This window comes from Salarias fasciatus, chromosome 14 (assembly GCF_902148845.1).
Source record: "Salarias fasciatus chromosome 14, fSalaFa1.1, whole genome shotgun sequence".
Lineage (NCBI taxonomy): Eukaryota > Metazoa > Chordata > Actinopteri > Blenniiformes > Blenniidae > Salarias > Salarias fasciatus.
In genome coordinates, this window is record NC_043758.1 from 35,035,586 (window position 1) to 35,105,548 (window position 69,963).

At 44.5% G+C, this 69,963-nt stretch overlaps 5 protein-coding genes across 11 annotated transcripts in view; 3 read left to right on the plus strand and 2 right to left on the minus strand.

The window, feature by feature from the left end:
- Positions 1-1,641: 1,641 nt before the first annotated feature.
- tmprss5 (transmembrane serine protease 5) lies at positions 1,642-9,730 on the plus strand. 2 transcript variants are annotated; one of them, XM_030108508.1, is made up of 13 exons: positions 1,642-1,724; positions 2,485-2,623; positions 3,009-3,089; positions 4,040-4,153; positions 4,507-4,642; positions 4,855-4,968; positions 5,046-5,089; positions 5,228-5,390; positions 5,535-5,719; positions 8,478-8,576; positions 8,697-8,839; positions 8,973-9,125; positions 9,554-9,730. In XM_030108508.1, the coding sequence occupies exons 1-13, from the start codon at positions 1,722-1,724 to the stop codon at positions 9,560-9,562; spliced, it is 1,383 nt and encodes a 460-aa protein (XP_029964368.1). In that variant the 5' UTR covers positions 1,642-1,721; the 3' UTR covers positions 9,563-9,730. The 2 variants fall into 2 exon arrangements, with proteins under 2 accessions (XP_029964368.1, XP_029964369.1); XM_030108509.1 differs by lacking the exons at positions 1,642-1,724; positions 2,485-2,623; positions 3,009-3,089 and having other exon boundaries at positions 4,005-4,153; positions 4,517-4,642.
- Positions 9,731-11,396: 1,666 nt separating this feature from the next.
- Positions 11,397-23,699, plus strand: pih1d2 (PIH1 domain containing 2). The gene is made up of 5 exons (XM_030107708.1): positions 11,397-11,564; positions 22,550-22,676; positions 22,738-22,977; positions 23,103-23,371; positions 23,529-23,699. Exons 1-5 carry the CDS (start codon positions 11,397-11,399, stop codon positions 23,697-23,699), a joined length of 975 nt encoding a protein of 324 aa, XP_029963568.1.
- A 582-nt stretch (positions 23,700-24,281) lies between these two features.
- On the minus strand, positions 24,282-34,841 carry dixdc1a (DIX domain containing 1a). Of its 4 annotated transcripts, XM_030108511.1 has the most exons (16): positions 34,518-34,836; positions 34,227-34,405; positions 30,078-30,235; positions 29,847-29,992; positions 27,713-27,802; positions 27,373-27,426; positions 27,237-27,287; positions 26,888-26,992; positions 26,708-26,761; positions 26,534-26,608; positions 25,924-25,998; positions 25,643-25,804; positions 25,448-25,514; positions 25,147-25,255; positions 24,828-24,936; positions 24,283-24,553 (listed from the first exon to the last, which is right to left on the minus strand). In XM_030108511.1, the coding sequence occupies exons 2-16, from the start codon at positions 34,247-34,249 to the stop codon at positions 24,470-24,472; spliced, it is 1,362 nt and encodes a 453-aa protein (XP_029964371.1). In that variant the 5' UTR covers positions 34,250-34,405; positions 34,518-34,836; the 3' UTR covers positions 24,283-24,469. The 4 variants fall into 4 exon arrangements, with proteins under 4 accessions (XP_029964373.1, XP_029964371.1, XP_029964372.1 ...); XM_030108513.1 differs by having other exon boundaries at positions 24,282-24,553; positions 29,847-29,989; positions 34,227-34,841; XM_030108512.1 differs by having other exon boundaries at positions 26,534-26,605; positions 34,227-34,837.
- A 6,838-nt stretch (positions 34,842-41,679) lies between these two features.
- On the plus strand, positions 41,680-45,254 carry nkapd1 (NKAP domain containing 1). Of its 2 annotated transcripts, XM_030108727.1 has the most exons (6): positions 41,680-41,755; positions 42,014-42,090; positions 43,166-43,245; positions 43,397-43,537; positions 43,735-43,788; positions 44,346-45,254. In XM_030108727.1, exons 2-6 carry the CDS (start codon positions 42,022-42,024, stop codon positions 44,803-44,805), a joined length of 804 nt encoding a protein of 267 aa, XP_029964587.1. In that variant the 5' UTR covers positions 41,680-41,755; positions 42,014-42,021; the 3' UTR covers positions 44,806-45,254. The 2 variants fall into 2 exon arrangements, with proteins under 2 accessions (XP_029964587.1, XP_029964589.1); XM_030108729.1 differs by lacking the exons at positions 41,680-41,755; positions 42,014-42,090 and having other exon boundaries at positions 43,164-43,292.
- Positions 45,255-51,745: 6,491 nt separating this feature from the next.
- Positions 51,746-69,963, minus strand: part of lrfn1 (leucine rich repeat and fibronectin type III domain containing 1) — a 20,167-nt gene continuing 1,949 nt past the window's right edge. The window contains exons 2-3 of one of the 2 annotated variants that reach the window (XM_030108592.1): positions 55,380-56,775; positions 51,746-53,301 (exon numbers count right to left, since the gene is read on the minus strand). In XM_030108592.1, the coding sequence (XP_029964452.1) occupies positions 52,395-53,301; positions 55,380-56,755 (2,283 nt within the window). In that variant the 5' untranslated portion in view covers positions 56,756-56,775 and the 3' untranslated portion in view covers positions 51,746-52,394. Of the gene's footprint in view, positions 53,302-55,379; positions 57,361-69,963 lie in introns of those variants that run through there. The other variant, XM_030108591.1, reaches the window with a different exon arrangement.

Sequence of the window (69,963 nt, forward strand, 5' to 3'; positions counted from 1 at the left end):
ATGAGGGTCGTTTTGTCTCACGTGACCAGAAAACTACATAAAAACTATTTGGCGTCTACATAGAAAGACTAGGCAGAGCAGATGGTAACTGTACTGAATCAAAATTTAAAATCTGTGACTGAAAATCTGGTGAAATTCCATACAGAAGAGCAGTGCGGTGCTCCGAAATTAGAATATTACTCTTCAGCTATTTTCAAGCAATAAAAAGAAGATGAACAGACACACTTTAAGAATATAGCCTCTGTGGCGGTGTGATTTCTTACATGGCTCCGGTTATTAAGCTGCTTTATAGATGTGCTTTGTCACATCATAATGGGAGGAGTAGAAATTGTGAGAGAAAACGAGGATTTATCATAGAAAAAAAAAAAAGACGCAGGTGCCTATCCTCGTCAGAAAACGACTTCATTCATCTTCCTCAAACGATATGTGACAGAGTGAGAGGCGGCTCAGTAAATCACTGTTTACTCGGCTGTCTGAGAGAAGCAGCTCCACCAGAAGAGGGAGACATCAAATCCCCGTGAAGCTGGCCAGACTCCACTCATGTTTCCTCTTACGTTAGTGTTTGTCTCTGCAGGAGAACCACCGAGCGCCAGGCTAATATCATCAAACATTATTAACCCCACAACCCCGGCGATATGAATTTCAGCTGCTGCTGCTGCGCCGCACGCTATTTATGCCGCTGCCGCAATGCTCATTACTCTGTGTTTGATTTCCAAATAACTCCCTATGACACCTGTTAGATGAGCCAAACAGATCTGGGCCAGGTTCTGGGTTTGGCCCCGGCAGGCAGGAGAGCAGGAATTTTCTTTCTGGCAGTTGTTCTCGTCACCTGGACGCCGCCTAATCCCACACTGTGAATACGGGACGCTCGGAGACGCCTCACACCGTCCTTTAGCTGCAGAGATGAAATGCTTTGATTTAATGTGTCTTTCAGGAAAAGAAGTGGCAGGCAGCTTTGATCACCGATTTCTGGGAGTCTGGTGTTTTCCTCACATTTCTGCTCACAGTTTTAGCTAATTTTGATTATTTTTAGAGGTAATGACTCCGACGCCACTTGAGCCCCATTCTCTTGAGTAGTTAAAGCAAAGAAGACACTTGAAATAAAGAAAGACAATCGTTATAGGGGAAAAAAAGTAGCAGTGAAGCGATAAAAGAGAGAGAGGAGAGAAAGTCTCGTCTGTCAGCGAGCAGATAGAGCAGCTTTCATTTTGTTCATGAGTGCTGAGAGACGATAGCTTTGGATTTCAAATGACGGGGGATTGACATGGTATGAGCCTTTTCAACAATCTGCAATAATGACCTTTTCTCTGAGCCGACAAACTGTCAGGTAATAACACATCTGGGGTGAAAATGTACAATCTTTTGGCACAGGTAGAAAGTGCTACCTAGCAACCCCTCGGTGTCCTATCAGTAGTCGGCTTGGAGGGATCTCTGGAGATGCTCTGCCCCCACCCCTCCCAACAGCACCGCCACCTCCTGACAAAGACCTGGTTCAGCTTGCTTTCACAGGCCCCATGACCCCCGGACCAAACAACAGCCTCATTCTCTGCACCACTGCTGACCTCATTGTCTCTTTGTGAGGGAAAATCCAGAGCTGCATTCTGTCAAATGGCAAATGGTGCATCACCCCGGAGCCGGACCGACCTCCGGACCTCCAGCGCAGGACTGTGGACCAGCGCGGACCCTGCTGCCTCCTCCCCGGGACCGCACGGGGGAGAAACATGGTAAGCAAAGAGGGACTCAACACTCGCAGTACTGCGGCGCTTCTCTCACGCCGCCACCTTCACTTGCACTCTGCTAATTAATACAAACAGCTGCTCTTTGCACCTGCACTGCTCACCGCAAACTTGCACCACGAGTGTTACTGTCCTCGTGTTTTGTTGTCATCTGTGATGCTCGAGCGTTGTGACCTGATGCCGCACACCTGTGTGGAACGTCTGGATTGCTCGACTCAACTTGCACTGACTCGCATCCCAAAATTACATGTTGTCTGCGTTCAAGGGCGACAACAACACAGGAGAGCAGATGCGATGGCACTTGTTTAGATGAGTTTTCTACTGTAATTATATAATGCCAAGTCTGCATGCGTGAGAGGGAGCTTCATCATAATTACTTCAATATGTTGCTTATAAGAAGCAGCTGCTCCGTGGAGAGTAACCTCAACAAACGCAGACACACACACCGGAGGAACAAAACGCTTCTGACAACTCAAACAGGGGATTTCGTCTGAAATGGAGATGTGTTGTACAGGATAGAAACCAGTGTGTCGTGGAGGTGTGACTTGACACAGTCACACCTGTGCGTGCTCACAGCTGGACCGGTCAGTGGGGGCCGACGCCGAAGATCTCAGAGCTTCTAATTAGCGCCGACAGGAGCTGACAGGCGGACGGTTGTTGATGAGCAGGTGGCTGCCACATACTTTCTGACACATGCAAAGCAGACGTGCTGAAACTTAATTGAGTAGGCCCGCTGTATTTCTCGCAGAGTCTTGATGGAGACACCTTATCGGTGATTGAAAACCCGGCGGCTGTCCCTCACTCCTTTCACGCAGAGAAAACAGCGGGAGCCGCGGGGACCAAGGGAGTCCAGGGTTTGTTGAAAGGCCTTCACTCAACGACTCATGGTAAGCGCAGAGGGATCGACCCCACGCTCCCTCCACTGGGCATCAGACCAAAGCTTCATTTGACCAAAGATCTCTCGCTGTTTTAACACGCTGCTTTGAATACACAGATCACACCCGATGAAAACTTTGTACTGAATCAAAGCGTGTGCGGTGCCGCGGCGGGAGAAAAAAGCCGCGCTTCCCATTAAAACTGCTCCATGTAGATTTGCTTTTCAGCGCTTTACTGTCACGAGTGTATGAAATGAAAGCCCATTAATTTCTCCCCGTCACTGTCTCTGTGCCGTGCGTCACACTGCTATATGTGTCGCCGCTGACATTTGATAATTCTCCTCAGCTGAAATCGGGGATCAAGAGGCATTAATTCCCGTATTAACTGTTGCTTCAGCTCACAGAGTGGCGCGGCTGCTGGCGGCGGTGTGTGCGGTTGGACTCCTGGGAGGCTTAGTTGTAGGTGTCTGGTTTCTAGGTGAGTCACTGAGTCGGAGGAAGAATCGGTAAATGAGCTCGGCCGCCACCGCGAACGTGCATAAGGTGGAGCTAGGAGCACACGGTGCAGGGAAGGCAGCGCTCACGCGCTCAGCCTGCTAATCATCAGCACTCACAGGCTTTAAAAAAAACAAAACAGTTCGCAGTTATCGTCTTAATTAAGGAGGATGTCAAAAAATGCTCACTAGTTTTCCACAGCTGAAGCTGATGTCTCCTAATTGTCTTCAGGAAAGACATTCAGTGGCTTGTGTGAGACACGGAGGGAAATTCTCCTGAAGCCAATAAATGTGGAGCATTTTTGATGAGTACATTCTTTAATAAGTGGCTGATTAGCAGAACTGCTGGCAGTACAGAAACCAATCAGTCCTAACATTATGACAACCTGCCCGAGACGGTGTCGGTGCCTCGTTTGCTGACTGCGACGCACCTTTCCATCAGAACGTGTGCTAACCATACTGCACCGGGCCGAGATCCGTCTTCTCATCTGTTAATCAGTGAACACGGGCTCAATGTAGTGATGAGATAAACGCATTGGTAATATTTTCTTGCAGCTTTTTTCACTGTTATTCCAGCCAACAAACACATAAAACCAGCTGTATCAGCAGTCATCAGCTGAGGCACTCATCTGGGAAATGTCTTGGTCTAACATCATCGCTGAGTGTTTAACTCCTAAAACGATTAATTATTCACAGTTTTTCCACAACAGAGGGATGAAAACTAATTCAGTAAATGTAGATGTTTTAAACATTTAAACATTTGTATAGACGGACCATTTCTAGACGTGGAAATATTAAATTGTATTGTTCTCTGCAGTGCAAAACCTAATTGCTCGAGGCTGTCTGTTCCAGGTATAAGTCTGACATTCAGAAAACATTTTCCTGTCTCTGTAATTGGCTAATTCACAGATTTATCCAACATGTCTTTATTTAGTGAAGCTGCTGCTGAAGCCCTCCTCCTCTCAGAGCCCGGTGGGGCTCGGCGACACGAAGGAGACGTCCTTCTGCAACGTGACAGAGGAGATTTCCATCTCCGACCCCAGAAAAGGTCTGCGTCTGCTGCTCCTGTTCCAGTTTTCTCAATGAAACAACAGTTTGTGGACTGATTGTTATGCAGTTGATGAGACGGGGCCATAGTTCACCTCTGAAGGGTTCCTTCATTGAAGGGAAGGAACAATCAGATTAAAATTCAGCGGCTGCTTCTTGCTGTCTGCTGTTGACTCCGGAGAGATGCCCACCGACTGACATGAGAACATCACGCATAATGATCCCTTTCTGTTGACAACATTAGCATAGATACTTGTGTTTTTTCCTAATCATTTCCCACTCACAGAAGAGGCTCGTTCATTACCGCTGGCGGAGCGCTCGTCTCTGGAGGGATTTTCAATCAATCAGGTTCAGTGTTTTACAGGATCAGCCCTGAGAACTCCCTCCTGGAGATCCAGCTGGGGAAGCTGCCCACATGGCTGCCGGTGTGCTACGAGAGGTGGAACTCCTCCCTGGGAACGCTGGTCTGCAGACAACTGGGCTATCTGAGGTGCGTCTCGGCCCCTCGTCGGCTCTCTGCGCCTTAACACTGATTGAGACCTGAGAGCCCACTCGCTAACACTTTAACCTGCTCTGCCAAGCCTGACAGCTTGGCTTATTTATGATCACTTTATACCTCATTTGCGATCTTGTTTCACACCTTATGAGTCTAATTTACGGTCTTGCTCACTCCCACTCACTTTGCATATGTTCTCTTACCAGACTGACCAAGCATAAAGGAGTGAATCTCACGGATATCGGGCCAAACTACACTGACGGCTTTATCCAAATCACCTCCGAATACAGGAGCAGTCTGGAGAATCTGTGGCAGCACAGGTGAGGACGTCACAGGACAATGTGGCTACCGACACATCAATCACGCCTCATCAGTTACCCAATTTACTTTCCTTCAGGGGGAGCTGTATCACCGGGAAGGTGATTGCTCTGCAGTGTTTTGGTGAGTTAGTCTGACTTTGCGCCCCGTCCATGTGATTGCCTGCGGAGGCTTCATGCGAGCGGCACGCTGAATGATGGCATTTGCCGCGCTGCTTTCTGACCACTCCGACATCTTTTGGATGAATGGGTGCCTGTGTAGAGTGCGGGACGCGAGCGAAGCTGCCCAGGATAATCGGGGGAGCGGAGGCCACGCTGGGCAGGTGGCCCTGGCAGGTCAGCCTCTACTATAGCAACCGTCACACCTGCGGAGGCTCCATCATCACCAGTCAATGGGTAGTCACAGCTGCCCACTGCGTGCACAAGTAAGACTGCTGACCACATCGGCACGAGAGGTCGGAGGTTACCGCCAGCCGCGGAGAATAACAAACAGTCATTAACAGCTGGAACGCGCGGGACAATCCCCCCTTGTCAACAGCCGACTCCTGCTTTCTTCGCTGAAATGTCAGCTACAGGCTGCCCCAGGTGTCCAGCTGGGTGGTCTACGCCGGCATCGTGACCCGCGGCTCCGCTAAGATGGCTCAGCAGACGGGACACGCCGTGGAGAAGATCATCTACAACAAGAACTACAACCACCGGAGCCACGACAGCGACATCGCCCTGATGAAGCTGCGGACGCCGCTGGCTTTCTCAGGTCAGCTCTGGCAGCGCTACAAACCCACAGAAACATCACGCATTTAAAGCTCATGCCTTTTGAAGCAACGGAGCAATCATTTACCACATGAGTGGAAGTGTTTGAGTATTCGCCTCCATCCCGCTGCTCTCTTTGAGGGGTCATCACAGCCTGCTCTCTGGATTTGACCAGGTTTCTGCTGCTGCAGCCGGGACTCCCTCCCACACTCAGTCACTTCAGGTCAACACTTAATGCAGCACAACACCACCTCAAAACCACTGAAACTGAATTTCTTTTTATCCAACGACTCTCAATGAGGCCATGAATGGAAATGATTTCCTTCATCGATGCTGCTTCCTGCTTCCTGTGTTATACGAGCGAAGGGGGCGGTCTGTAGGAGTGATAATCGTGACGGAGTTAACGGAGTGTCAGTTGTTTTTGTTGCTGGAAGCAGGTATCAATGCAGCAGGGTGCAGGATGAATACAGTCGTCAGAGAAATGCGTCTATTGATGCACAAAAACATCAGCTTCATGCCTGAATCACACAGAACTCTGAGGATATCTGTGCAAATAATCCCTCCTCGAAGTAAACTGAAAAAAAAAAATCAAGTGAAACACAATTGGTAAATGTAAGTCAGAAGGAAGTCGAGGCTGAGACATCAAAATTTAAACAACTGAACAAATTTTATACTTTGAATATTTTACTCTTAACTACTGAAATGTTTCAGACTGGTAAAATAATTATGGAGTGATTTCTTCTTTTTTTCCTGTAGAATAACTCAATGGCAGACAGTATAAAAGGACTCACTAAAATATGTCAGAGTTGAGCTGTAGAAAGATCCTTCAGCACCTGAATTTGAAGAGAAATCTCCACCATTACATGATAATGACACAATGACATTTACTACAGAGTAGTGCCAACACACAATCTCCTTATTTTGAACCCCGATAAAGGCCTGTTTGTATTATGTGTTATTTACACAAAATACACTAAAAATGACTGAACAGTCTCGTGGTGTATGTTTGATGAAGTCAGGTGACTTGCAGTCATTTTCAGTTTATAGTGCAGATGTTCAATCAGTTTTTCAGATTTTTAAGATAAATGCACCAAGTGGAATAAAAGATGTGCACTGTTGTGGTTATACAACCAAAAAAAAAAAAAAACTTTCAAGAACAGGGTTTTCCTATATTCTAATAATTATTGAAATCCAAAATTGTTAGTTTTGAAAACTAATTGTCTATTTGTTTACTTGAATGATTAATGATACATCTATTAAGTCACAAACATATAGATTTGAAACAATATAGTCTTAACTACTCCTGACTGTGAAAGAAAAGAATATAAATATGAATTCTAGTTTTGCCCTGGGACAGCCAGGACTAGGACCTCCGGGTTCACCCAGGACTCCTCTCACAGCAGCTCCTACATGTTTCAGCAGCTGTTTCATCCAGAAGAGAAGTTTCAAACCCAGAAACCGGACCAAGAGGCATCTGACCCTCACACTTTCAGTTGCATCACTGCTTCATGCGAAACGCTGCACGACTCCCTCACTGCTGCAGAGTCGAGTATTTATGGCATTTTCATTCAAAACATCCAGCTTTTCCATTTCTTTCACCCTACTTTTCTTTCATTGTTATTTTCAATTTTACTTGCACAGCTCAGTGTTGACTCATTTCCTTTCATAATGCCGTTGTTCAGTGTGTGTGTGTGTGTGTGTGAGATAAACACATCTCTTGAAATCTTGAATACCGGTAGAATAAAACACTCTGACATTCCCCATCTCTGCAGTTCAGGAAATAACCCTCTTGACAACAGAAACTTCTCTTTTGATAAAGGAAGCACAATACATGCAGTGTATAGAGGTGAATTCAGAGTACTAACTTATTTGGCCATGAAGAATGATTAACTCTCGGTAACCTTTCCAACCCAACAGCATTAAAGTGTGTAAAGAAGAAGAAAATCCATTAAGCTGCATGATCTCCTAACGTCAGCACCTACAAAACCAGAACGACACAATATCTGTGTATTAAACCCACATCAGGATGGAGTCACTCTTTACAAGGATTTTTTTTCAAATCAAGAATAAATCTTCAGTTGAGACTCTTTCAAGTAAAAACACACACGCATAGCTCTCAATGGATTTCTGTAAACTCCGCCTGATACATGTCAATCAATGCTTTGAAAGTGTAATTTGGATATACAAGCTTATTGTTTAATTCTCAATATAATAATGATAATAATAATAATGCATTGGTTTTATATAGTGCTTTATTGGACACTCAAAGACGCTTTACATTGGATTATTCATTCTCTCCATACTGGGTGGAAATGTTGTAGGTACTGCTACTAATTTCAGGTTCCATCACATTGCTAAGATAAAAAACATCAATCAGGTGATTTAGAGCTCAAACTGGGAGTAAAAAGTAATTTTCCAAGGCAAATTACATTTGATTTTAAACAACTAGTTTTTATCTATGTCTCCGACGATTGTCATTAATTAATTTAGGGGAAAAAAAAAACTTAAATAAATGGTCAAATACCAAGAAATCAGTTGTTCAATAAAGGGTTGATATGAGAACCAGTGAATCCAATGCTTGACACATGCAGGTTAAGCATGAATAAATATATTTCTATTAAATAAGTCAACTTGAGAGATGATATTTCAAAGGTAAAATGAAAACACCAACTGGAGAAAAAGTGGATGAAGCTGAGGACTGAGTCCAAACCGCCGTGCTGTCAGCATCAGAAGCCGCATTTCATCTTTTTTCTTCTCACCAGATACCATCAGGCCCATCTGCCTGCCTCAGTACGACTCTGATCCTCCAGGAGGCACACAGTGCTGGATTTCTGGGTGGGGATACACACAGCCCGACGGCGGTGAGATACTGAAGCACTTCTGCAAAGTGAATTTACTTCCACTCCATGAGAAAGGCGGTGGCAGGGGGCTGCGGGCGCACCGAGAGAGCAATCCCTAAAGAGAGTGTCTTCTCTCCTCAGTCCATTCGCCCGACACCCTTAAAGAGGCGCCGGTTCCAATCATAAGCGCCAAGAAGTGCAACAGCTCCTGCATGTACAACGGCGAGATCACGCCACGCATGCTGTGCGCCGGATACACGGAGGGCAAGGTGGACGCCTGTCAGGTAGGGCGCTCGCTCAGCAGACTGCATGCTGGGAACTTTATCAAGGGTCAGCCTCTGGTGTGAGTGATCAGAGTGTGTGTGTGTGTGTGTGTGTGTGTGTGTGTGTGTGTGTGTGTGTGTGCCCACCCCTCAGGGAGACAGCGGGGGGCCTCTGGTGTGCCAGGATGAGAGCGTGTGGCGGCTGGTCGGGGTGGTCAGCTGGGGGACGGGCTGCGCCGAGCCCAACCATCCGGGGGTTTACACCAAAGTGGCCGAATTTCTGGGCTGGATCTACGAGATGATGGAGGTGAAAATGGCTTTTAAAAAAGCCCTGAGATCAAACAAAGCAAAGTATTATAACGTTTTCACTTATTAATCCCAGGAATTGTCGTGCAGACTGCGGCGTTTCATCATCTCCACCTGAACACAGAAAAACAATTCTGACATACATTAATTTGTCTTTTGCTTGATTACATTTTAATTTGATCCAATTTGTTGATAATGTTTCTCTTCATATAGCTGTGAATGCAGAGCATTTATCTCTAATGGCGCATTTTGCCGCTTTCACTGAACTCAAAAGATTAAAACGGCGTCTGATGCTGCGGAAGCCAGTCCTGATTAATTTCTGCCATCATTGTGATTTCAGTATCAGCAAGAGGAAGGAAGTGGAAACTGCGCAGTGGAGCATAATTAAAGTATTCACTGATTGCTAATAATGATTGTCTCTCTTTGCAGAATTACTGAGGTGGGCTCATGAAACGGCGAGCGACGGGACGCTCCTGATGTAATCGTGTGAAATACGGGGAAACATAGTTCATATTTTCATTTTAAGTGTTTGTTGTATGCCGTACATCTAAAGACAGAGTGGAAATAACAGAATGAATATTCACGTTGTATTTTTCATGTATTAAATATAAATTATGGCTCTTAACAGGACTGTGCTCTGTGTGGTTATTGAGCTGCAAGTCTGTATTAATTTTTAAATTTCATTTGCACAGTGGCACTTTTAACAGCAGCGGCATCACAGTGTAAGCGCACGGATCAAAATTCATGAGGAATTGAACAACAGTCTAAATAATTAAATCTGATAGAGTTTTATTTATATAGCTTATATTGCAACACAGGCATCTCAAGGCACTTCAAATAATGGAAGTAGAAAATTCCCACATGAGCGAGGCGATAGTGGAGAGAATGGAAATGTGCCTCGGACTGGATGGTGTTAGGGAATAGAGAACAGAGGAAACAAACAAAACAACACAGAAAACAAGCACGGAGGAAGTTAAACAACATGAAAAATGCTTGCAGCTAAATGCTTTGTGAAGTATTTAAGGGTGTCCTGCTAAACTGTTTGACTGGAAGAAACTAAAGGGGCTGTGTATTCGAGTGTTTATTTCCATGACTCCTGACACCATTTAAATTCACGCTGTGCCATTTCTGCTTTAAACCTGCAAACATTTGCAAATTTCACACTTATTTAGATGCAACTAAAGGCACTTTAATGCATTCTAGAGTAATCCATCTTATTTCCTACTTGTTATTAGTGAATGTCAAGGAGCCAGTGTTGTACTTCCATTTAAGTATATATTTATCAAACAACTCATTTTTATCAGAGCATATTCAGCTGTTCTTTCACGATTTCCCTTCACACATCAAACATACAGGTGGGTCAGTATTGGCAGCAGTAGAATGAGCCTGTTCACACTTCATTTTCATTTTGGACTTTCCTTTTTAATATTCATTCCTGGGTACCTTTCAGAGGGCTTGGGTCAGCATAGATTTACGCATCCTATTTGTCACCTCAGACAGCAAGATGGAAGTCCCCGGGGGAGACCGTTTGCTGCACAACAACCATGAGTTTCACAATGACTTTACTCTATTTGAATGAAAACTTTGTGACAGCTTCAGTAACCAGTACATAGATAAAGAGCTGCAGGCTGGCAGGTTGTACACCCCTATGATTCCTCTTGGGATCATTACAATAGAAACACTTGATCCCACAGGGAAATTCTTTAAACTGATGGATTTGGCTGTCACTCTAATGGGAGTAGTTGAGGATTCAGTGCCTTGCTGGAGAACAGTTCAACACCTGAACATGTGGACAGGTGGTATAGCCAAACCTGCAACCTGTAACACATGAGAGAAGACCATTCTCCCAGCTGAGCCACAGCTGCCCCAAACGTAAATATAATATCAAAGGTAAAACTATATCATCCTCTGTCTCATATGCTGTTTTATTTTGTGGAGCATTTCGTGAAAGGTTATTCCCCCAAGAAACAGTTCAGTTTAATGGGAATCAGAGCATCAACAACAACCAGCTGCAGTTCTGCTTCCGGCCACCAGGCGGCCAATGTAAACCATTTAATCCCGTTTCCATGGCAACGTGTAACAAACCCGCGACTTTAATAGTTACTTTGAGGCACTCTCGGTCTCATATATTTATCCTGATATCTTTATTACTTTAAGTGTTTTTCGATAGTCATACCACGCTGTACAGAAGTTTCTCCCTTTCTCTCTTTAACCTGAACTCGCGGTGGCTAACGGGCTAGCATTAGCAGCAGGTACCGGGGCTCACCTGAAGATGTCGGAGCAGCTGTGGCAGCAGGCCGGCCAGGTGTGGTCCGTGCTGGACGACCTCTCTGTGAACGACCCCGCAGCTTACCGCACACTGATGGAGAAGCAGATGAAGGAAGGAGCGGAGTTCCTGGCAGCTCCGGAGCTCCACGCCGGTCTGAGCGCCGCGGTCCTGGTGAGCAGATTAATAACAGCTAACTAATTCACATGACCTTAATAGATAAATAAATAAATAAATAAACAAACAAACTGCTCTGGGAAAACATTTCCCTTCCAAACAGACAGCAGTGTGTCGTAGACAACTGAAACATTTCCGGATGAACAAACACTCAGGTGATCCTAATTAACCTTTAACCTTTTCAGGGAGACTTTTGACTTTTCTGTTTCCTTCAATATGGGAAATAACTGAAATTCAGTACGTTGCATGATGCTTGGTTTGAATTTTGCTTCTCTTATGGTGTTTAGGCAGTGGTGCAGTGGTTTGCTCTCTCACCTCACAGAGAGGGGTCCTCAGTCTGAGTCTGGGTGTTCAGCCTCTCTGTGTAGTTTGTCTGACCTTCCTGGGTTCATAGCTTTTTTTTCATCTTAGAAATATGGACTCTTCCCTCCATCCAGAAGTGTGCATTTGTAGATAATTGGTGACTTGAAATTGCCCATATCAGTGAAGTGAGTGTGTGATATCTCTGTGTTTACCTGACCTGTACAGTGTGTGTTCTCCCATATAGCAGGTATTGGCACTTTACAACTCCACTCTGGATTTTAGCAGATCCTGTTTGTTGGGGAGCTCTACATCTTAGCCATATTGAGCAATTATTATTTGAATCGGTAAACACAAAGCAATGGAATAAAGTGACTGATTCAAAACAGGATCAATTGCTTATCAAAACCATGTAACATACTGTGTAGAACTCATTAAAACTACTCTGAAATCACACCCACAACTGCTATTGGCCAATGGAGCCCTTTAAGAAATGATTAACAGAGATTATTGTGTATCAGTAATGTAAAGAGAATGAAAGTTGCACTTACTCCAGCTCCCTTGTACCTATTGGTTTTATTTTTAAATTTCAAATCTAAATTATATAATGCATTGAGAATAAAATGAAAGTAAAATGTTTGAAAACACATATTACTCTGTCGAGTTATAATTACTGATGTGTACTTTAGAAACATGCAGGAAAAAAGAATGTTTTCACAAGTAAGAGCTCCTCTATTGAAAAACAGTAGGATTTTAAGCTTTCTGATTAATAAGTAATCCACCAAATATTTAATTTTGACAAGTGGAACCAGTAAAAGGCATTTACTTTCATAAGAAATGGCTCAAATCTTGATGAATGTCTTGATACTTCAGAAGAAAACTTGATTTTATTCTCTGGTGTTGAAGTTTACTTAAGCAGTGAATTGATTAGTCATATTTTAGCCAGATTATCTTTGGCTGCAATAATAATAAAGAGAGGGATAATCATCAAATCATCAAATCAAATCAAATCAAATCAGATTTTATTTATATAGCACTTTTCATATTAATAAAAACAACGCAAAGTGCTGAACATTAAAAACAGTCATAAAAACAAAAGGAATAAAAACCACGCCGTCAAACAGTATGCACCACACACACACTCACCCTCACACTCACCCTCACACTCACCCTCACACTCACCCTCACCCTCACACTCACACTCACACTCACACTCACACTCACACTCTACCATTAATTCGCACAGAACAGAGGAGACATGGCATGGCACTGAGCATCTTAGGGAAAACGCCACCAGTGGGGCCCCCCACACCAAGGGAAGTCGAGGGTCAATTAAAACTGGGGCTCCAGCGCCCGACCCCCGACCCCGACAGACCATGGGAACTCGCACACCAAAGTGTGGAGCCCCCAGGCCAGCCAGGACCAGAGTACCCGGGCACAGTAACCCCAGCATTGGACCAGCACCAACTCCCGGTGTGAAGGACCCCCCTGAGGAAACACTGGAATTAAACAGCTAAAACATAATAAAATATGACACAAAATTAAAATAAGATAATAAGATAGGATTATAAAGTAAAAAAGTAAAACAAGTTGAATGTGCATAATAAAATAGAATAAAATTACATAAATAAGAATGGAATAAGAGGACTATAAAAGGTCAGTTAAAAGCCTGATTAAAAAGGTGTGTTTTCAACCTCCCTTTAAAAATATCAACGGTCTCTGCGGTCCTGAGGTTCTCTGGCAGGCTGTTCCACAGGCGGGGGCCATAATGGCCAAAAGCCGCCTCACCATGAGTCTTGGTTCTGGCTTTAGGAACACACAATAAGGCACTGCCAGAGGACCTCAGGGCCCGCGAGGGTCGATAGGGTAAAAACAGATCAGCTAAATAAGAAGGCGCAAGGCCGTTAAGACATTTAAAAACTAATGTAGTAATATGATTTTCCGGAGGAGAATATTCAATTTTCTGTTACGTTTGAGAGATGTAAAAATGAGGAACGTATGTGTTTTTTGGTTTCATTAAAGGAAAAAATAAGAATATTTCATTAGTTGTGGTTAAAAACCCAGATTAAATATTAAGAAGATTATAATTTTGTGTGAAGCCTATTTAAGGGCGTATTGTTTGCCGCTGGTGTGGGGGAGCAGACCGGAAGCACGACGCTCCGTGAGAGCGTTTGGAGAGCCTGTCAGACAGACACGGAAGTGTGCAAGCCCGCTACAGGCTAGCGTGAGCGGAGCTCGGTTGGTGTGACGGCCTGGCCAGTGACTCCTGTCCTCCCGCGGGCGGCTGAGGAGGACTGACCGCAGCTCGCACCGCGGCGAGAGTCAGTTGAGCCGACAGGACCCGATCAGTGTGGTTAAGGTAGCGTGTGGCTAACACCACTACACCGAGCAGCCTCGTTAAGCCAGAGCGGAGCTGAGGGACGCGCTGCTGTCTGGTTGCTTGAACTCACCTGCGTAAGAGAGATCGCAAAGAAGAGGGATCCCCTGCGCACCGTGACTCCAATCCGAACTGGAGGAGGTTCTCCCAATCCACTGGTAGGATTACGCCATCCACACAATCACTGGATCAGAGCTCCAACGCGCCAACGAATCTCGCAAACTCGCGTCAATTAACCCCGGAGTGAACGGTAAAAAAAAAAAGAAAAAACTCCGGAACTGAATTTAGTGAACTTGATGAATATTTTTTTTTTGTTTAAACCTTCATATTTTTTTTGTTTATCTGAATATTGCTTCAGTGCTTCAATACAAGGAATTCTCTGCACTGCATAGTGGCATGACTTTTATTATTATTATTTTTCAATGAAATGTCTCTTTTGCCATAGCGTGTACATTGGGAAGGAAGTGACACTCACTTCCCTGTAGCGAGGCAGCTGGGAAAAGGGTTACATTTTTGGGGGCTCGTCCGGGAAACTTACCTCCCACCAATTGTTTATGGCAGTTTTGTGCAGTTTACCTTTTTGTCAAGTTTCCTGTATCCTGTATGCTGCTGGGTGTTTTGAGTGGCTGAAAAATTCGGTGCGTGGAGTTTTCTGTGTTTGAAGTGGATAAAGAGAACTATGGAGGCCGCAGAGATTAAGGCTTGGTGCAAGGGATATCAGTTAGATCCTGCTCATGCATTGGTTTTAAGTGGGGTTTCTGATGTGTCAGATGAGGTTCTGAAGGAAGTTCTGAGCTCGGTAAAAATTCTTGGAAAGACAAGGATAATTGACAAACGGCCAGATATGACTTCCAAGACTGTTTTCGTGTTAGTTCAGACTGTAACTGACGTGACTGAGCAGACTTTACCTGATCAAGTCGGCATCCCAGGTGAAGTTGGTCCCTGGCCTGTGCACGTTATCCCAGCAACCAAATTAAAGCAAGAAGATTTTCAAGCCAAGCTACTGTCATTTTTGGAGCATGAAGGCAAGAGCATATCTGATGTTAAAGAGCTGTTAACCCCTTCATCCCTGGATGTGAACACTGCGCTTGTTAATGCCATTAGCTCTCTGGTGGACAAATGTAATGCTCCAAGTGCTGATATTCAAAGCTACAGGAAGCTTAGAATGTTTTCTGGTGTGCGACCAACGCCGGTTGGTGAAGAGGAATATGATGCTTGGGCAGAACAAACCACCCATATGTTGGAAGAGTGGCAATGCAGTGACAGCATAAAGAAACAGAGAGTAGTAGAGAGTCTGAAAGGTCCGGCCGCGGATATCATAAGATTCTTGCGCGCACAGAATCCAAATGCTACCGCTGATGACTATATGCAGGCGCTGGAAACAGCTTTTGGGACAACTGAAACGTCATCCGATCTCTTAGTTAAGTTTAGACAGACATTTCAAAGTGAAGGGGAAAAACTGTCTATGTACTTGCTGAGGCTTGACAAACTGCTCCACTGCATCTTCAGGAAAGGAGGCCTGCAGTTGGCAGATATGAATCGACTCCGGATCGAACAAGTCGTACGAGGTGCATCACCAGATGACATGATTGCAATGCGCATACGTATGACACATAAGTTAAGACCACCTCCTTCTTTCAGTGATCTGTTAAAAGATGTCCGAGAGGAAGAAGATATGTTACAAGGCAGAACTGACGTAAAAAGAAAGGTCATGTCAAAACCAGTTACCTCAGTTACAAGACCAGTGCCTGAAAACAAAACTGATCCTGAAGTGGAGAAACTCAAGAGAGAACTCAGGGAGTTAAAAGCTGAAATGAACAACCTTAAAGTTACAGCAGCAGCTGCTCAAGTTGAAACCAAAGGTCCTAAATGGGATAATCCAGCAGCCAGCAAATTCAAAAGAACCTCAACTTCTCCAAGGCCAAAGCATAGCCTAGATCGCTCTGGAATATTTTGTTATAGATGTGGAGAAGATGGACACTACATGAGGGAGTGTGATCGGCCTGAAAACCTACAAAGAGTCAACAAGCGGCTTGTTAAACTTACAAAGAAATCGGGAAACTACCACGGGGCCCAGTAGGGGAACGGCCTGGCGTCCTGGAGGTAAAGACACGTTCCAAGAGCATTAAAACAGCGGAAATAGGGAAAGACACGATCCCAAAAGGCTTAGTTGGACCAAGTTCTGCCGTATCAGTTCAGATTGAAGGCATTTACTCGAAAGCCATTCTTGACACGGGTTCACAAGTGACATTATTGTACAGATCTTTCTACGACAGATATCTGACACACCTGCCATTGGCACCCCTTAGTGCACTGCAGATTTGGGGTCTCAGTCCTGCTGATTATCCTTATGATGGCTACTTGTCATTGAAGCTGGAATTCAGGGAAGTTGATGTTGGCGTGACAGAGACTATAGATACGCTTGTACTTGTCTGTCCTGATCCAGTGGTTAAAGATAATGCAGCTATACTTGTTGGCACAAACACCCCAACAGTAAGACGACTCCTAAACAGTTACAGAGAACGACAAAGCGAAAACATTACAACAGTTAAAAACATTCATCCTGCATTCCAAAAGGCGATGGTGGGAATGTCAGGGTATCCTTCTGAAACTGACAGCCAAGTAAGAGGATCCGTATGGTTTGTACAGCCAAAGCCAGTGAAAATATGCCCAGGTGGTGTTGCAAGGATTAAAGGTGTGCCAAGGTTTCCGGGGATACCAAAAACCCAAGCCATTTTGGTGGACTTACCCGATGATCTTTCTGAAGAACCGAGGTTTCCCGATCAGCTTCAAGTAAGACCTGAAGTGCAGTCAATCAATGTGGTGACTTCCAAAAAGATCACTGTTCTCGTGAGAAACTGTTCATCTAAAGAAATTCTGCTGACCAGAGGTATGCCAGTTGCTCACCTGTTCCTGGTTGATGTACTGCCAGCAACCCCTGTGAATAAAGAGCCTGACCTGAAAAAGAAACTTACCTCATCATCTTTCGATTTCAGAACTTCACCTGCTCCGCAGGAATGGAAAGAGAGACTTGTGAGTAAAATGTTACAGCGCAGCAATGTTTTCTCTACTCATGAATTCGATGTGGGTTGTAGTAAAAGCACCAGGCATGAGATCCGAACCAACACTGATACTCCGTTTAGAGAGCGTTCACGGCGCTTACCACCGGCGGACATTGAAGCACTTCGAGAGCATCTGTCCCAACTCAAAGAAGCTGGCATAATCACTGAGTCACGCAGTCCTTATGCATCCCCTATAGTGGTGGTACGAAAGAAAAATGGGAAAATCCGCATGTGTGTGGATTATCGTACCCGCAACAGGCGGACTGTCCCTGACCAATACACAGTGCCTAAGATTGAAGATGCCCTGACGTGTTTGACTGGAAGCAAGTGGTTTAGTGTCCTAGACCTTAGGAGTGGGTACTATCAAGTGCCTATGAGTGAGTCAGATAAAGAAAAGACCGCTTTCATATGTCCCCTGGGGTTTTATCAGTTTGACAGGATGCCTCAGGGTGTGTCAGGCGCTCCTGCAACTTTCCAGCGAATCATGGAAAAAACAGTTGGAGACATGAACTTGTTGGAAGTGTTGGTCTATATAGATGATCTCATTGTGTTTGGTTCGACACTTGAAGAGCACGAACGACGACTGTTGAAGGTACTTGATCGCTTACAAGAGGAGGGCCTTAAATTGTCATTAGACAAATGTCAGTTCCTCCAGTCATCTGTGTCATACGTTGGCCACATCGTGTCATCAGAAGGAGTGTCAACAGATCCAAAGAAAACAGAAGCAGTCACTAACTGGCCCAGACCGACCACTGTAACTGCCTTGAGATCTTTTCTGGGGTTCTGTGGATTTTACAGACGCTTCGTGAAGGATTATGCTAAGGTCGCATTTCCCTTAACCCAACTTTTGTCTGGTTACCCACCTCATGGGAAAAAACCAAAGAAAAAACATGACCAGGTCTATTTCAACTCAGCAGAGCCATTTGGTCATCGATGGGATGATAAATGCGAAGTGGCTTTCAAAGAGCTAAAGGGAAGACTCACCACGGCTCCCGTGTTAGCCTTTGCGAACCCCCGGCTGCCTTATGTGCTGCACATTGATGCAAGTCGGGAAGGACTTGGTGGAGTGTTGTACCAAGATCAAGGTGACGGGTTAAGACCGGTTGCCTTTATTAGTCGCAGTTTAACTCCATCTGAACGCAATTATCCTGCTCATAAGCTGGAGTTCCTTGCTTTAAAGTGGGCTGTTGTTGACAAATTACATGACTATTTGTATGGAGCAAAGTTTGAGGTGAGAACCGACAACAATCCTTTGACCTATCTGTTGACGTCAGCCAAGTTAGACGCAACGGGTCACCGTTGGCTTGCAGCTCTCTCAACATATGACTTCAGTTTAAAATACAGAGCAGGGGTTCAAAACGTTGATGCAGATGCCCTTTCGAGACACCCTCGTTCTGATCAAAGTCGAGGAGAACAATGGACAGACATCCCTGCAGATGGTGTCAGAGCTATGTGCCAAGTATTCAAGGTGACCAAGGCCAAGACAAATGCCTGTCACGGAAAGGGAATCGATCACCTTGGCTTGTCTGTTGATGCTGTACCCAAAGCTTACTGTAATCTGTCCACACTGAGTCTCAAGGGTATGCCAGTTCTAAGTCCCTCTGAAATCTCAAAAGCTCAACAAGAAGATCCCACACTCAAAGAAATATGGAGAGCTTTAAAGCAGAGTGACATCAATCTAATTAAATCCAGAAACCCGGCAAGTTTGCTATTATTGAGAGAGTTTGCAAGGCTGGAACTTCAAGACAATGTTATGTGTAGAGTCACAGTTCCACCCGGCCGAAGCCACCATGCACAACTAGTTTTGCCTGAAAAATTCAGAAGGATAGTCATGAAATCACTCCATGACGATTCTGGTCATTTAGGCGTGGACAAGACCTATGGACTCATTAGAGAAAGGTTTTATTGGCCAAAGATGAAATCAGACGTGGAAGACCACTGCAAAAACTGTGTGAGGTGCATACAGAGGAAAACGCTTCCGAGAAGAGTAGCTCCACTGTTTCACATCCAAAGTAATGGTCCTATGGATTTGGTATGTATGGATTTCTTGTCCATCGAGCCAGACAGCAGTAACACACAGAATGTTTTAGTGGTTACTGATCACTACACCCGGTATGCACAAGCTTTTCCTACAAAAGACCAGAAAGCTGTGACCGTAGCCAAAGTTCTCCTCGAAAAATACTTTGTCCATTACGGTTTACCAAAACGTATGCACAGTGACCAGGGTAGAGACTTTGAAAGTCGCCTCATTCATGAAGTGTTAAGTTCCCTTGGCGTTTCAAAATCGAGAACTACTCCATATCATCCTCAGGGGGATCCTCAGCCAGAGAGGTTTAATCGAACTCTACTTAACATGCTTGGAACCCTTGAACCTGAAAAGAAAAGGAATTGGAGTAAGCACATTGCACATCTCGTTCACGCTTACAATTGTACACCGAATGAAGCTACAGGCTTTTCACCGTATTATCTGATGTTTGGGCGTGAGGCGAGGATGCCTGTTGATTTATGTTTTGGAACATCCAGCGACAACAGGTCCCAGGAGACCTATCTTAAATATGTGAAGGATTTGAGGAAGGACTTGAAAGCCGCTTTTGACCTTGCTGAGTCCGCCACTGCTAAACAAAACCAAGGAAACAAACAGAGATATGATCAGCAAATCAAGTTCTCACAACTCTTACCTGGAGACAGAGTTCTGATCCGTAATCTTGGACTACAAGGAAAGCATAAGTTGGCAGACCGTTGGGGTCCAATGCCTTACATTGTTGAAAGTCAAATGTCAAACTTACCTGTGTTTCGGCTAAGGCCAGAAAATGGTGACGGGCCTGTCAAGATCCTTCACCGCAATCACATCTTGTCCCTAGGACAGAGAGTATGTTTGGAACCAGAGCAGCTCCCAAACATGATAACAAAGAGGAGACTGAGAAGTAGAAGGCACAATAACGATGACAAAATCTCAGTCAAGGACCATGAAAAGTCAGCACCAAATAACGCCAGAAATGAATACTCAGACTCGGACTCAGAAGATGAAATGATTTATGTTCCATTTGCAATGAAAAGGCCCAGTGAAGATGGTGGAACGTCTGAACCATTCAGTCTAGATTTCGACTTGGAGCCTGGGGATCAGGGTGAAGAATTGCAAGTCATCCACAATGAGCAAAGTGCCGACAGAGAGACTGGACTTGAGACTGTGCAACAGTCTGACTCGCAGGTGACAAGCAATACTGAGACGGAGACGGAAGCCTTATCTCTTGGTTCAAAACCTGACTCACAGGAAAACTCAGAGACTGTTGGTGAGATCAGAAGATCTCAAAGAGTCAGGAAAGCTCCATCGAGACTCGCTTATGACAGACTAGGTAATCCCAGTGTTACCCCAGTGAAATTTGTGTCCTGTTTGTACAAGTGGTTAAACGCTTCTGCTACACCTCGGGTGAAGTTAACTAATCCTCCTACCTACCAAGCCATGAGGGCATGACTTTTTTTCTGGTGAGGGGGGAGTGTAGTAATATGATTTTCCGGAGGAGAATATTCAATTTTCTGTTACGTTTGAGAGATGTAAAAATGAGGAACGTATGTGTTTTTTGGTTTCATTAAAGGAAAAAATAAGAATATTTCATTAGTTGTGGTTAAAAACCCAGATTAAATATTAAGAAGATTATAATTTTGTGTGAAGCCTATTTAAGGGCGTATTGTTTGCCGCTGGTGTGGGGGAGCAGACCGGAAGCACGACGCTCCGTGAGAGCGTTTGGAGAGCCTGTCAGACAGACACGGAAGTGTGCAAGCCCGCTACAGGCTAGCGTGAGCGGAGCTCGGTTGGTGTGACGGCCTGGCCAGTGACTCCTGTCCTCCCGCGGGCGGCTGAGGAGGACTGACCGCAGCTCGCACCGCGGCGAGAGTCAGTTGAGCCGACAGGACCCGATCAGTGTGGTTAAGGTAGCGTGTGGCTAACACCACTACACCGAGCAGCCTCGTTAAGCCAGAGCGGAGCTGAGGGACGCGCTGCTGTCTGGTTGCTTGAACTCACCTGCGTAAGAGAGATCGCAAAGAAGAAGGATCCCCTGCGCACCGTGACTCCAATCCGAACTGGAGGAGGTTCTCCCAATCCACTGGTAGGATTACGCCATCCACACAATCACTGGATCAGAGCTCCAACGCGCCAACGAATCTCGCAAACTCGCGTCAATTAACCCCGGAGTGAACGGTAAAAAAAAAAAAGAAAAAACTCCGGAACTGAATTTAGTGAACTTGATGAATATTTTTTTTTGTTTAAACCTTCATATTTTTTTTGTTTATCTGAATATTGCTTCAGTGCTTCAATACAAGGAATTCTCTGCACTGCATAGTGGCATGACTTTTATTATTATTATTTTTCAATGAAATGTCTCTTTTGCCATAGCGTGTACATTGGGAAGGAAGTGACACTCACTTCCCTGTAGCGAGGCAGCTGGGAAAAGGGTTACACTAATAAGAGAACTTTAAAATCGATCCTGAAGCGGACAGGGAGCCAATGCAGCGACTGTAAAACCGGTGTAATGTGGGCCCGCCCCCTGGTCCTCGTCAGCACGCGTGCGGCTGCGTTTTGTAATAGCTGTAAGTTTGAAATATTCTTTTTGGGAAGACCAGAGAGCAAGGCATTACAGTAGTCTAATCTACAGGAGATAAAAGCTGCATTAGCACCTCTGTGCTGGCCTGAGAGAGAAACGGGCGGACTCTGGCTATATTCTTAAGATGATAAAATCCAATCTTAGTTATGTTTTTTATGTGTGGAATAAAATTTAGCTCAGAGTCAAAAATCACGCCCAGGTTCTTAACTGATTGTGCTGGTTTAAAATCCCGTAATTTTGGTAAAATCTTCTCTCTCTGACCTTCAGGACCGATAACTAAAACCTCAGTCTTGTCCTGGTTGAGCTGTAGGAAATTCACTGCCATCCATGACTTGATGTCTGAAATACAGTTAAAAAGGGTTTCTATTGGCCCTGAGTCATCAGGAGACACGGCGATGTACAGCTGAGTGTCGTCAGCGTAACTATGGAAACTGATGCCGTGTCTCCTGATGACGTCCCCAAGTGGAAGCATATAGAGATTAAAAAGTATAGGACCTAAAATTGAACCTTGGGGAACCCCACACCTATCATGCCAGTGCTATTTTCCTAATGCATTAAACCCTTCCTGCTCTACTGAATTGTTCATACCTTTGAAAAATAGCTTGAATGCAGTCTTTTAATGAGCACCTATGTCCTCAACAGGAGCCTAAGAAATTCATGTTATACATCAACGTGTGCTGCTGGAAGCGCGTTCCTGCTCCTCCAGACCCCAGCAGTGCTTTACCCATTTATGCAGGGAAACTGGAAACAGGCACAGATGAAGACCGAGGTTTGTGCCCCCTGCATCGCTGTTGCATATCAATACCAAGCTCAATATATTTTCTCTTCAGGCGAGTTTGCCGTGTTGGATGTGGCTGTAAATCCGGCGGTGCTGCAGGAGTGTGAAGGAGACCATGTGAAGACTGACCAGCTGTTCAGACTGGCGCTGAGCTATGCCCAGCAGCAGCATGGGATGAAATTATCTCAACAGTACAACGTCCGCAAGCGTTGTCCAAAAAGCAGTCCAGATGAGCTGTACCACCGGCTCGGGTTTCTGAAGCGGTCCAAGACCTCCAGACGACCCGACGCAGGTAAAGAAATCACTCCTTTACTCTTATTCAAAGCTACTGGTAGCATCGGGGCTGTTTCCTCTGAAGGGTGCGTTATCCTTCACCTCCTACCAGCCTCTAATAACCCATGTTCTATCTTTTCACAGGTGGCCAGATGCCGGCTGCCCTCCTGCAGCAGATGTCTGCTCTGCGATCAGAGGAGCACGGCTCGGCGCCTCGCATTATCTGGAAACCCGCAGAGTGCATAAAGAAGGATTTGATCCAGGTCATCTCCTCCTCCTCCGCGGAGCCTCAGAAGCCGGAGTACCAACTCGAGGTGAAGATGGATCCAGCAGGAGTCCCTCGCAGCGTGGAGCTCGTGGTGGAGCTGCCGAAGGTTCGCTCGGTGTCAGAGTGCCAGCTGAGCGTATCTGAGGTTCGTGGCTGCGCTGCACTCCGAACAGACATAACGAGCCACCTTCAAATCCACTTCCTGTTCGTGCATGGCAGGGCCTCATAAAAAATACATAAGTGGCCAGTGGTAGGTCTCACCGTGTGTTGAGTCTTTCTGTCCTGTTCTTTTTCCTCAACAGGACGATGTGTTATTGGATGTGGAAGATGTTTACCATTTGCTTCTGGAGTTTCCCAAAACTGTAAATGAAGACACGGCGTCCGCCATCTTCAACAAGAAGAAACGCCAGCTGCTGCTGAAAGTGGATATTTTGGTGAATGAGAAACATCTTATAGGAACTGATCAAAAATGATGATGATCCATGTTATGAGGAGTCAAAAGGTATTGCAAAATGGAGGGATCCAATGATTCCAGAAAACCGGGAACAGCTTGTCAACAAATCGTTCGAATTCAAGAGCAAAATGTTGTTTTTTTGTGTTAAAGTATGTGTGCACTGATCTGTGGCAGTGAATTTAAAACTTGACCCCCCCCCCCCAAAAAATGAATTGACTTTATTGACGAAGTGTGAATTGCTGTCATTAATGCGTCGGTGTTTGAGTGCACATGTATAATTTTTGGGAGCTGCTGCATCTGTTTGGGGGGTATGGCGACTGCAGAGGAAATCACTGACAGACAAAGGATCCATGCAATAAGTTATGTTTATTAAAACATCAGAATTGATGCAGAACAACAACATCACTATTTGGCAATTGTGAACGTGTGAAAAATGTCAGTAAACACTTGAATTTGAGGTTTGCACACTCAGTGCGGCTGTTTATGGAGTGTGAAACTAACATTCTTCGATAATTCAGAGTTTCAAGTATCACATTACTGACCAGCGAATGGTAGTCCTGCATATTTTATTCATAAGCGGTATGCAATGCCTCAGCTGTGTCTGGCTGTTTTTAAAAAGAGGAATTTACAAATGTCTCCGTATGAAACATTCACTTTCAAAACATGGTTCTGTGTTGAAATCTCTTCGATCAGTTGGTCCCATTTGACGGAATAGTAAATCTTCTGGGTGGATTCCTGGTCCAGAGGGATTGGTTGAGGTTTGTCGTGGTGCTCTCTGGTTTTTGGGCTCTACCTCCGCTCTCCGTGGTCCTCCTCCACCCACGCTACAATCTTCCCCTCCCAGCCGGGCACGACCGCTCCATCCTGGAAGACCTGAACACGCGAGACGGCACATTTACACTTCTGAGAGACTCGCATCTCTTAACGTGTGGCACAGAGGTCGCGGTGGAAACTGAAAACGACTGCTCTGGGTCATCAAATTCTCTGGGATGGAAATCAGTCACCCACAGTGTTTTGAAGTGTAGCGCAGCCACCGTTATTATTAGCATATCTTACACTAGAACTGCTGCTTTACATTCACCTGCTGCAGCTGATGTGAGAAAAAAAAAAGAAAAGTTAAGGGCTATAATTTCCCTCCCACGCCTACCTCCTCTTTCACAGTGCCAAACTCCGGGTCAAGGGCCTTGAAGTGGTATCTGAAGCTGCCTTGTCTGTCTACAGCTGCCTTGAAGTCTCGCAGAGTCACCTCACCCAGCCTGCAAGCACACACCGTCAGCCGTGATCTCTGCACACACACGCCCACGCAGGCATTAAGCCTTCCTCGGATAAACATTTAACCCCCCCCAGTGAGGACGGCTCTGGACACGCTTCAATCTGCCAGCAAGCCAAACACGCTGCACGCTGCAGCGAAAGAACAAACCAAAACAGTGCATCACCAGCCCACCCCCAGCTGGCTGTATGCTCACCTTTTCGGGATGTTAATCAGAAACGGAGTGAGCGAGCGATCAGTGAAGTACAGCACTTTAGTGGAGACGGCAGTGTCCAAACCGGGGCTGCTGTGTGAGTGAGCCATTTCTGGAAACAATTACAAAAAAACAGCAAACATTGTTTTTTCCAACAATCGGCTTCTGAAACAGCCGGCGGTGTCGTCCGCCGCTCGCACAGCCGTGCAGCGGAGTGGCGCAGTTCCACTAAACAGCCCGAGTTAAGATGTTGCAGAGGATGACAAATCCTACACGAAATAGAAAAGCATTGTGTTTGTCTCACTGGAGCTGGGTGGCCAGGAGTCACGGTCTGTTGAGTTGGCTCTGCGTCCCGGCGATTTGAATTCCTCCTGGAAGCAGAACCAATTACTCGTGGTGAACAGTCGAATGGCGTTCGCCGTCGAGTCGTCATTCATCAAGTGACAGACATGCTTCCACTTTTTGGATTTGCTGTGTAATGCTGCGTGTGTGTGTGTACCCCTCTGTCCTGTCTGCGCTGGCTGTCCAGAGAGTGCAGCCGGTCCATCAGACTGGCCACGCCTTGCTCCAGGGTGTCCAGGGTGTGGTGCTGGGGGTCATGGCCTGAGAAGCTGTCCCTCAGGCTGCGCAGCGCCTCCCTGACGAGCTGCAGCTCTTCACCCTGTCAGCAGCACATTGGAAAGATCTGTCAGCCAAAGTTCATGACGACTGACTACAAATGGCCCTGATGAGGAAAAAAAGCACTTAGCTGACAGGTAAAGTAGAAAACAGTTGACGTACGGGTGCATTATGCTGGAAAGCTGGAGGAGACGTAGCCACTGAGTTACTGTATCCGCCGTTTTCGCTCCTGTACGACTGAGGCAGAGACAGATATAGGAGGTGAGATCTTCTGACAGACTTCACTTTCAGTGAAATGCAGGGAGAAGACCACGGCACGGCGTTGGAAGCTTAACGCTGCAGCATATTCCTCTGAGTAAGAGCCTCGCTGCCGTGCAGAAACTATTAAAAACACATCAGTGAGTCACACCGTTGCACTGGGTGACGTGTTGTTTTTTTTTTTGTTTTTTTTTTTATTGTTGCTGTGTAGTTTATTTTGAGTCGATCTCACATATAACAATCTGCTGCAATAAATGCTCACTGGTGCACGAAATGTGTATTAATCCACCAGTGAAATCAGCCCCCCAACAAATGCACTGTTTACTCTGTCTTTATGAAGGCTATTCCTCCCACGCACGCCTCCACACTTTCAGCTCTCATGGCTTCATCAAGTGCTCTTTTTTTTTTCTTTGATAGAGGCAATGTTCTACAATGTTCTTGTGTAGATTAAATTGGATTTTGACCAAACATACGGTGTGCTGGGATGATATTTTAACCGCGGCATGCTGCGTACCCGTTCCAGGCCGACCTCGTGTGCTCTCTGCTGCTGCTGCTGCTGCAGGATTCTGTCCTTCCTCCCCAGCTGCTGCTGGTTTGACACAAAAGACAGATGACACACACGGGGCCTTCACATCTGCATGCGTGCCGCTAAGGAAAGTGCTGCCATGTTCATAACGTAAGACAATACCTCACACTCGCTGAGCAGTTTGTCCCTCTCACTCAGCTTGCGCTGCAGCTCTGCCTGCAAACATGCATTGGGGTGAGGTGTGAGTGAGTGGCGCGTTGCTCCCACATCCACCGGCATCCGCACAGGTCAAAGTGGGTCAAGTATTTGATGGTGTCAAATGGAAATCATCACTTGTCTCACATTTTCCCCTTCCAGCTGATCTTTGGCCATGTTGCACCTCAGTAGTTCCTGCTTGAGCTGCAGCACGGCGTCTTCCTGCACCGCCAGGCGCTGCTGCAGAGCATCCTAATGAGAGGTGGAGGCAGATCAAAGCAACGTCCACAGAAGACCTGAATACAGATACACTGCATCCACCCACTTCTCAACTTTTCCCCGTCTTTGCAAAGAGGGGAAAAAAGTATGATTTTGTGTATCGTAAAAACTGCAGCATCATCAGTCTGGGAGGGTGTAAAAGTGGAACTGATTGAATTATATTCTTTAATCCAATTTAATTCTCAAGGAGGGGACAGAACAGGAGTAAGAGGTTTACCTTGATGGCCTGAATGTGGCGCGTCTCCTGTTTGTGCCTGAGGAGTTCCCTCTGCGAAGGAACAAAAGCATGAGAGAAACGGACTCTAGCGGCGACGCTCATCTGTATTAAAGCTAATTACATTTACCGACTGTACCTTGAGATCAAGGGACTCCTCCGTGCTTTGGTCCAGACGACTGCGGATTAAAACCTTCAAAGGGAGAGGGTGTGAGCGCGGTAATTAGAGAATGGAGAAATGTCAGAACCTGTGAGCAGGAGGCAGGCCTGCGTGACAGCAGCCCGGCAGATCACACAGATTCATTACAGTGGCCACTCCAGAGAGGAGTGACGGCTGCAAACATCATCACAACAGAAGGGACGACACACACACACACACACACACACACACACACACACACACACACACACACACACACACACACACACAGTGGCAAGCAAGTGTTGTTTTCTGCGGTAGCAGGGAGAGGGCACTGTACCAGCTGCTGCTCCGCACTGGCCCGGTTATCACCGAAGCTCACGGATCCGTCCTGGTCCTCCTCCGGGAGGGAGCCGTGCAGCAGCAACGCCTGGGGACACACACACACACACACACACACACTTATAGGAACACAAATGAAAGACCCGTGAGCATGTGTAATTAAATATGCAGACTCCAGTATAATGCAGTTATGTGTTTATATGTTTTGCACTGCAGAACGCCAATGCAATTAGAGTGCTGGAAAAGCCTTTAGGCTGACGTGTGTGTGTGTGTAGCGTCTTGTGTCAGTGTGTTGTGTGTCCTCAGCGTGTAACATTGTTTCTGGAAATGTCACAGACACACACACACACACACACACACCAGTCTGAAAATAACAGCATTTCTTGCAGCTGCAGAGCGGACTGCAGCTGAATGTGCGAGCCGACCTGTTAACTGATCATTTTTCTATTTAAACAGAAGAAGAAGAAGAAAAAAAAGTGTTTCATCCATTTTAATCCAGCTCTGGTCCAATCCATTTTTCAACATGTTTAATCTTTAAAGTTTCTCCTAAAAACATAAGTTTCTAATCATGCAAGGTTTGAATTCTTTCTCTCATTTGAACAAAAATTATTTCTGTTTGTTTAATCATAAAAAATAAGAAATGAAAAAGTGTACTGGCTGTTCAATCACCATCACCTCCACATGTGGATCTACTATCACATACACTCTTTAACACTTTAAATTGAACATTTCAACAAAAATTTCACACACAATGACAATTTATTATAGATTGGTTTAAAAATGTATATAAAAAACCTGAAAATCTTTTTTTTTTCACACCTTGATTTACTGACTGTATGTTTAAACCACTGAGCCTGATGAACGTTGGACTGAAACTGAATCTCATCTCTGATGAGAGCAGTTTTTCATTTCATTTCACTGTTTCTTTTTCACCTCAGTTCAGTTCAGGTGAATTATGAGGATCAGATTCTTCATTTGAGACTTGAAAAAGTCGTAAACATCCTCCTGTAGCTGTTCATGTTCCAGACTATTCTGTTAGTCATAAGTCAAGTCCACGTTTCACGCCAGTGTTTCAGATCAGCTGCTTGCTGTTATTTCAAGTTAGGATTAGTATGATTGTTCTGTTAATGGCGATATGTTTCATTTTTGAAGTGGCATCAGAGAGTGACCTGATATATTGAATCTCTCAAAGTGAGAACTGCATTATTTTATTCCTCTTAAAATTCTGAAGAGGTAGCGTTTTGTTTCAGATGTAATTCAGATCTAAATCAATTTTAAACATGCAATTCAAAATGTGATTAAAACATTCATCTTCTCACAGTACTAGGTTTTTAATCAATCATTTTATAATTTAGGTTTTTGCCATTTTTAAAAAACTGATTCCAGATTTTTTTTTAACAAACCTACCATTTTCAGAATATTCCAGACATTTCATTTATTAATCTCAACTTTTTAGTATCTGTTTCTGAATTTTTTACATATTATATTATATTATATTATAACAAAATCTATCATTATACATTTAAATTAAATACTACAGTAGTTAAGACTTATACATTCTTGAATTCCAATTCATCTCAGCTATTCCATTATTTATTCTGTAAGTCTCACCATTTGAAAGAGAAGACATCAGGATGTTTCTTGGGCTGCTCACCGCAGTCCAGAATGGGCTGCAGTGGCTGCTGGTTTTTGTTCCAACCAACCAGGAGCACATCGGATTCCACCCATTTCCTCCAGTGAGTCCACCTTTACCCTTGGTGAAATAGGTGGAGTCCAGTGTGCTCTTGCTTGGTTGGAATAAAAACCAGCAGCCTCTGCGGCCCATTCTGTACTGTGTCGAGTAGCCCTAAAGGTATCATGCAACAACATGTATGTTTTTTTTTAATCAAACAAACATTACCAAATAAAAACTTCATTTTAATGATTTTAGCTGAAAATTGTAGCTTTTCCAGGTTAAACAAGACCTCATTGAGTACCTTGTATTCCAACAATCTGAATCATTATTATTTTCCACAGAAGATCATGAGTTTAAGCACAGGCTAAGATTTTCCCGGCGTGCTATATTTGAACTGTAGCGTCCATCTGCAGCCTGCGGACATTCTGTGTGTGTTTTCACGGTGGCCAGGCGTTACCTGTAGGCGGTACACCATCCGTCTGGCCTCCTGCATTTCCTTCTCCAGCTGCTCCTGGTGGGCATCCAGCTGCTCCTCCCAGGATTTCTCCTCCTCCTGCCCATTGTGCCCAAGGGAGGGACACAGTCCGCACAGAGACACCTCCCCTGCGAGGACAGACGAGGAAGGGAGGGGGGATCAGGCGGGGGCTCATCATATCTGACTGCGGAAGCTGATGTGCAGCCAGCCGACCTGTAACAGATTTCTTCTCTGTCAGCTCAGATTTGTCATCCCGAGGTTCCCCCTGGTTCTCCGACGGATCCGGGCCGGTTTCTTCTTTGGGGGCGTCGGTGGACTGGGTGATAGCGTACTCGTCTTTGGGGGAGTGAGCGGGGCTGGCGGAGCTCAGGCTGAAACAGATGGTGGGCACAGGCAGGCATCAATGTGTGTGTTCTCTGCCAAAGGAATGGTAATAAATAAACCCAGCCACATAAAATGGAGATATACACTCAAATACATCCCCAAGGAGCACAGAAATGTGAATTAATCCCATCTGGGCTAAATATTTTAAACCAAATCCCTTTTTAAACACATAAAGCCCATAGGAATATGAGCGATTACAAGCTATAACACAAATAAGAGAATTAACAGGAACCGAAGAGGGAACAGGTTTCAGACCTGTGCAGAAACACTGTGTGGGAACGGGACTGTGCTCCGCTCTGTCATTTCACCTGCAGGGAATTCCTGGCATATTTTTCACCCTCGGCCTCTAAGCTATAATTTCAAAACACGATGCGAGCATGCTCGCTGAATCGCTGGTGTTCTTACAGTCTGATGAATCAAGGTTTTGGTTTTCCTGAGAGCGTCCCAGAAGCCCGAGGTCGGGCCAGCTGTCACCTCCGCTTCACCGTGTTTGTGGAAATGGGATACCGCCACCGTGACCTGTGACCTATGGCATTATGCACGGCCCCTTCAGAGGAGCTTCCCACTCTCCTGTGTGTGTGTGTGTGTGTGTGTGTGTGTGAAAACAAACCCGTGTCTGCAGGAGCAGATCTGAACGGGAATACAGGGAAGCCAAAGAGAAGTGTCACACTTCATCATCCTGCTCCTGAGGCTAAGCAACAAGGACAGGGAGGGGGAAAAAAAAACAACAAAAAACAACAACAACCAACAACTGTGGACTTAACGGTGGGATGAAACTGCGTTTAGAAACCAGAGGATGTCCCGAGGGATTTCAGTTTCACAGTTAAACATGTTTTCCTCATACACATGGAGATTGAGATCGCAGCGGACGGGATGTTCTGCCTATTTAGCAGCATTACTCAGCACAAGCTCAGCATCACAACAGACAGCAAACACTTTTATCATCCGTCACTTCCAAGTTCACGCTGCAGCTGAGGAGCTAAATGTGGACATGATCCCATGAGGACTCATTTACAGACGCTCAACGCCAGTAAACGGCGCAAGCTTGATCTTATCCAAAACACTGCTCACCAGAAAATAGAAAGACGGGATTTATGTCCATGCTCGGCGATGACAAAGACAAGGAAGCGGTGCAGGAGGATATTTAGACCAGTGCTGCCAGTTTTTTGTAAGGCTCTGGACAAAAGGCAGGAGACACTGGGGCTGGTTCAGGGTCTCGCTTCCAAATACCATAGTTGGAAGGTCGTTATTTAATTGTTTCAGTAACTAATTTTTAACAAGTACGATGTGCTCAAAAACAACACTCAGAATTTGCTTTACCCAGACTTTTATACCCAAATAAAAGACTAAAGCAAAATCAAATGTCTTGATATTTAAATCAAAATGTTCCAAATGTTACGGTTTTAGGATGTAGTAAATAAATACTTGATGACCACCGTCTTCCAAAGAAAAAAACACTTATTTTTAGTTATTTTTAGTTTGCTGTGAAACAAAGGAAGCTCCATGTTGAGCTAGAAACTGAAGCTTCACGCGAGAAAAGTCCAGACCTGCTGGAAAAGTCATATGTGACATGGAGGTGTGAGTTTAGAACGACTGTGTGAGTTTGAGACTCAGTGCGTGAGATTCGGCCGTTTATAACCTGAACTCACACCAGAAGATTAAATCTACACATATCTAGAAGTTGCACCGGAGTTCTGTTTATTGTTGGATCATAGCTTCTCCAGATATCGTCAAAACTGCCACAACGTTGTTGTTATTTTTGTAAAAAGTATTTTTTCATAGTCAAACTAAAAGGAAATCTGTATGCTGAAACACCATCACATTTCACTGTACTTCAGCATGTTCAGTATTGTGCACGCTGTCAGACGAGTTGGTCATTTACTGTTTTATTAAAAGATATTTCCCAGAATAATCAATAAGTACGCTCACTGTGAGAATGTTCCTGGTTGGACTGTGGATATGAGGGCCTGTCCAGTGTTTGATTTGCTTGTTCGTTTGTGTTTTGTTTTCTGGTTTCCAACGACATGCATATTGGTAGAATAAATCCGTCTAAATTGACTTTAGAAGGGAGTGTGTGTTTAGTTGTTTTCCTGTGTTTTGCCCGGAGCAGGACTGGCGGTCAGAGTGTCCCCTGCCTTCTGTCCAGGACAAACGGCCTCCTGTGACTCAGAGCTTCACAAACGGCTGTCAGAAAACCGTATTTATTTGCTTTTCAACACTTTAAGTTACATGTGCAGTGGAGAGAGAAGAGTGCAACACAGAAGTCAGGGAAACAATAAGAAATCCTCATAAACTAATTAATTACATGTCTGCTTGTCATGAAGAAGAATTAGTTTTTATGAAAAAATGTCTGGTGATCTGTAATTTGACACCAGCCTCGTCATCTTGCTGAATGCTGTTTGTGCAGAAATGCTCCAAAACAGGGATTCTCCTCCAAAAGACATTCACTTATTCACATCATTTTAAGTTTTTAAATATAGATTGTAAAGACACTGTTGTCATATCTGACAGAAAATAATCTTTCTGAGCAACGTTAGGGTGCTAAAATCTGCAAGCCAGCGACTGAATCAGTAAATCAATCAACCAATCAATAAATCCATCTGAGTTTATACTTTGAATTTGAGATGAAGATAAAACCTCACGTTACCAAAACACTTTCTGTAGATCCTTTAATGAATGTTGATTCTGCGCTGAACTAAACAATCTGTTTTAAAAACACACTGTTTACAACCTTTACTTAAAGTAAATTCAATTCCCTGACGATTGACCACATTGATCATGAGTGAGAAACGTCCAATTCCAGCTCCGCAGAATGAGTCGCTGCTCTAAGACAAGTAAAAAAACATGAAGTGAGTGTCTTATCAGCCGAGGCTGTAATTATCCCGAAGTGTTTCTCCAAAGGGGATCAAGGCAGCGGCTTCGCACTAATCTTGTCATTGCGGATGATGACATTATCTGGGATCCTCCATCATTGTCTCAGTCAGTCGTTCAATAAAGTCTAACAAATTTCTTTTAGATGCTCGCAGCTGATCTGTTGCACCAACAGAAAGCACACCCACACACACACACTCACACACACACATAGATTAGGAGCATATGGGTTAAGCCAAAGATTAAGCATTGGGATTTGCAAAAGATGAGCCTCAGCACAGCAGATTAACATTATTTGAGCAGATTTGCTGGAGCAATTTACTTCAATGTTTGGTCATTTGTGGTGTTTGCATGTTCCCTGTGTGCTTGTTTAGGTTTTCTCCAAGGACCTGAGGTCAATGGAAAGACAGGTGACCAGAATATGGAGGAATGCAAAATCATTTCAAATGAAGATTTAAATGGAACAAAATGCAGCAGTTTCTGAAATTGCTGGCTGCCAGCTCACAATCCAGAGACTTTTCAATTTAATTCAGACTAACTTTCTTGTCATGATCTTATGAACTCTGACAAAATAACCATGAGGTTAGCATCATCAGCAGTAGAGATTATTCTTTCTAACCACGAGACAATAAGTTTTGATACAGCAGGTTATGTTTTCACGTGCACGTCGTTAATGACAGTTTATACTTAAACAAATCAGCGCAATGCCTTTTTTTAAAGTCATCCTTTAAGCCTGGTTACCACGATGCATATCCATGAAGAAAGATGTTGCTATGAGTCCGGCGTGAAGACTAAACGGGGAGAAGACAATGGTTGCTAGGCAATAGCAGCTCTGCTCACAGACATGCAGGGACACACCCACAGCCGCCGCACTGTAAACACCCAACAATAACCAGCACACTCTGCGCTTCGAAGTCACGTTGGGCAGGGTGAAATGCATTTTAAAATACAGATGCTAGGATGCACACGCTCGTCAGGAGACTGGGATCATGTGCCGCCCTCTGACAGCAGGCCGGATGCATGCTCCGTGGATGTGATGCTCTCATGCAGTGTGGACAACAACTGCAGTCAGGATGCTAACAGGAACAATTACAAACCAGCTCTTACCATTTCATTTGTTTGGCTCCCATGGTGGTGTTTACAGGCTTAACCTCCCATGCAGTCAGAGCCCCACATCTGGGTGATGCCCTGCTTCCCACTCAGGACCATAACCCAAACACAGCCGGACCCAGCAGGGAGGGGAGCAGCCCTGAGAGCAGCAGCCAGAGCAGTCTCCACGTCGCACACTGTGTTCAATCAGAAGAAACAGCACGTTCAGATCCTCTGCAGCGGCATATTGCTCAAACATTAAGCTCCAAGTCTTAATCAAAAGCCCCGAGCCCTTCCCCTGAATCATACCGGAGCTGAGCGGCGGCTGGCAGAGACAGGCAGAGAGGATTGGTGCTCAGCAGCACCGGCGGCTGCAGTCTGCCTGGTTCCTCATGGCTCTCGCCTTGTGCTTGAGCTCACCAGCTCCCACTCACGAACACTGTGGTTTTTGTTCCTTGCGGACAAGAAGGGATGCGGCTCTCGTGCATCTTTTTCAAGCCTCTTTTCTCTGCCGGCCCTTTTGCATTGACTCCCTTTCTCCTTCCTCTCCCTCCCTGCTGCTCGTCTTGCTTTGTATCAGTCCGTCCTTCTCTCAGGCAGCCAGGATGTCAGACATGGCTCTGTCTGGGTGTGTTTACCCTCCCCCTCTCCCTCATGCCTCCTCCTTCCTCTCCTTTCACAGGGAGGAGGAGGGAGGTTTTTCTCCTTCCCTTCCCGTTCCCTCTGCTGACGGTGTTCTCTCTGTATGGCCCTGCAGCTGAAATTAAAAGTAGCATATGGGTAAAGAGAGAGAGACATAAAAATCCATAATCCTTTGTTGACAAAATCACAGCGTGCCACAGGAGCGAAACACAGCAAGGACTGATGATATATTGTATCTGCAGAGACACAGGAAGACGGCAGTCTCTTAAGAAGAAAATGGTATTTATAGATTACTGCAGCCTACAATTTGCAGCTTTGAAGCATCATTCATTATGTTCTATATTTAAAGAGAGAGAGAAAATAGCATTTTTACTGCAGCTGTGGCAAAAGGTCAATAAAACTGGAACTGGTCAATGTGGCAGACACATAGTTTAAATGCAAAACATTGTCTCTGGCATGAATTGTTGGTGCTAAACACTAAATAAAGGGCTTTTTGGATGAGCAGGCTACACTTTAAGCTGCTGAAAACACTGTGAGTATCATCAGCAGGAATGTGAAGTAGGTCTGTCGCAGTTCTTCCCAGAACAAAATGACAGCGTCTTAAATTGTGCATGAGCACCATCAACGCGAGCCTCAATGAGCTACTTTACCGCCGATGTATGAATATGCATGTGAGGCATCCGACTAATGCAGCACCGGATTTATGCAGAAACGACAACAGGGGAAAATGCAAGCTGTCACTCCGACTGTGGAGGGATGAATATTTCACTTTGTGTCAAACTCCAAAGGGAGCTAAAGTTGGGGAATCTTCAAACATTTTCTGTTACTTTGTCGATGAGATGACGATTTCAGTGGATTTCTAAGTTCTGCTTCAGCCTTTACTGATGAGGCACCAGGAATAATCCCGGGGTCAGGAGGTTGAAGATATTTATTTGCTTAAATTTAATTTTAGAAATGAAATTACTGCCCCAGTCCGGCCTGTCCTCCACTCCACTCACTTCTGTCACTTTTGCATTACTAAAAGAAAAGACACCAATCTGAACGCTCAACGCTCCCAGATCTCATTTCATTCAAATGTATAATTAAGATTTCAGGAAGGAAAGCAACTGCGTTCATTATAAATGTGACAGACATTCATTAAAAATATAAGATATCTTAGTGCAAAGCCAAAAGTGAACTGTACAGAATTAAAAGAGCATCTGATGAGCAACAGATAAACACGACTGTCCGAGGGAGACTATAATGTGAAAAACACGAGGAGGTCTGGAATTTCAATAAAATGTACTACTTGTTGAGAGACAAAGCATGTGTGGTATGTGATTTAGGGGGACGGTGGTGATGAGGATGGATGGAGGGGTGGAGGGCGGGCCCAGGAGGGGGCGCACGCTGAGGCAAAAGGATTTTCACAAGGTGAGCTTAAGTTCTCAACCTTGGAAAAATCCTGGCCCACAGCTCCTACTGCTATTATTTATGATCTCAGATTAAATTTTCAACAAATACTGGGCAATATGTTTCCTATAATCATGATCATTGTATATTTTATGCACAATAACTAATGTATTGCAATAGTTTTTCATTTTTTAAAATTGATCTCATGGTATTCAAAGAAGCAGCGTCTCAAAATTCACATATTTCTCATCGTCAGCATCCTTCAGCTCATCATGTTTCATGGATCTGAGGATATGAGCAGCAATCGTCAACCTTCATGAAAAAATTAGATGTTTTTGTTGCTTTCATCAAATAAAATTTGTCTGAAGCCGCAACACGTTGGATTAGACAAATCTTTATTCGTCCCTCAAGAGAGAAATAATGATCTGAAATGAAAAACACCTCACAGAAATTGCTTCACATACAAAAGCCGAGTTTGCATTCATGAAAGCTGCAATTTAGATGTATTTTAATAAATTTTCCAATTTTTAGAGAATCTTTGGCAGTTTTTGTAGTTCTTTTCATCATTTTACGCATCTTGGCTATTCAGAGCTGAGCATCCTGTTGGTTACAGCAGGTTTAACTGTATTTACCATTTCAATTTGACCTCTTCTTTTGACTGTTTTAAATAATTTTACTCACTTTGCTGTTCCTGTTTTATTTTTCTGTGTGTTTTTTCCTCTTACCTTCCACCTGACCGTGGATTCTCCACCTGTCAGGAGCACTGATCGCATGTTCAGCTGAGCAGCTCTCAGTGGCTGTGGCACTGCGTCGAAGTGAGAAGGAGAGAGCGAGCATCTCTGCAGACAGAAGAGAGAGAATCTCCTGGCAGACACTGTATTATCTTGATAAAGCAGCACAGTGGAGCAGCAGATCGCATTTCACTAAAAATCCTCTCTGGCTGTGCACACTTCACTCTGGACATGAAGCGGCTTGGATCCAGAGCCTCTTCATCTCCCCCTCCGGACTGTAGGACTGCCATTTCAAATGAAACCTAAACTGTACTCACATCAAAGAGAGGAGTGTGGAGCACTGAGTGGCCCACTCCTCCTGCTGAGTCCAGGTGAGTCTCCTCTGGTCCAGGCGGGGCAGGGAGCTCATTTACTGGATAACTCTTGATGCTTCAGTCCACTGCTGACGAAGGTGATGAAACGTTTCAAACCAGCTTTGCTGGAGCGTTCCGAAGGGCTGCATTCATTCCTATTGTTTGTGCACTTTAGATAACTTTGTAGGGCTGTGATGAAGCCGAGTACCTGGAGAAAAACAGAAAAACCCATGCAAGTACAAGGAGAACATGCAAACTTCACACAGAAAGACTAGGCCTCATAATCTCATTATAAATTAAACCCAAGATATGCTTGATTAATTTCAGTTGAGTGTGTCTACAATGTTCAGAAATAACAGACCTGATGATGCACCTCATTGAAACAGTGGCTGTTGCTGTTTCCTGCCATCTAATTAGCAATTAGCATAGTAAAATCCCGATTTCTTTATCGGACCAAACCTGATCAAAACCTTAAAAGCACTCTGAAAAGCCCATTATGCTTCTTTTTTTGGAAAGCATCATGTGCAAATAATGTCAGTATTTTCAAAAGTTATGCTCTTTTCAGTTCAAAAACCCTTCTGCTGTTGAAGTGGAGGCAGAAAAGAACAGTCAGTGGAGATAAAAAGAAGGGAAGTGGCACTACAAAGACTGGAAGTTTGTTAGAAAACCTGACACCCACCTGATTTGTCACCAACGTGTTATCGAGAACTTTTTCATGAAGTGAAGACTCCGCTCTAACATCAGTATGGAGAAATGAAGGAGTGTTTCCAGCTAATCTGAACATCCAGCCGTGCATCCGTCCTCTGGACCATTCAATCTAATCATTTATGAACCAAAAAACACAGTGAAACAAAAAGAAGTGCAGATAAGAACAAACAGTATGCTGCCATTTTATTTAAAGTATCCACCCATCTTCAATACTTCTTATCCTAATCTTGTACAGGGTCAGAGGTCGCTGGAGTTAATCCCAGCTAACTGTATGAGGACAGGATTCACCCTGGACAAACCTGCAGCCCACCACAGAACAAACAGCCACACACACACACACACACACACACACACAGCAATTTAAGGTCACCAATTAACCTCATATGCCTGTTGTTGGACTGTGAGAGGAAACCCACACACACACGGGGAGAACATGCAAACTTCACACATAGAGGCCTCGGCCGGTATTTGAACCGTGACACCTCTGGCAGTGACATGACAGTGCTAACCACTGCTGCACCGTGTGCCCTGAAAACTCACTATAAATGATTCAAACCTTCTAAATGTCTTCAGTCTGTTGTGTTTCTTCATCTGCTTATTTTTTTTGCATTTGTTCCATCCTTACTTCACATGTTTTCATCTCTAAATTAAAAAGACAAGGACAAACTCAGTCAAATTAGGATGAGGTGGTCGAGGGAACTGAGGGAAGCAAAGTGTTTTCACAGATACTATTTGCTTCATGTGTGGAATGATATATAAGCTGCAGTGCCTTTGTTGTTCAGAGTGTGTGTTAGTGTGTGTGTACGTCCCACCGATGGGGATCCAGGCGCTGTGAAGAAAGCCACCTTGCCACAGGGACGGCGTGTCGTCAGCCAGTTTGTAAATCAAATGAGCAGATTGCCGTGTGGTCACCGTGGATTCTGATTGCAAATCACGCCGGCGTCTGCGATAAAACTAAAGTTGTCTGTGTTTTTCCAGTGACCTTCAAGCAGATGCGCGCGAGGCGCCACAAAGCTGATCTGATTTAGTCCCTGGGAATCCCACCGTTTCTGTTGTCAAATACAATTTAGAGAAGACATTTGAGGGCAATAACACTGAAGAGAAATGACTCAAAGTCACTCGCTCTTGTAATAAATCGGCCGCTGTGCAGAATATCTGTGCAGTAAATATCTACCGCAATAAAAAAAAGTAACTGAGAATAAATAAAACCTGAAACACATTTAGAGCTCACGCCGCTTTGGCCTGAATTTGTTTTATATCGTTAAGGTTTAACATTCAAACTGCACTCAGTCAAACAGAAAAGTGACAGGAATTAGAAAATTAGAAACTTGGATCACTGAATTGAATCAGAAGTTTTTAGAAACCATTGATCAGCTTGAAGACGGTTCAGTATATTGCATTTATTGTTGAATGACAACAGCATTCAGTTCGTATGTTATGTCAAAAATGTTTGACCAACGTATTCTTACACTTTTTTTTCACTGATTTAAACAGGGCTGTCAAACATGTTTTAATCCAGGGGCCACATTTCATCTTGAGAGGCCTGGATTGGTAAAACTGTGCCACATTTACCTTTAAATTCACTTTTTATCTGCTGTTTTGCAGAATGTAAACATGTTCATATTTTCAGAAATCCAAACAATTATTTCTGAAAATTCCTATATTCTCAACATGAGCCACTTTTCATGAGATATGGAGCAAAATGCTGAAAAAAAAAAAAAAAACCCGTCTCTTACAGGTGTTGCCTTATGCATGTTTTTACAGACTCTAAATTCTAATAGCTCATCTCAGGTCTCAGCGTTGTGTTGTGTCTGCTATATTTTAGTATGTGAAAAAAAAAAATCAATGTTTTATTGTAAATTTTTACAACTTGCTGGTTTGGCAGACCAGATTAGAATCTGTGGTGTGCTGTGTCACAAAACTGCACATTTTAGAGTTTTCAATTGTGTCCAGTCCAAAATGCACCTGTGAAATAATCCTGCTGTCATGCAAAATGGAGGCAAAAACAAAAGCTTTAATTTTTTAGTCCAGTGTATGACGCTGTACATGCAGTCAGTAGCTGCTAACCTTGGCTGTCAGGCAGCTCAATAAAACACACTTGTTTGTATTTTCTCCCGGTGTGTGTGTTTGTAGGTTTTCTCCTAGTTCCTCCTCCAGTGCCATGATTTAAAAGTGTAGCATTACATTGTAATACACCTGTTAAACACACATAGAAAAGTATTTCCAAATGCATTGTCACCATGGCAGTTTGAGACGAGTTTCTAGTTTATCCAGCAGAGACAGAAATACATTTCCACTCTCTGCAGAAACACTCCTTCAGTTTTTTTTTTTTTCCACACAAACTGCATCCTGCCAGCATAAGTCTCTAAAATGGACTAGATGAAGTAGACGTCAAGCACCTGTGTGGATGAAGCTGGAACACTGGCAAGTGGACCTTCCTGCGGTTTTAATTCAAAACAAGTGGCTGGCATGCTGTCAAATGCTGATGGCTGTTTTCAACAATTTACTACTCAAAAGCTTCCAAAGTAGCTTGTTGAAAGACTTGAAACAACTGCTTTACATTCAGTTTAACTTCAACAAAGTCTAAATGTCTGGTTTTGGAAAAGGGTTTCAAAAGAAAAGCAAGCCAATCTTCCTGCACAGGGAACATTTTTGATGATCAAGCATCTGCCATCAAAATATCCTCAGTGACTGCCTTCACAACACTAAGAGCCTCTTTGAGGATAAACAGAATAATGCAAGATAAATAAATGAATAAATAGAAAAAAGAAAATATATACTCCTCAGAAAACTGTGGCCCTATTGATGTGCAGTTGAGCTACTTGTCGTTTTAATACACAAACACAAAGTTACCTGAAAGTAGGTCTTGTAAACTTTCATAAAATAAGACAGTCTTTTGATTCCCATCAGTCACTTGAGCTGACACGGTCACACAATCATCTTGCTCTGTGATACAGGACAACTTGAACCAAATAACCATGTAGACTTCTTCTTAACTCGCATAACTAGGCTAGAACTTAATGAAGTATGCGCTTGTCTTCATAATCTGCCATCAAAATGTTGGCGAGCATTGCTGCCAGGGTATTTCAAATAGGCCAAAAAGTCTGATTTGTTCCCACAAATGTTGATAACAAATTACCACACGTGTAAAAAATTGGCATCGCTGCTGTTGTTTTTTTAAAAGATAATTACCCTGTAGACAGATTTTAAACAGGAGCCTGTAGTCCCAGTGGAGCCTTTACATTAGGAAAACTGGGTTGCAGATTGTATAAGAGGCAGCTTGTTTGATGTTGTCTAACGGAAATAAAGGCAGGACTTGTTACTTACATTAACACTAATTGCATGTATATACTGGCACATAGAAAGAGAGCTGCTCCTCATGTCTTTGTACATATGTTATCAAAGTGATGTTGTTGATTCTGAAGTGAGGGGTCAGAGAAGCACAGTGCTAATGAGTCCACATCATTTTTACCAAAGTGTTCGAAAAGAAAATTAGGACACCCACACACACGTGCACCTGTTTGAACAGCTGTATACATATTAATAAACTTATATTAGCATAACTAGCTCAAACCGCCTACTACAATGATTGACGGACCACTGGACCAGTCAGGACTCAGTATCCTCAACGTCAGCGTACGTAACGCTTACGAATCATCGCGTATGCGGAAGTGGTGTTCGAGTTGATGATAATTACTTCTTGAATGTCCCTGCTTTGTAAAAGGTACAGTTTATACAGTTTTTTTTTTTAAATGATGATATATATATGTAGCAGTACGCGTTGTCCGACGCTGTTTGGTCGAGCTGGTGTTAAACGCGTTATGTTGACTGATGAGTGTCGCGCGGTGTTAACTGTGTTTGGCTAAGCTAACGGGTACCGGCGGGTACCGGGTACCGCGGGGCTCTTATGAACACATCCACTCGGTGACCTCGGATTAAAGTTGTCAATAACAGCGATCGGATGTGACTTACTTTCTGCCAGGTGTCATCATGGCAAAACAGCCGATGGGGAAGACGCTGCTGAGGAATGTAATCCGCCACACAGACGCTCACAACAAGGTGAGCTTCCATTCATGTGCTGATCGAGACAAGCTCGTCCGGTTTATTACAGCTGAAACCAAGCAAAAATATCGATGCTTTATTATTCTGTTTAAATCCTGATCTCACTTTGTTATATGTTAGAGGTATATGTTGAATCTAACCATCATTTGTGCTCGTTGAAATGTCTTTATAAAGCAACAAAGTGTGTCATAACATGACAAAGAACATATCAATGATCATAGTTCCATTTTTTTTCATGATATAATCAGTGCGATTCTCTTTGATAGCTAAATCAAAGTGCATGTGAAAAATTGTAGTATTGTAATAATAATAGTATTATTACAGTCTGAAGACCCTGGAAAGTCTTGAAAACGGTCATTTAACCTATTGACTGAGAATAATACCTGAACTTCACCCTCTGTAATTTACAAATCACAGGTACTAGTCAGTATAATGAATGCTTGGGATTTCCAGACTCTTCAAATGCATTTTTCTGTTAAGCAGAACTGGAATATTTGTGCATACTGGCATTTCTACTTTAATGAAAGAGTCAGAGCATTTCTTTCACTGCTGTCAGTAACGTGGTGTAATGTGTCCGCCCTGCCAGGAATTTTGCATCTGTTTTTAATGGAGCTGCTTTGTTTTCATTTTTCATTCCTGATCATGTTATTGTTTATTGACATATGAGTGAAGGCAAAATTAAAAAAGAAAATAGAATGTTATTTTGTTTGTTAAGTCAAAGTGATGTTGCGGACAAAATCTGCTTTTGCAGTAACCTTACACATCACAAAAACAAGCAGCGTTTTATTTCTATATGTGTATAAATGTATATCTGTATATATATGTATGTGTGTATATATATACACACACACACATATATATATATATATATATATATATGTATATATATATATATATATATATATATATATATATATATATATATATATATATATATATACACATACACAAACTTCTTTCCTCTTGGTGTCTAGTTTATATTGTATGCACATAACCGAACATCTGACTGGTGAATATATGAAAGTGTGTCATGGCAGACCTTCATGTACATATTACTGTTGACACACTGCAGATCCAGGAGGAGATGGAGATGTGGAAAATGCGTGACTGGGAGGTCCAAATGTCCCACCACAAACAGCCAGCGTGTGCGAGGTAGGAGCCACGAGCGTCCCTCTTCAGTCTGATCCGCTTAAACACAAGTGAGACCAAAAGTCTTTGAAGACATTGTTTTCTCATGAGGCTTTCAGTTTAGAGTTCTCGCTCTGTACCGGCTTCCAACATACTGACGATCGCTGTGTTCCAGAGGACATATGCACTGCGACCGAGTGTCGGGTGAGCACCCAGACCTGGGTCGAGGCTCAGAGCGGATGTCAGAACACGACGACAGAGAGGCTCGATACTGGACTCGCAAGCTGTATGACTTCGAGGCCAACGATCCTGACAGGTACCGATCATTAACACCAAATCACTCTCTTCACTCCTTGTAAATTAAATTTGTCTGTTTTGCAGATTGGTTTTGTCAGCTGTATTTTACTCGTCCTCATGGAACAAGCGTCATGTCCCCATACTCTGGGGAAAAATAATAAAAAAGTACCAGACTTGGATAAAATCAACAAATTGTATTTCCTGGTTTTGTCACAGATGGGGACACAGCGGCTTCAAGGAGCTTTACCCCGAGGAGTTCGAAAGTGACGGGTAAGCAAAAAGTCTGCACTGCAGCAATGAGCAGAAGATTAGAACAGAGCCACACACAGCCCACATCCATCCATCCATCTTCTGCAGCGCCGTGTTGGACCTCGGGTCGCAGGGGGCTGCAGTGGGTGGAGACGGGGTTCTTCACCCTGGACAGCTGACCACTACACCACCAGACACAGCTCAGATTCATACAAGAGTCACATCAGCCTAGTTCCTGTTCATTTTTAGTTTCCTTTAAAAAAACTTCTCCTTCCAAAACAGACATCTGCTACTTTCACATACATGAGCAGATTCTGATTTTAACCTTCAACTTCCAAACCCTGATTTCAATTTGAGACATATCAGGATTCGAGAACAAAACAAGCATGCGACAGCAGCAGCTGTTCAGTGAAATAGAAATTTAAACTTAAGAGGAAGCTTCCCCAGAGCCCCACAGGAGATGAGAGACTTGCTCCGCTCTGTTCTTGTCGTGTACAGTGGTTGGGTTGTGCCTGTAAGGCTCGGTGTAACACCTCAGATTGTCTCACCTCTGCTGTGTTTGCTTTGGTTTCCTTTAGTGAAAAACACAGAGCCTCAAAGAAGACTGGGCACCGCAAACTTAAGAAGTCCAAGTCTGACACAGAGGCGTGCTTGTCAAAACGGTCCAAAAAAGCCTCTCGAAAGAAGAAAAAGAAAAAGAAGAAAAGAGGTGAGGAGGAGAAGCGCAGGAAAGCAGAGTGCTGGAGCAGCGACGGCAGCAGTGATGACAGCAGCGCCAGCAATGACAAGCAGAGGAGAAGAAGGACTAAGAGCCGACATAAAAACAAGAAAGCTGCTAAAAGCAGAGGGAGGGACGAGGACAGCAGCTCAGGGGACAGCGGCGGCGAGGCGGGAGGAGACAGACGGACGCACGGTCGCAAGAGACGAAGGCAGGACTCGCGCAGAGACTCAGACTCAGGGCCAGACGCAAAAAAGAAGAGGAGGAAAGACTGGAAAGCAGCGGGAGAGGAGAGCTCCGACGAGAGCTCTGCAGACTGAGGACGGAGCAGGAGAACCACCACAGACTCCTTTGTTGGCGTTAACAGGCGGGGGGCTTTTCTCCTCAGGGCCGCTCCGCGTCCTGTTTGATCCCACACCGTCAGACCAGCGCTGTCAGCCCCCTCCGTGGGCGTTCTGCGCCGTAATATCTCAGCGCCTCCGCAGCTCGGCGAGCCGGCGGATTGAAGATGGACGGCGGGGCTTCCACCACCTGCCTCATCAGGAATCCTGAGGGCCGCAGGCTCATCGATCCGTCATCGACTCCCGCCTCAGACCGTCCGCCGCACGCCGAGAACCCGTGTCCTGAGATAACCAGCGTTTTTAGAATGTATTGAAAAGAACTGGTGCAGCTGATCTCATCAGCAGGCGTGATAGAGAAAAAGATGTTTTTGATGCATTCATGTTTTTTATTTTAGCATTTGTGATATGTGAAAAATAAAGTGATTTATGCACTGTTGTATCTTGCTCGTGTTTTTCCTCTCTGATGCATGTTTGACAGGTAGTCTGGGAAATACAGTAATTAGAATTTTTGGTGAAATGGTTTTCACAGTGTCACTACAAGTCTTACAAAATGTTCAATTCAGATTTTTATATTCAAGGTCTAAAGGCATAACTGAAAGTCTGGAACTGTAGCAGGTGTTTTTAACATTAATGATCAAACACTATTTCTCTGTAAATAACTGAAGCCTGGTATTAAACAAGCTATGGGCTGGATATTAAGGTTCATAAAAAAAAAAAAATCAATAGCCACTTCAAATAAGTTTTACCCTCCTTTATTCTTCATTTGTTCTACTTATTGTATTTGTTGTTAATTGAATTTTCTTTTCTTTAGTTGTGAGATCAGAATTAGCTGTTAAAGCTTTTAAAAGTCATTTACATGTGAACTTTAAATATAATCTACAGATCGAAGTTTCTTCATTGAAACTCTAAAACTCTCCTCTAAGAGGAGCAGAAAATACAATAATACCAAATAATGTGAATTATATGGAACATTGCAGCACAGCACTGTCACTTTGGTGTTGTGTGTTCAGAAAAGTAGGAAAACAGTTATTGTCTTCCTTGACCTGAATGTGTTCTTGGAGGATGTCGTTGTGCTTCTTTAGTTGAATTTCATGAAACTGCCGAGGCGGCACACACACGGAGTTCCTGTAGGTCTTTAAGAATGGCTTTAAACATTTTCTAGCACTTGGGAGCAGTTGAGTGAAAAACTGCTGCAGGGTTGTTTTTTTGTGAAGATTCTTTCTTTGTCCACTTTATTGAAGAAGTCATTTAAAAACACATCAGTTGAAGCACGAGGTGTTTCTGTAGGCTTTGACAAATAATCTTTGAGTATGTAAGAGTTACTGAAACCACCTGATTGACTAATAGAGATCAACTGATGCTTTTAGATAAATAAACTTTATCTGCAAACTGTTCATTTTGATGGTTATGAAGAGGGATGCCACTGAGGGAGAAGAGTCAACACTGAGAGAACTGCTGCTCTTGGTCTGTTTTCTGCAACCTGAGCCTGAAATATTAAATATTTTATAAGAGGTGGGCATTGCTGATCCTGGAGAGCCAAACTCCGGGAGTGGGGGGTGGGGGGTGGGGCCCTGGATCAAACCCCAGCTGCCCATGGGCACAGGCAGGGTCACTCGTCCATCACAGGGCGAATACTGACCGTCTTTATCCGAAAAGAGAAAAAGAAAACATACTTTATTAATCCTCTTGGAGGAATTCCGTTTAATCCATAGGTCACCTTTACCACACAGATTAGGAGCAGTGGGCTGCCCCGTGGGTGCCCAGGGAGCCGATGGGGGTCAAGGGTGTTGCTCAGAGAGTCGAAGTGGTGATCTGTGAGCTGTGGGATTCAAACCTCTGAGTCCACTTCCATAACCTCTGGGCATCACTGTTCCCATTCTCTGCATTTGACTGGTCGTACAGCTCGGAGTGGCGGGCCGCCGCGTTAATTTCTGGGTCGGATTCCAAGTCTGCTCCCTGAACCTCTCAGTCCTGTGATGAAGCCAAGTGATGAAGAGTCTGAAGAAGCAGCGGCGCCCAGCTCTAACCTTGATCCTTCACAAAAACGCTTTAAATGAACCTGTTCATGAAGTTTTGATATATTGGGGCAGGAAGAGGTCGAAAACCACCCCGGACTGTCCTCCCTCCATGAGATTCAGCACCAGCCCGCTCTGTTCTGCCATCAATCCTCAGGTTTGACGTTTTCACTGCTCAGCAGGGATCCTCAGAGCTTCACTGACCCGTTTGGATAAAGACGGCTCGAGTCTGGAGCCCAAAAGAGGAATGAAATGAGAAAATAATTAACACTGTGAAATAACCTCAAGCATGAAACAGAAAGCTTTCAGTCAGAATGACTGTGATTCCTTTGATTTGTCAAGCTGTTTGTCAAGAGAGAAAGAGAGGGCGGTTCCTCTCCACGGGCCGCCGTGCATCAAAGCCTTCACCACAGTGGTGAACATGCAGCCTTCCTTAAGATGTAGAAGATGGACCTTAATAAGCTGCTGCTGGCGATCAGAGTGGCTGAACTCAGTGTTTAGTGAACGTGCTGTCGGACTGCTCTGCTCGCCTGGTGCATCGCCGCCGCTTCCCGCCGCGTCCCGTCCTCAGTGAAGCACATGACTGTGGGCGAACGTAACGGCAGAGAGTCAGGATGTGGTAACCACCCCCCTCCAGAACAAGGCCCTGAAAACACTCCTTCACCACCGCACTGAAGCAACGGCGCCATTCTAACCACGTGAGCATCGTCTTCTGAGCCAGCCTGATAACAGGCGGCGAGCTCCGCGCCGTCTGGGTGTTTTTACATAATCTCATGCCAAAGGAGGTGTTGGTAAACCACTTTGAAAGTGTGTGTGCGTGTGTGTGTGTGTGTAGTGGAAAAGCCCGGAGCCCTTCGCTAAGTCTGTGTCAATAGGCTAAGTGTTCTCAAAGCAGCAGTGTGAGCCGTGTTCAGCTCGGCTGCCGCTGCCCGGGTCCTGGAAATGGAAAAAAAACCAAATCCAGCAAGGCGAATTGGCCTTGGCCATGGTTTAAAACCCCCCGCCCCCACAAAGCCAAAAAAGAAGAAGAAAAAAAAAAACCTCCAAAAACCTGATGCCACTTTTAACAGACAATCCCACAAATAGCCAAAATCTGAATTTGTGATCTTTTCTATTGCAGCACCTTGTCGGCATATTCATAAAGTCTGTTATTAAAAGAGAGCAATTTCACTTTTTCTACATTAGACGGTTAATGAAAAGCCTACTGCTGCTTTTCAAAAAGCCATTCCTGGGCCCAGGCTGCAACTTTTTGGCCACTGGCTACAACTGCAAGTGTCCCCAGATGGTTCAAACGGCAAATAATTGTGTTTTTCCTGCAATAAACTAAACTATTATCCAGGGTTTCAGCCATGCCACTGGCGCCGTTCTGCAAACCACCGTGCCAACTTGGATTCTCATCCTGTCTGGTGAGCAACATTTGAGCAAAACTTCGACGATTGTGACTGCTCGGTGCACGGATAATAACATCTTAACCGTAGTGTAGTGTATCTGTATCTGAACATAACAGCAAATCTAAAAGCGGAAGGAGCAGATAACTGAAGGCGATGATTTTCATCAGCATTCATTCATTTTCTATCAGGTTTTTGTTTGTTTCAACCAGATCGTGCTAATAGATAAAGAGAGCTCAAATGATCATCAGGCGCTGGGAGCGTGAGATGAATTCATGCTTTCACGCCACACGTGCCTTTTGTTTCAGATTAACGCAGCAGCCGGGTTGAACTTCTTGATTTTCAGATTAATGCTGCTGAGGCGAAACGCTCGATTTTTCAACCTGAATCTCTTCAACTGATCACAGTCCAGCCCTTTACACCAGTCAAACTTGTAGTTTTAATTTTTGCTGCATTGAAAACACTTCCACTGAAATAAACAGGAATACCTGGCATCTAAAACTGATTCACCTTGATTTATTCAAAACATGCTGGGAAACACTAGACCTCTTCTCCAATCAGTTGCTGTTTCTTTGGTGGCCAGTTCTCTTTCGGAGGATACGTGTTTCCTCACCAGGCTGTCTGTTTGTCCAGTGATGGACGGTAAACGGTTCAGGGTGTAGCTTCCTTCAGGAGACCGATAAATCAGCATTTTCAAAGTTCAGATCTGTTTTAGCTTGCTTCAATAGGTGCTTGTTAGTGATAAAACCATCGGCGACTCCTGCCATATTCACCAACGGAAAGTTTATGAAATGCTTTTCATGCAAAACACTGTTCTGTATGTTAATTATAAAAGCGATTAGCCGCAGCTGCCGAATGAAAAAACAAAGTGTTGTTTCTTCCCAGTTAGCACGGCGGCTGAACCTCCCCAGCTCCCGGGAGTTCTGCAGACATGACATATTTTCATGTTAAAGCCTAATGTTTTTACTCTTATTCTGGTCTGTAGGCGCTGCTTTACTCACTCTTTTTTTTTTGTGCTGTGTGATGCAGAATAAACATCCAACATTTTTATTAATTCTTCTTAAGTCACCTCGGGTGGTTTGGTGTCAGCATCTTTAGGTAATGAGCGCCTACCACAACAAACTTCATTTAAAGACCGTGTTATTTATATTACTCCAGAATCTGCATTAAGTGGCCAAACATTTTGCAGGAGACTTAAAATACGACTTCTTGCTGTTGATGCACGGTGCTGCTAAGGTGACAGAGAAGTACCGTCTTGTGGTTTGGAGCGTGGGAAGACTTCACTTTCTTCTTAAACCAGATAAAATGAAAACCAGTGAAGCTTCAGCTGGACAGTTCCAGCGTGGTTAGCATGGATAAGCCTTTACAGTTCATACATACTAAAGCCTGCTGATTGGACTTCTTTAAACTTACATTAGTATGCATTAAACATATAATAGGATTTTCAGCAGGAAAAAAAAAATCACCTCTCTCTAGTCAAGGCCAGTTTTTTTGCACGCACATAGAAGTGCTGATGAGACACAACCCAGTTAAATTCGCCCCTGCTGCTCGCCGGTTTGGCTGTCCGGGCCAATTTTAAGGGACAGGGTGATGTCTTAGGCTACCTAAGCAGATTTTATGTTGAACAACAGTTAGGAGATGGGAGCAGACAGGAATGCTTCTCCTGCTGGGAGAAATGGTCCAAAGCACACTTCCAGACTGCTGAGCATCGGTAATTAAGGAGGCGCTGGACTCAGGTTGTGCACCGCAGACAGTCAGCCGAATGTTTACGCCCTGAAGTGGAGTCGTGCTCGTAGGCGGGGGGGAAAAAGACGACTCAAGGCGGGGAAAGTGTCAGCATCTGGGATAAAGACATGGCTGAGTGCGACGAGGAGAGATAAAAGGATGACCGTCTGGTTAAAAGCACAATGCTCCTCCCACTGCTGCGGATGCAAATGGAGGGACTTGAGAGGATAGAAACCCCCAGTCTGACTTATCTTCCTGCTGCATGTTTTATCTCTCATGCTGTCCATGTGGCTCGGTTTCATCTCAGCCTGTGTGCTAAGTATCTGTAATCAGAGGAAGGAGCGTTTGCTGCAGCAGCAAACAAATATCCCCCTCACACACTGACCCCACAGTTCCCTGCTGTCTGCTGTTTTTGTTGATACTTGATTTCCCACCATGTGTCTCATTATCTCTATGTAGTGTTAAAAAAGATTTAACATTTCATGGAAATAATCCAGATACATAAGTTTTAAAGTTAGAGAAAAGAAGCTGTTAATCTCTGAAAACATGGGTCTCAGTCGCAGATGAACTTCAATTTAATACACTGAATTAAAATTTGATGTCCACATTTTTTTTAACTAACAAAAAATGGGTAATTTCCTCTGGGCGGACACTGGAAAGCACATTTATTCATATTTGCTTGATGTTTAAAACATTTAACAAAAGGATGGACAGTAGTTTTTCACTGCTTAGAAACAGTTAAAAAAAGAATGTTTTATTTTTGCCATTTATTCTTCCGCCGCTTCTTTTCATACATAACTGTCTGATCATTTTAAATGCACGAGAACATGTTAATTGTGGGGTGAAAAAAACCAAAAAAACAAAACAAATTGCAACAGCTTGACCTCAAATTGCAGGTCAGAAGTGCTGCTGGTGGTCGGGCCACTTGAAGTGTCCTGATTAGCATGCAGCAAGAGCTCCAGACATTAATCTTTTTAAGTGGTAAAAAGCTGAATCTGACCTCATTTTCCAGCTCTAAAATTAGTGATTCAGGGAAGAGTTAAACCGCAGGATGCGACAAGGGATTTTTCTTCATGCATCTTGTGGTGCAGTTAATTAGGGCCCTCACAGAGCTTTGTCCCCCCCTGGTGGCCGGTGTCACATCTTGCACGGGAACAGCTGGCTGCATTTAAATTCAGCACCACGTCCTCTTGTCATGTCCCTCGTCGTCCCACACCCCACTCTGCTACCGCGGAGCTTTCACAGGAGCTTTATAAATAGCACTCAGGAATCAAATATTTATCATTTGGAGCCGTGTGTGTCCCTCTCTCGTGCACACACACATACACACACACACACAAACACACACATTCCTGCAGCACAAGAAGAAAACACCACTGGCACGGTTAACCCACACAAAAAAAATTTAATACCCTTCGTGAGGGGATAAATGGTCCAAACTTCGACATACTAAATAGGGAGCGGTGTGATGACACAGGTTTTTAATGTAAAAACTTGCAGCCAACACCCAAATGCTTTGTAAAAAGTCATGTGACATATGACTTACTTACTTACATAGTTAGTACACATACACCAATGTTTTAATATACTTATATATGTCTTTTTGTCTGTTGTCTTTTATCTAGACCAGCCAGATACAGTACCGATTAATATACAGTCACATCTGGAACAATACCTATTTAACATCGTACAGTCCGGCCGTCACGGAGGAATCCATGGCAGGCTTCCGGGTCCGTCCTCTCTACGCTAACAATAGAAATCGGCATTTGTAAAATTCTGTTCTTTTTTTTAATTATTGTTATTATTGTATAGACTGGTGGTGATACTGGTCCTTGTATCTCGTGTCTTCTGTGCAAAAGTTTTTTTGTTTTTTTTTTTTTTGTTTTTTTTTTTCTGAAAGAACCCAAAACATGATTGACATAACAGGATACCTGGCTGATCACTTTACAGTTATGATGAAGTTTTTTCTTTTTTTTTTTGTGTTTGTTTTGTAGCAATTAAACAGTCACATCCAGACGCCACACCCCCTCCCCCCCTTGGCATGTCACCGAAAGAAGGAGAGAACTAAAAATCCAACGTTAACGCTTCCCATTTGTCGAGACGGGACGCAATGACAGAGAGGAAGGTTTATGACTACAGTGAGCAGCATCCTCCATTCGTACATCTTTTTTTTCCTCCTTTTTTTTTTCAAAGAATAAGGCACTGCTGCATAAAGAAAGGACATGGCCAACAAACCTCTCTGGGAGTATGACGGGGAGGCAGGATGAAAGAGAGACGGACTGTGTTCTTCTCCAGCAACTCACAGAAAGTTTGCATGTGGACGTACATGTGCTTGTGTGTGCAGGGGACAGCGTGTTAAATGGCATGTAGACATATCTGTGTTTTTACATGTGTATGTCTGCGTGTGGCTGGGCCATTTTTTTTGGCGACGCTGCTTCCCTCAGACTGTGCTCTCCAGCATCCACTCGGTGCTGCTGAACGTGACTCTCCTGTTGGCGAGCGGCGACGACTCCACGTCGAGCTGGTTGGTGGACTTGTGCCACCTCGTCCTCGCTCTGCGTGGGTAACTATGACTCTGAAATATGGAGTAATCCCCACCGTCAAAAGAGAATCTGTGCCTAGTTCGTGCCAGCTCGTTGGGGAGCAGCCCCATGTTGGCCAGGGCGCTCTTCTTGTCCTTGAGCCTGGGGGCCTCCTTGGAGCCGGCGTTGGGGCCGATGAGGCACAGGGACATGGTGGAGCCCGTCAGGCTGCTGTCCGTCTGCGTGTCCTCGGAGGGGGGGCCGGACCGCTGCGCGTCCAGGCTGGTTCTCCTCTTCAGCTTGTCCGCGGACAGCGTCGGCAGCTCCACCTCCAAGATGGCGGTGGTGGACGCGGCGTCCTCCTTCTTCTCGCTCTCCACCCGCAGCACCAGCGCCATGCACTCCTTCGGGGCCCCGGCCCCGGCCTCGCGCTGGCCCTCGTCGGACGGCTGCTTGGAGGCGGAGCGCTGCAGCCGCTGCTGGCTGCCGCTGGTCTGGGAGTGCATGCTGGCGCTGACCTTGGCCTTGCCGTCCTCCGGGCTGCTGTAGGCCTTGTAGCGGATCATCAGGATGATGATGAACACCAGCACGGACGCCACGATTATCCCGCCGATGATGATGATCATGGTGCCTCCCAGGAACTGGCTGTGCATGAAGCGGCACTTGCTGACCTCGTTGGCCGTGTGGAACTGCACGCAGCCGACCACGCGCGTGGCCGTCAGCGAGGTGATGCCGTCGTCGTACACCGCCAGCACGCACAGGTCGTACTCCCGCCCCGCTGCCAGGTCGTTGATCAGGAAGTTCTTGCTGGTGGACGGGATCATCCTGCAGAGAGGAGAGACGGCACACAGAGCGGTGACGACGTCAGCCGTTTGCATGAAGGGTGTTAAATCACACACAGGCAACAAAGAGGCAACAGGGACACGAGCGCTCAAGCATTAACTCTCTCTCTTTTGAGTAGACAAACTCAGGAAGCACCACACTTCATTAAATTTGACTTACAAGACAATATGTTCCACTATATAAAAACAACAACAACAACAACAGAGAAGGTGCTCTGTTGGGTTTGTGCATTTAAAAAAAAAAAAAAAAAAAAAAAAACAGGCTTAGAGGTGATAAACAATGAGGAGGAAGCCTGATTCCTGAAGAATCTGCCACAACAGCTCCAGGCTGCAGGACAAGCGACACACGGCCAGCAGACAGTTGTGATGTGAGAATTCCTAAGGTCACAGCTGGTCGACAACCGCGAGATTACGCCACTCTAAATACGCAGGAGAACGGCGTTGTCTTCAGGTCAGCATTGGCGCTAATATAATTAGAAGCCTGTTCCTTTTCCCTGAAGGGGACTTTGATGGTTATCATTTGTAGGTAATAATGTACCACCTAAAGACAAAACAACACTCAGCTCCATGCTGGAACAGGATGAGAAAATTATACAGGAGAGCTACTCATTAAATCTGAAAAAAAAAGGAAAAAGACAGTCAACCACTATTATTAACTCACTCCATGATACGTAAATCCAGAAATACTTTTCATTGTAATAGATAGTTAATTTTCCTCACATATTGGAGAAAAAAAACCCACATGAAAAGTATTTTGAGATTCCCACAACATGTGCAAATGTTGGATTTTAATCCATGACGGTTCAAAGCTTGAGCTCAGTTTGCATAAACAATTTATTATTGTGACTGAAGTTGTGAATATTTTAAATTGGAACTTAACCTTCACAATGTATTATAATTCATCTCAACAGAACAATGACAACGTACTCATTCTATTTCAATTCATGCCACTAAGCAATGACAAAAGAGCAGGTGGGACGTTAACAAAGTGCCTTTTTACTGTATTACATTTTAACCTGGATAGTGTTTCCTTTTTGGTGTTTGCATGTTCTCCCTGTGCTTGTGTGGGTTTTGTCTTGTGTATTTGTCTTCCTGCCACAATCCAAATCCATGCTGGTGACGATTTCATGAAGTAATCCTAAACTGTGTGTGAGACCATCAGTCTCTTCTGTGTCAGCTGGGAGTGTGTCCAGTGGTGCTCGGTGTGAGCTGGAAGAGGCTCCAGCCCCGGAAACACTAACATAAAGCCAGTATCACAGGAGGGTCAATGCTGTTCTTCACCTAGTGTTTAGCTTTAGTAGCTGGACCCCCTCTTGACTATATTTCATAAGGAATGACCACATCTGCTCAGTTACATTACATTATCACAGAATCCTCCAGTGATCTTGTCCAATGTCTGGCCTCACACCCTTCATAGAAGCCCTGAGATTAAAGTCAAATCCCAAAACAAACACAAATTTGTCCAGCAAAACATTGTTAATCCTCTCATGACCTCTCAGATGTCTCCTGTCCTGTTAAGAGGACTTTATTCTCCAGTGTCGCTGCTTTTAACTTCCAATAAACAGGAAAGCTGAACACCTCTGATAACTGAAGCCACCATCAAACAGCCTCGTCTAATGACACTCGTGCAACAACCAATTAAAGGCTGCAACACTAATGATACAAACAGTTACATGCAGTGAAATAGTGGGCCCTTTTGCTATTGTTACTGTTGTCATATTATATTTTAATGATGCTGAAAATGCTGTTTAGTCCCGCTGGGCGTTGAACTCTTAATCCATACAGCTGCCTGAACAAGAAGTTTAAAAAAAGGAAAACGTAAATGTGCTAAGCATTTTCTTGTATTTGAACTTTTTCCTCGAGTTATTCCGTTTTCTCTACAGGAGCTCTGCTTACTTTTGGACACACTTCATTATTTCGCATCTTTGGGAAATGCCAATCTGCCACGATGGACCGCTGTGTCACTCAGCAGATGGCAGCTCCAGATGTTTCACCTTTCTACCCGTCCCTACTGCACCACCCTTCCCGCTCGCCCTCCGCCCCCGCTCCGCCACTGCTTACCTGTACACCAAAGTATCGTCCGCCGTGCTGTTGTACTGAATCTGGTACATCCTGATGCCAGGGATGTGGCGCTCGGACGGCCAGCGGATCACGGCGGAGGAGGAGGTCACTTCGTTGACCATCACCCTCCTGTCCTGCTTGTCGTAGCCCTTGGTGTCGTTGCCAGATTTGGAGGAGGTGGTGATGTCTGAGAGGCCGGGGTCCTCTCGCATGTGGCCTGAGTTGTTAACGAACAGCGGTAAGGGGATCATGTTGATCTCCACGGCAGCTGTGGCGATGCCAGCGGCGTTGGACGCCACGCAGCTGAATGCCCCGCTGTCCTTCAGCGTGGTGATCAGAATATCGAGGGTGCCGTTGTCATACAGGATGGTGCGGGAGTTATTGTGGACCAGCTTGCCGTCGGGCGAGCGCCAGTGGATGTCAGGGTCCGGGTCGCCCACCGCTTTGCACTTCAGAGTCACTCCCTGGCCTTCCATCACGTAGGGCTTTGTGGCGAGGTGCTTGGTGATCAGAGGGGGGTCACAGATGAACTCCTCCTCCTGGATGGACCAGAAGTACTTGTCCATGAGGTGCTCCGGCGAGGCGCAGGTCTCCAGGTCGTCCTCCCGGGTCAGCCGGCGCAGCCACAGCAGCTCACAGTTACAGTGGAGGGGGTTCCCGCCAAAACTCACCGCCAGGGTGGACGAGCTGGAGCCCTTGGCTTCAGAGAGGACCTGAGCGTGCTGGAACAGGCTGTCTGGCGGCAGCTTCTGCAGCCGGTTGGAGGTCATGTCCAGACGGACCAGCTTCGTGAGCAGCGTGAACGTCCCCGCTTCGATGTGGTCGATCAGGTTGTGGTCCAGCGTGAGCGTGTTAATGTTGGTCATCCTGGCTATCGCTTCCCACGGCAGGCTGCGCAGGTTGTTGTTGGAAAGATCCAAGTCCTCGATAGTGGAAACAAACTCGTCGAAAGAGGTGGGCGCCACCTGGTGGATCTGGTTGTTCCCGAGAATGAGGTGCCGCAGGTTGACGAGGCCTTTGAAGTGGTCGCTCTTGATGACGCTGAGGCGGTTCCCGTCCATGTGGAGCGCCCGCAGCGAGCGCAGGCCCACGAAGGCGTGCGGCGTGATCTGGCTGATGGTGTTCCGGGACAAGGTGAGGTGGACCAAGCTGGTCATGTTAAAAAAGTCTTTCTTGCGGATGATGGTGATGAAGTTGTCGGTGAGTCGGAGTTCGACGGTCTTGCGGTCGATGGTGGGGGGCACGAACAGCAGGCCGGTCTTGGCGCAGAGCAGGGTGAGCGTCGGGGAGAGGTGCTGGCAGATGCAGCGGCCGGGGCAGCTGTATCCCTTCACCAGGGCGGCGCACAGCAGCACGCACACGACCAGCCGCTCCATTGTTGATCAGCTTCCAGGTCCTGCGTGTGAGACAGATGAAGGGAAATAGGAGAGACACTGAGTCAAAAAATAGAGGCCTTTGAATTAATAAATAGCATCATAGCCTTTATGAGAGCCTGCTGCAAAAAATCCAGACTCTGAACAAGATTTCTGAGACTGCCAGCGAGATATCAATCACAAAATGAAATGGAGCTTTTCTGAAATAATGGCACCTGGGATGATGAAAGCCTGCACCAATGCCGTCAGAAGCCCATGTCTCTGCAGCCTTTTAATGGAAATAACAGAATGTTTTTTGTGCGACCAGGCTGCTTCGCCGCTGGAGCATATCATTTCTCAATTGATCACAGGATAATTTTCCTATATTAGGTAAGCACGCTGTGTACATTTGCACCATATAGCATGGCCTGAGTGTTTGTCTTGTTCTGCTTCCCACATCAAGGTGGAAAATTAAGGCCAGAAAAGGGCGCTTGTCAACAGTGCTCAAGGATTTTGATAACCTTTTCATGGTCTGTGCGCTCTGAAATGGGCTGCAAAATTAGACAGAAACCTGTCATGTAAATCACAGCAACAAAAAGCAAAGGTGAAAAACAGAGAAAACACTGCCTGCTTTCCCAGCCTCTGTCGACGGAGGTGTTACTGGGCAGCTCTTAGGTTTTGGATATTTTGATTCTCTCGTTTCCCATTTGGAGGTATTGATTTCCGTCAGAGGGAACACGCCTGTGGTGACAGGGGAAAAAAGTGATCCTCGGCTGTAATAACGATAAGAGACCCCAGTGGAACACAAACGGTGATGAGCTGATGCCACATTGCCAGTGGTTTTCATACTGTTTGGCATCCATCTTGACTGCTAATGCCTCAAGCTTTAGTGTTGACAACAGAGTCTGCTAATGCTGATCAAGTGGAGGGATGACAACCGACTTTTATCTTGTAGGTTTAGGGATTGACAAGAGGGTTCCTACACTTCATCCAACCCCACAGGGTGACATGTTTCTTCTGAGCCAGATCCAGAGTGTCAGTCAGCAGAGACTCCCTTTTAGCAGGGGTCCAGCATAATTATTGTAATTCACTCGGGAAAAGCCGGCTGTGGACTGGAAACACAAATACCGTTCGTTTTTCACCATTTGCAGAGGTTCATTCAATTTGTCGTGACTAATTTTAGAGCCCCTTTATCCCCATTCCCCGACGCGGAGGTGATGCTGACGTTCTTAACACCACTGATTTTGTCCAGCATTGTGCCCAAAGCAAAAGCATTTCAAGCACACAAGCACCAAAAGCGCTGAATCAAATTTGATTTAAAAAGGCCTTGAGGTGAATTCATGGAGCATTATAAATGCCACGCGTCAAGTTTAATGAAAAAAGTTTCAGTCCTCTTCTATCTTCCACACTTCCATCTTCTCTGCACACTTTTAAATTATCAAGCATGATCTGATGAGGGTTGTTTTGTGTAAGACAAAGTAAGACGTTGCATGTGCACTGCTGTCATTTTACATAAAGCTGTTGGGACTAAAAGGCAGTAATGAAGATCCTTATAGTGCCTTCACTTTATTTTCACAGCCCCACACACACACACACACACACACACACACACACAAAACAGGCTGGCAGGCACCATAACACCTTGTTATCTATGAAAAACCAGTGCCCAATCAGAGCACTCATTAAAATCTGGGTTTGTATGTTGTCATTATCTGAGAGGAGTCGAACAGCTTGAAGCATGAGCCCAAACCCAGTGGGATGGCTTATCAAAGACTGCTGGTCAAATTTCACTCAACACTGATGGCGTCGCCTCTACTTTATATTGCACTTCAGCAGACCATTAGGCTGGATTTAGAGGAGACGCTGAACTTGATCCCCAGCTCGGTTTGTGTTTACTCTCCCTTCCCTCCTTGTTCTGACTCTGCGGGCTTTACTTCCAATTCCAAGAGAGAGCCACCAAAACACAACTCACACTCAGGACTTATTTTCTGCGATCACTCACATTTATACCGAGGTTAAACAAACTGGCTGCTTGAGTTGAAAAAAAAAAAAAAAAAAAAAAAACTCATTCAAAGGTAGGATACTGTGCAAGAAATTTCCCAAGCCCCCTCCCCAGAGTGTATTTATTATTTAGCACTGCTCCTTCACTGCTGGTAGCAAGTGTGAGGCTGCCTTGTGTGAATTAATTCTTAACATTTCCTTTGTCAGACAGTGACAGAGCTACCAGCGCACTGCTCTCCTACATGACAGCTACTTATTCCAGTCAGATGACACTATATTGATGACCTTGGCTGACTGGATTAGTATTCAGACGCTAACTGGGCCACAAAGCTCGTGGTTACTCAGAGGGCCATCTGTGCCAGAGCATTTCCTGCCACACCGTCGAGGATACTCTATTGATCTCTCAGCATCTCAGGGAAGGGGGGGGCGGGCAGGGGGGGGGGGACTTTGTTGCCACGGCAACTCTGGTGCAGAATGTAGGTCTTTGAATTGCATTAAGATGATGTTGAGCAGCTCGAAATGCACGGCTTCAATCTTAATGGGTGCCGAGAAGGTAAAAGTGGAGGAGGACAGATGTTTGAATGGCCGGGTAAATTAAAAGGAAAGGACATCTCTGCCTCGCTTTGCTATTTTTGGCATATGGCTTAATATTAACACCGGTCACCTGATCAATACACAGACGGAGGGTCGGAGCACTGGGTGAACGGGAGGCAGTTCCTGTCCATCTAATGACAGCCCCCAACAAGGGAATACTTAGAGACATGCATTATTAACAACAGTAAGAATAACTTGTGTTCCCTTTCGGTCACGTTTCAAGAACTAAATCGACTAAAACATTAATATCAATGAGGGAAAAATCACACATGCGTACAAGGAAACCAAGGACACATACTAATGCATACATCTGAATAAAACACCACACTAACTGTTTGAATGTGTGTATATATGAAGCAGAGGGATCACCTCTGGGTAAAATCGCTCCGATGTAAAATGACTCTCCTTCGATATAATTGCTTTAATTGGCGACCTGTGCAGGATGCACGCCGCCTTGAGCCGCTGGCTGAGAAAGGTCCAACCCTTTGACCGCCCTTGTCCGCCACGAGGATTTAAACAGCGATAGAAAAAGATTCAAGGCATTAATAACTGCATTATTTCTGGATTGTAGATTACTCTCATAAATCAATATAAATACTTTAAAAAGATCATTTGGAAACACAAAACACATTGAAACATTTGTACATTTTACAGAAAAAACAGGCTGGCTTTATTTAACTGAGGCTCTGGAGGAGCTGGAACTGGTCCCAGCGGACTGTGGATGAAATGCACGGTACAATATGAATAAGTCACCAGTCCATCACAAGGCAAAGACAGAAACACAATCACATTCAAGCCTGTGGGCAGTTTGGCGCTATCAATTAACCTGACCCGACATGCGTACCTTTGGTCTGCGTTATGAAGCCGAGTCCACATGAACCCACTCACACGCCACACTTTACATGAAAAGGCGGCGAGCAGGGAGCTGAACGAGGGGTTTCTCTACCGACAAATACATCTGAACTGCAAGGATTCATTTTTAATATTCACATATTCATCGTCAGTATCATTTTTCACAGCCACACAACAAAAACCAAGATTTTCCTGAAGGTGGATTTTTTTCCCCTCAGTGCACATTTATGATGCTACGTGTAAAAGTACTGCCAAGAAACTGTGAGAAGTCTCATCACATGACTTCACACAGAAAAAAAAAATACCTGAAGCCCTGTGACATACAAAGAGAGAGGAATCAAGTGAAATGCAGTTGCAGCATTCATCAAGCGGTACAGATTGAGCATGAATCAGAGCCGCTGCAGCTGTCCGCCGCAAATAACGCTCTGAACAGCGCTGCACTCGCACCGCACAGCGCCGCAGAAACAGACGAGTAGATGCCGCAGACTCTGTACAGGGGTTATCAATGAAATCGAAGTTTCTGTGACAGCCCAGATAGCGTGAAGGATGTTTTGCATAACATCAAGTTCTGTGGACGGCGTCCAAGAAAGCATCGTTCTCAGGCAGAAACCTGCAAGATTAAAGTTTGCTAAAGAAGCCGAGGAGATGCAGGATGAATACTGAGAGCGCATTGCTGTCAAATGAGCCTGAGATAAATCTGCTGGAATGAGATGGGGTCCGTCACTCGGGGTAAATTGGGGCACAGTGAATGCGCGGACCTGACAGTGGAGCACGGAGGTGGGAGGGCGACGGCACGAGGCTGCAGCGGTGCAAAGGGTGCTGGGGAGATGACATTTATAGATGGCACCATGAACGCCGCTGGATCTACACCCCAAACACTGGCTGATAAAGTGTCTGTGAGCCTCTGAGGCTCGGCAGAAAAGGAATATTCCAGCATGATTGCTATTCAAAGCACAGGAGAGGTTTGAACAAAGAAAAAAAAAAAAGTGCCCGCTATGACCTGTCCGAATGTGTCGCCTGAGCTGAGTCCTGCTGAACACCTCTGGGGAATTGTACAATAAAAGGCAGAGCAACACAAACCCTCAAGCGAAGACCAGCAGAAAAAAACAAGGCTTCTGAAGAACGACCCCACGCTTCCCCATAAATATCACACCGGCGCGCTCACTGCCGAGGACGACTCCAGTCTGTCATCAAAAACAAAGGTGAGCACAAGAAGAGCTGAAAAATTAATCGTTACGCTGAATAATAAAAGATGCCCTGACTTCTGGCGCATTGAGTCGAGACTTGTAATTTTAACTAGTGTAAATAAAGGGCCGGTCTCACGAAATACTGCCCAAGTCAAAGAAAATGCTATTTCCAAAAGGTCACACTGTCTTAATAATTTGACATTCAAGAAATGAAAATTTCTCCCTCCTGAGCTTCCCCAGAGTGGACTCAGAATTCAACATTATGCTCAGGTTTTCTATATTTGGATCCACGCCAACTCCTGAAATCCACAAAGCAGCAAACATCAGTTGTCTGGCTGGTAGAAAACCTCCACTCTGCTCGAGAACAACCTGGAATCCAAACACAAGGAAATATGAAATATTCATTAAAAAAAAGTGTCCAAAAGAAGTTTTTGTTATTGTTTATACTGGATTATATTCAAAATATGTACATAATGTTACAACCACATCTTTCTGTACCATAAAGTTAAAAGTCAGTGTTTCTGTATTCTGAATTTCCTAATTTAATCATCCAGTCTCCAGGCAGGAGATCGTGGAGGGTTATTCTCTACCTGGTCAACAGGTGTTAGAATTAGATTTTTTTAAAGAATATCATGATGGAAGACTTTACAGCAGACCAGGCAGACTGTCCAACACTGTTTGGCTTCACTGGAATTTCTTTCAGCAAATGAGACACCAGAGGAGTGGTGGGGCTGCAGTCAGAGCTTTACATATACTGGATATATATAAATATACATATATCTCGGAAATCTCAGTAGATTTCTCCGTGGACGCTAATGACTGATGACTCATCTGCATTAGAGGTGTTACTGAGTGGGTGGGAAAAAAAAACAGGAATAAAAAGGGTAAAATAAAGAGACAGGTTGAATCCCGGGTGAGGGTGGAGTGAGAGAAACGTGTTCGCCGCGGTGACACCCGTGCTGGGAGGACCCGCTCGATTCGCCGCGTGTTGCCAACGGTGACGAGAGTCCCAGCATCAAGGTCGGACGCCGCCCCGGGAGGAGGGCCACGCCGGGCGGACCTGATCAGTGACGGCACGGGGTGTTTCCTTCACGGCTTCAGCTGAACGCATGACCGCTTCAGAAGCTGGACATTCGGACATGAACAGGAATCTAAATGAGGATTCAGAATAACTGAAACTCATGCAATTGGTCTTGTTATCAAATGTTTTGTCTTAAGTTCTGACTTTTCCTGAAATTATGTTTCATATGAATAAGGAGTTACTGATAGAAAATGTGAATTTGATTGTTTTTCATTCAGTTGTGAGTTAAAGGTTTATTTTATTACGGCTGTGGTGGAGAGACTTGTTATACTCGGATACTGACAGTACCATGAATCTATTAGCATAGGAAATATAAGTAAATAACACCCACATGTTAATGGCAGTTTTCAATGTGTTTGCAGAGGAAGAAAACTGCTGTGACTGTGGATATATGGATATATGTAAATGTGTGCTTTTGAATTGTGTGTTTTTTTGTCTATTCTTGTTTTTAATTAATTCTGCCTGAGAAACTCAAAAGAAAGGGGTGGTATGTTTTACATACATTTCAGATTCTGATGATCCTTGGGGAAAAAAAACAACAACAAACAAAACAAAACAACGTAAAATGACTGAGACAGTCTGTGTTCTGAGTGGAGATAATTCACATTTGAGTTCAAACAAACAGCCACATCCTGAAGTGAATGCCTCGCAGCCGTGTGGATGTGACGACAGACTCATATTGACAGATGAGAGAATAAGTGTTACACAGCTAAAGAGTGTGAATTCACCCACAGAGAGGCTCACGACTCTCCGACCTGAGAGCCGCTCCACACACTGCTGCGCTCCCACTCACCGATACATATCTCTTCTGTGTCTGAATCCGTTTCACAAAAGAGTTTGTGTTTGAATGCAGTGGATCGAACAACCAAAATGATGATATTACCACATTCACGCCTCAAACACTGTATCTGAGAAGAATTTGGCTTTATGTAACCAAACGACTCCCTCCATCAGTCTGATCTCGCTCTTCAGCACTTGTGGGAGCCTTTCAGTAAACAACGATTCATATTTAGAAGCAAACACAATTTTGCACAAGAGCGAGTACGTCTGAAAAACACAGTCAGACACCCACACCCGGAAAACAGGCGCTAATCGCCACACACACGCATCAGAAAATTAACATGCAGACAAACATCACAAACAATGGAGAGAAGCCGTAAAGGCTCAAGAGGACACGAAAACACAGGGAGGAGAATAAATTAATTCCACATGTGCCACTTTCATGGTGGTTTCTGTGTCTCAGATGTGTGCTGGGGGACATGTGCATGAAGAAAAAAAAACAAAAAACACCAACTCTGCAGCTTCTTAAACGCCCCCTGATGATGCCCACACTAAACACAAAGACATGCTTACACACTACAGCAGACTGAAAACCAGGTGCTCACTTAAAACCGACTGGAAGTAAGAGCTGAGCGAGGGCCGTAAACAATGCAGCAGGAACCACACGAAAGCTGAGAGACGCCGTCTCAGCCTGCTTGTACCGTTAAGCATATGTGTGTTTGCGTGTGTGTGTTGCTGCATTCTCATCAAGTGCGAGGATCAGTGAGCCAGTCTCCGTGCAGACAGCGTGCTCCTCCTCCGCCTCAGACCAGCCCACACGGTCCAGGATCAGGTCCATGCAAATTTTAATTAGGGCACGCACATATTCTCCAGGATATTCTCATAATTAAATACCCGGGAAGAATAAGGACTTTAGTAACTCTGAATATCTCATAAATCACAGCGCTGCCGCGCGACCCGTCCACACACATCCCAGTCTCACTCAAATTAAACATGAAGATTAAGTACTGCCTCTTTAATAATTGTCCTCAGAGACAATAATGCGCAGGAGTTTGAACCACAGCTGTTAAACTGTGCTGAAATACGCTATTAGCGGCCAGGTTATGCTCACTCGAAATGAAAAATGGCCTCTTTGATGTCATGTTGAAATCGACGGCGGTTTTTATTTGGGAGGAAAGCCTCACTCAGACGATCTCTGCGGGTTCTGTGATGTTCACTGGCCTTTAAGATCTAAAAAAATGAAGGCCTTTCTGCATGAGTTCACAGCACCGCTGAAAGTTTCAGCCAGTCGATTGACTGAAAATTAACCAGGCTCTGCCTTTGTGTGACAGCAGACGGGCTTTTTTTTCTTCTTCTTTTTTTTTTTAATACTGGCTGGAGACAAAGCAAGTTATCTGAAAACACTCTGCTTTCACATTATTCTGCCCTTTTATAGATCGAAAGTTTAGCAAATGTTTCAGGGCTTCAAATTAGAAAAATAACCAGCAGTGAATCTGCACTTTTGAGTTTCATAGAACAATTTTTCTCTATTTTATGACATTTTATCAGCCGAGGGAACATTAGTCATACTGGAATAAAAGCACTTTTTTTGCGATAGCTGTGGATTATGATAATAACTAAGTTATTCAAATCATATTTTGAATGTGACATTGAAGCCGCTGTGTATAAATGATGGTATGGAGCCTTCTTACCTCGGGAAAAAAAACATCTGCCCACAAACCTTGGACATTTTTGTGGACGTGACTTTGTGAGGAAAGCGTAAATGCCAATTAGACGAAGCCGGCGCTGAACTGCTCGCTGCCCTTGTGTGACTCTTGTCAGGATGCAGCCATAATTATTGACAGCTGGAGTTCATGGGAGTCAGCGCCACTCCGGCAGTGGACGTCTGCTCCGCGGCGACGCCGCCCCAGGGATTTCTGGTCACATCTCATCAAGGGGGAGGGAGGAGGGAGGAGGGAGGCGTCGTGGCACAAAAACGAAAAAAAAAAAAAAAAACAAAACAGGAGGGGCATTTGCATATTATAATTATGTTTGCGCAGAAAGACAGTCTCCTCAATTACATCTCATTTAAAACTTTCAATGAAGAAGAACAGAGAGGCGCAGAACCGCCGCAGCTCCATAAACTTTAATTGTGAGAGTCTCCCTAAACACGATAGACAACATTAGGACACCGCGCAGATACAGTCATGCGTGTCACTTACTGATTGAAAACTTGCGTGATTGATTGTTGCCCTTTACTTGCTACCTGTTCTTTTTAATTTGAAAGCCTCCCCTCCCAGATATAATCAAACCTCGGTTGTGCAGCAGGTATAAATCACTGCAGTTCCAGTGAAAAAAGCTGAAAACAGAAACCCAAACTATACATTTAACAAGAAATAATTCAGAAAAAGGTGCTAGAGAAGATGAGCATGAACTTTGATTGTACGTGATGAGAAGGCGGGCTGGACGGTGCATCATGGCACGTCCTCAGCTCTATTAGAAAGGGCATTCTGTCCCTGAACAATGGTTACAAATATGAGAGTTCTGGTTGTCCGTTTACACAATGACGGTGCTTGAAACTGAAAACGCAACTTTTTGAAAATGGTGTCCCAAGGTGGAACATCTCCAAATGCTTCAACTCCGTTTCCATGGAAACGGAGAGAAAACACAGTTGAAACAATGCTAAAGCACCGACACGCCCCAGCTGTGGTAAACAGTTCTTCTGAACGTGTGCAGAAGATGGACGACAACAATGTTAAAGGGTGCCCGCGGACTGTCTTCAGTTCTACTGCTGGGATCCGTGGTTCCTGTGCTGGACCGTCCAGCGAACTGTCCTCAACATTGTCCTAGGCTTTACTTCTTATTGTCTCATGCTCGCTGTTGCCAAAGCTGTCCGTCCCTGGGAGAGGGATCCCTCCACACTGTGGTTCTCCCCAAGATTTCTTCTTTTCCCACTGGGTTTTTGGAGTTTTTTCTTGCCGGATGTGAGGGTCTAAGGCGGTGGTTGCTTCGTTTTGTCTCGCTACTGTGAATTTGACTTATTAATATTATGCTTATTCACTGTTTTTTTTTTTTTTTTTACCAATCAATGTAACATCTTGAAGCCCTCTGAGGCAACTGTTGTTGTGATACTGGGCTATACAAAAATAAATTGATTGATTGATTGATTGATTGTTCTCTGCGTATGTTTGTGTAGTTTCTTAACAAAGCAGTGCAAACTCCTGGCCTGGCAAGCTACATTGTTTTCAGCATTTTTGCTGTTTCCATGGAAACAGGCATAGTTGCAGTGTAAACGCTAAACTTTTCTGAAACAAATGCTTCTTCACTTGAAACATTCTGTAAACGGGGCCTAAAAGGCATTATTTTCTGGGTGCTAACATAATCAATTCTACCTTTTTAATCAAAATTACACAATCACGTTATGATTGTTAAAATGTGCGACGGTGCCAGTTTGAATTTTAGTTTAATAACGAAAGGACAAACAAAAGTTGCAGAGTTGAAAAAACAAACTTTAAATTGAGAACCTTTTAGCCAGCAGTGAGAAGAGAGGAGCTTTTCATTATGTATGGATTCCACCCATCGTTAACTATTATATACTTGAAAAAAACGTTGTGAAGCCAGCTATAAATTACTCTCTTCTACCACACTTTGACAAACCATGACCTGAATGAAAGGGTTTCAAAAGACTTATTGATTATCACGGTTGAATAACCAAATCTTTTTGTCAAGCTGACCTTTAAGGATTTTTCATATAATCAGATTTTCTTCAGAATAATCACACTATGGGACGCTGTAAATAAGTCACAGCTCTTGGATAATCAAAGCAGAAACCATTCTGATTCATATAAAAGACACGGAGTATTGAAGTTCCTTCCTGCTTTTCACATCTCCGTCCTGTACTTCAGTGCAGAACGCTGATTACTTTCCAGAGAAAGAGCCCCACTAATCACGAGGACCATATGATATATAATGGAATTATTAAATATTGTGTTGTTCCAGTCAATCTGCTTAATGCATGAATTGCCTCCATAACTCTGAAAAAATACCCCAAACCTCTGACTGCGTTCCATCTGTTAGCCGGCGTGATTAATAGAATAAACAGGAAGCTGCGCCGTCCTCTGATTTACGGTCCCGGTTTGGCTGCTTCAGAGTGCTGGAGAGAGGTTTAGCAGAGCTTCACGCCGGCTGAGGAAGCTGGCCTTTTGTGAAGTTCACACTTTCAATTGCGAGCGGCGCAGCAGCAACAATTTAGGAGAGTTTCATGTTTAATGATATCATGAGAGAGGAAAGTGTTGGAATATTTGTCCCTAGAAGAACGAGCTTCGCTACCACATAAAAACACTCCATTCAAATCCTTAAGGTAATGTTAAACCGCTGCTTTTTTTCCCCGAGTACTTTATTTTTTTCCACATAATGTAAACAACACTGGGATAAAAAACAAATCATACTTAAAGTTAAGTAACTCTCATTGGAAACGAATGTATTGGGTGTTAATTTATGACTCTTCCTCTTCGAACTCCACACTACTGTCCAGAGAAAGCCTGAAATATGTCTTAGAGAACAGTTTCAGCGACTTGTTCCTTGTTTTGTCCAAGAAAACCAGAACAGAGCTGCTGTCTCTGTGCTCACTGAGATGACGTGGAGGGTGCAATTGTGGCTCAGAGGTTCCAGAAGCAGACTTGAAGTTGGGACTTTGCAGATTTCGAATCCCCCAGCTGATGTGTGTCTCTGAGCATGACCTTTGACCCCTAGCAGCTCCCTGCAGCAACAAATAACGATCCAGCAAATCCACATCCTGGATGGGTTAATGCCAAAGAAAAACCGGACTTTCCCCCAGGGTTTTAATAAAATGAGATGAGTTAGTTAGTTAGCTTGTTAGAAGAGCCTTTTTAATCCTGAAGTAGGATCCCGTCAACCTAACGAGTGAACCGGTCGTCAGACTGACACTCAGCTAAACTGCTACTTTCAAAAATCAATTTTTAATTTGAGCTTGATGTGATATACGATGATGGAAAAACACTGCGATTTTCTGTAAACACAAACATTTCTAAGATGATATTAATGTGTTGGTGCTGAGAGATTTATCCTTCTCTCCTTTATTCTCGCCAGCTGTGGCGGGACTGTGTGTCTTTTTGTTTGTGTTCTCGCCATGGTTTCAGAAGTGGATCAGCTTGTTGACTTTGTTGCTTTTAGTCACTCTTCCTGGATTGTTTTTCTGCCTTTGTGCTCCTGACTTCTGCCCTGTGGCCTCCAGGTATGAAATAATTGGGCTGTCAGTCAATCAAAATGTGTGAATGGCACCATTATTGTGAAGTGATTAGTTTTCTTTCATGTTCATCATTCTGTCATCCTGGGTATTCAGAGAATGAATTCACAGGGCAGGAAAACATCATTTTATCTCGGTTCAGTCAGTCGTTTGCTTTACGTACTTTGCACATGTTGATATTTTGATCATGTTGAACTGGTGTTAAGATGCTCGGCCCTGACAGCGACTGTTTGATGGAGCTTTAGCACGGGAACTCCTTTTTCCTCATTTTCACTCACTTCACAAAAGCCATTCCTCACTTCTTTTGTTTTTTAGGATGCGGGCCAACAGGATCCTCATCAGCGGGTGACAGTGGATACATCATTTCGCTCGGGCTCACGTCTTCTGCGACCTTTGATTGAACATTCGTCTCACAGGCGTTAATGAAAAATGAGGATGTGGCGCTCTTGTAGCGAGCGCTCATCACAACCCGGCTGTAGAAAAACCATTACCGGAGCAAGAGCTGAGACAGATACTGCCAACAAATACACGATAATGCGGGCTATGATAAAGATATAGTTTGCTTTTGCCAAATGTGTGAAATAAAGTGAATTAAAACTTAATAATCTGTGATAAAAACTCTTAATAAATTCAGTCATATGCAAGATTAAAATATGTAGAGTTAATGAAGTGATGCTAATGAGAACGTATACGACGCCCACACACGTTAACAAAACGGACCTGTGAAGTGAAGGAAGCGTGACTTTTCCACAGTTCAGCTTGAATCTGTTATTTTTGGAGCCATTTTAAGAGGAGCGTGTTCTGACATCAAGGAGCAGCTCGGCGGCACACAGAGCCGCTGTTCCTCTTTTCTCCGTGTGGCTGTTTCTCTGACACGTTCCAGGAGATTTCTGAACTTCAGTCGACGCATTTGTCAAGAAGAGGGTAAAAAAAAAAAAAAAAAAAAAGGAGAAGCAGCGGTGCAGACAAATAAGCCGTGATAAAAGGCAGAGCTGCTTGCAAACAATAAGAGGACAGACAGTGATTCTGAATGACACCCATCTTATGGGATTTCTATTCCTAGACTCAGTTATTTTGAAACCCAACAAGGGTCAGTGACAGGAATTGGTGATTTACAAACGCAGCAGCGGCAGCAGCGGCATGATTGTCTGTTCTATATGTAGTTTCTGCCTATGGTGACACTCTTGTCACTTCCTTGTTTGTTCCTCTCTCCCCCACTGTAATCAGTCCATCCACTGAATTTTGACTGTGCCTCTTTGTTCCTGGACATACGGGGCTCCGAAGCCTCCTCATGCCGAGCGGACAAGCTCAATAGACGCTCCCAATCGGTGCCTTATGGTGCCACTTTGTGCTGAGGAATCCACCCCTGGCTTGAAATCTTCCTCCCAAGGCTCCTATGCTGCATTGATCCCCGCTCTGTGTGCCTCCCCGCCACATATTATGTATGCCTGTTATGTGCTGCAGACTCGGGAGAGGAGCCGATTTACACTGC

Coding starts and splice junctions, on each gene's coding strand:
- tmprss5 (XM_030108508.1), top strand. Junction 4,154..4,506: donor CATCTCCGACCCCAGAAAAG/GTCTGCGTCTGC, acceptor AATCAGGTTCAG/TGTTTTACAGGATCAGCCCT. Junction 5,720..8,477: donor GACGCCGCTGGCTTTCTCAG/GTCAGCTCTGGC, acceptor TCTTCTCACCAG/ATACCATCAGGCCCATCTGC.
- pih1d2 (XM_030107708.1), top strand. CDS start 11,397: ATGTCGGAGCAGCTGTGGCAGCAGGCCGGCCAGGTGTGGTCCGTGCTG. Junction 11,565..22,549: donor GTCTGAGCGCCGCGGTCCTG/GTGAGCAGATTA, acceptor TGTCCTCAACAG/GAGCCTAAGAAATTCATGTT. Junction 22,978..23,102: donor CTCCAGACGACCCGACGCAG/GTAAAGAAATCA, acceptor ATCTTTTCACAG/GTGGCCAGATGCCGGCTGCC.
- dixdc1a (XM_030108511.1), bottom strand. CDS start 34,249: ATGGGAGCCAAACAAATGAAATG. Junction 29,993..30,077: donor AGAGAAGAAATCTGTTACAG/GTCGGCTGGCTG, acceptor CTGTCCTCGCAG/GGGAGGTGTCTCTGTGCGGA. Junction 26,993..27,236: donor GCCACATTCAGGCCATCAAG/GTAAACCTCTTA, acceptor ACCTCTCATTAG/GATGCTCTGCAGCAGCGCCT.
- nkapd1 (XM_030108727.1), top strand. CDS start 42,022: ATGGCAAAACAGCCGATGGGGAAGACGCTGCTGAGGAATGTAATCCGC. Junction 42,091..43,165: donor ACACAGACGCTCACAACAAG/GTGAGCTTCCAT, acceptor GACACACTGCAG/ATCCAGGAGGAGATGGAGAT. Junction 43,246..43,396: donor AAACAGCCAGCGTGTGCGAG/GTAGGAGCCACG, acceptor GCTGTGTTCCAG/AGGACATATGCACTGCGACC.